We start from the raw sequence: 72,089 nt of genomic DNA, 5'->3' as shown, positions 1-72,089 counted from the left end.
GTCATACTCAAATGCTGTCACGCTGACAGACAAATGACTGGGCTGTTTATGGGTGTCACATTCCAGCACTCCGATTAACAACAGGTGGGAGAAAGAATGTAGCAGCACAGGTCTGGACCCCAAGGGCCAAGTATAAATCCAGTGGAGAGCGCAGCCCCGCCATAGTTGGCTGTGTCCGCGTTCCAAAAGGAAGGCTGCAGACACCACGAGTAGTAGTCCCTCCACCTGGGAATGAATCTAAAGTGTGTTTCGGAATGTGCGAAAAAGGTATGAATAGTGCCCTTGTGAAGTCAGATTGTTATAATAACTAGATGAGTCATATAGGGAAGGGAGATACCCGGTGGAATTTAAATCCTGAAGAAGAGGATCACGCCCCCCTGCATTGTATTTAACCAAGAGTTAATTATTGTGAACACTGTAAAGAGCTGAGCAGAAGTAGCTGAAGAAGTACTCAGGGACTTACCTGATTGGTGGCATCAGGATGCAGGTAAGCTTTCATCTCTTTCAGGGTCCCTCCACGTTGGAAAAAAATCAGGACTAGTCTGTGGCCTCAGTAAAATTCAGGATTAGCCTATGGCCCAAGTAATAATTCAGGATTAACCTATAGGACAAAGTAATTCAGGCACTAGGCTTATGGAGACCAGCTTGGCACAGTTAGGAGAAAGGCTTGTCATTCTGTGACAGTGCCCGATCTGACCACATTTGTACATTCCTTCTTAGGTGACCATTGTGTGATGGTCCCTTACAGCACTGTGTGTATGCTTTTAGTGTTCATTTGTCCTTAATAGTCAGGCCCCCATTAAAGGTAGGCTTTTGGTATCTGTTATTGTACCTGTTGTAGCCCATAGACAGCCCTGTGGATCCTGGCAGGTATAGGCAACCAGCAAGAGGAGACAGACTATCCGGTGAGTGTCATTGTACGTTTACATTTTCCTCCTGGTGGTACATCAATGAGTAAGATATTCAGGTGGGATACTTCTCTACCTTGAATATCTGTGGCACTATGCCCAAGCCCAGACCAAATTAAGGTGTCAGCAATAGGAGTAGAGTGCAGGGTCTCTACTTCTGGTCCCTAGACCGAAGTGGCATGTTGGGAATGATGCTGAAGAGCTGATATGAATGTTAGGTCAACCAATGATGAAGAAGGTAAACATTTTGTGTGCATCTGTCAGTTCCCGTAGGCAACCACACTGACATTAAAACTGATGCAAAACATAAATTTGACAGAAAGTATGTGCCTACAGGTACACTTCCCTGCAATTTTTCAAAATGAATGTCCATGTGTACAAGACTTCTTGGTGGCAAAATGGTGACTAGCCACCAGGTCTCCTTACATGACTTCTGTAACCCTCATTACTCCATTGTTTCAGGTATTTCCTCATTGTTCCCTCACAATAATTGCACCCCATAACATGCGACACACTGCACACTCCTCTGAAAAGATTTTTAATCTGCTCAGGTTCAGTGCGATGAGACTGCACAGACATATTGGCCACATAGAGTGCAGAGAAAGAAGGGAATGGAGTATGTGTGCAACATCTAGGGAATACTCCCCACAGCTCAGAGCAGGTACAGTAGTCTGGTGACAGTTTTACTCTTACACAGTAACTTCAAATTGAAGAAGTGAATTATTACATGCAATAATACATTAACAACAGTATCAATTCTAACAATATATTATTAAGTAGACTTTTTCCAGGTTTTGCAAACATGCAAACTATAATTATTAAATATAGGCTTTTTCAAGATGGGCAAACATGCATGTCCAACATGGCACAAGGAAGTGTGTGTGTGTGTGTGTGTGTGTGTGTGTGTGTGTGTGTGTGTGTGTGTGTGTGTGTGTGTGTGTGTGTGTGTGTGTGTGTGTGTGTGTGTGTGTGTGTGTGTGTGTGTGTGTGTGTGTGTGTGTGTGTGTGTGTGTGTGTGTGTGTGTGTGTGTGTGTTTATACATCAATCAGCCACAACATTAAAACCACTGACAAGTGAAGTGAGTAACATTGATTCTCTCGTTACAATGGCACCTGTCAAAGGGTGGGATATATTAGGCAGCAAGTGAACAGTTAGTCTTGAAATTGATGTGTTGAAAGCAGGACAAATGGATAATTTACAGGATATAAAGGATTTACTGTTAACGTCTTGGTGCCAGATATCACAGGACACAATATTAGGAAGGTGATTTTAATGTTGCTCACCAGTGTGTATAGATAGATGTATTGCCATACACTAACCGACTTCCACAAATAAGTGTGTGCCATACCTCCACTTCTCCCACTGATTTTTTTCGGGCAACGTGACTGAATAATATGTTCCACTGTCTCTGTCCCTGTGTCCGCTGACACTATATCCTCACCTGTGTGCCAGTATTGTCAGCTCAATGCATAGTCTGCTGGGGATGCCGAACTGATGTGCGCCACACGCCGGCACCATCCTCCTATCCATTCTGGTGCATGCCAGTTGTCCAGTGGAGGTTGCCTATGATTGGTGAATGTTTTTTTCCAGAGAGCTGAGCAGCACAGCCTGAAGGATGTGTGGTGGCCGCAGAATGGAGCCTCACACCATTCAATGTTTGAATGTCTCCTCAGCATGAGCAGTGCCAAGAAGGCAAAGGTACATTGAGTTATTTGAATAGAAGTAATTTTTCAGTGCTTACCATGTAAATGACATTATTAAGGTATGATCCCCTAGGTTATGTGTCATTTTGAAGCCTCTGGGCCTGTTTAATCAAAGCACGTATCTGTGGTTTTGTAGCGTATCATCTGCAAAATCACTCTGTGCATGTCTAGAACCGGCAGATACGGCTGTGAATGCAGCACTGTTCCATGCACCAGCGCTCGCAAAGGACACTTACTTCAGTGTCCAAGTTCATGTAGTGACCTGTACGGGGAAGGGGCATTTTGCCATAGCTATTTTATAGTAGGGGCGTACCAAACTCAGTTGCCTGATTTAAGCCCTACGGTCATCAAAGTTACTTGTAATTCTGTCGTATCTTTTGCCCCAGCTATGTGGCAATTTTAAGTTCAGCTGACGGGTCTGGCGGCATTAGTGCTAAATGCACTAGAGATGTTCCCACACCTCTGGGCGGTGGAAGTGGGGTAATGAAAGAGTTAATTACAAACCTTAGTCCTTCCAGCCTAGGGCTGGTCGTGGTAAAATATGAGGGACAAACAGCGTAGCGTCCCCCCGATTATACTCCAACCAGCACTAGGCAAGCCAGCCATGGCTGGTGGCACCATAGCAGGTGAACCTGCAGGAAGGGGTCCCCATGCCATGATGCTAACAAGCCCCAGGCTGGTCACTATAGGTTTGGATCTGCTAGGAATTTGTAAAAAAAAAAAAAGAAGTGCGCCCTTCCCCAGGGATAACCCATCCCCATGCTGAACGCACTAGGGCTCTTACACACCCCTGGGCGGTGGGTGTGGGGTAATGAATGTGTGAAAATGGTAAAAAAGCATTTAAACACAATTTTAGTTTTAGGAACTACAGGTCCCAGCCAGACCAGGCTGCCATTAACAATCTGGGCATGCTGGTGCCAACAAGAACTACAAGCACCAGCATACCCATAGCAGCAGTGCATGCTGGCACTTGGAGAACCACAAGTGTCGGCATACCTTGACACCCAGGGCCTGCTGATCCATGTAGTACCACAAACTAAAATGTAAATACAATACACACCTCTTTTATACCTCATCATTTTAATAAAAAACAAAAAGCAAAAACATGTAAATAATCACACACCTCTTTTATACCACATTGTTTTATTAACAATAATAAAGCCCCAGATATATTTACCAACATCTCTTTTCTCCATCTGTAATAGATCCAGTCTTGTAAGATTTTAATCCTTAAGGCTTGAGTCCATAATAAAAACCAAAACATTCCAAGGTTTTGTAGCTGTCCAAAAAAAATTACATCCTAGGTTCTTTATTTGTCCATTAAAACCCCCCAAAAACATTCCACAGGTAGTTGTAAAAAAATATTCCTATCTTCATTCTTGAAGAAACCAATATATTCCTCTGGATACAGCTTGGCAAAACAAGCAACCATGTACATGAGAACTTTCTATGGAGGAACACACGCTCCAGAATGAAATATTGAAAGACGGAAGGTCTATTTATAAGCTAGGGGGCTTTACCTAACTGTCAGTAAGAAGCATGGGAAACCCCCTAGCTTATAAATAGACCTGGTATCTTTCAATATTTCAAGCTTACAAGATTGGATCCCTTACAAAGCTTACAAGATTGGATCCCTTACAGATAAAGAACCTGGATATTGGTAAGTATTACTGTGATTTTTTTTTTTTTTTTATAAATGTATTTATAAAAAAAATCGTCTGGTTTATTTAAAATTTGTGTTTTGCACTACAGGTCACATCAGATCCTGGGTGGCAGGGATCTGGATGCAGATGTGTATACACCTGTCAAGAGGTCTATATTTGCTAGTACTTGAGGCCTGGTGCAATGAGACCCAATAATGATGATCTGCAGTACTAGCTAGCTGCTTCTTATTAACTGATTGTGCATTGACCCCTCCCTATTTTATTTAGTAAATGTGACATTTGATAATAACACTGTCAATACAATATTCTCTCTTGCGTACGTGACACTTCATTACATTATTACACTGTTTTTAAATAGGGTAATGTGACTTTAGAATTACTACTAACAGTTCTACTGTGTCACTACACTGCTTCTACATTTTTTCTCTGTTATTGTGGGGCATAATTATAAATACTAGTTACTCCTGATGTAAACCTGAGCCTATGCTAATGTGTCCGAATGAGCATATGCAGGTAAATGCCCATTTTAATGTATGTGTCTTTTTCTGCTTACGTTTAGGCCAGAAATGTGTTAACCTCTACATGAGCTCCTATGTTTGAACAACCAATAATGGGTATGTGACCTCATTCCCGTGTGACAACGCATGTGCAAGATTTGGAGGAGACCATCAGAAGCAAATGACCGGCAGCAGGCACTGCTAAGAAGACATCAGGCAGGTAAGTATGTTATTGTATGTTTTTTGTTAGTATAGTTAATTAAGAAAAAGCAAAACAAACTTTCTCCTCCTGGTGAAACTTTAATATATAATAAATTTGTACAGGTTGTCCAAGTTGCACTCATTGTACATTCATTGTAAGCTGAAGGGATCATTATTTAACTATTTTTCAAACATTGTTATTTTTAGAAATACCTATGTTTTGCTGCCAAACAATGTCTTTTGTTAGGTTTGGCAAAACCCTTTCTCATTTACTTTCTAGGTGTGGTTAAGGTAAGCTGCAATCACTTGAGTGACCTGACTGTTAGATGTGTAGAGTTACAGCACAACACTCCCACTGAATATAAATGGATCCTACTTCATCCTTGGTGCATTCCAGCACTTAACTCATTGTAGGTGCCCTAAAGGATGCATCCAGATTTTGTTTTGTTTTTTACATTTAGTGGCATTGAGATCGATTCAAGATTATTGACTTTGAGTAAATGAATAATCCATGTGTTATTAATACCTTGCTATAACTGGCTTTTTTGTAGTGGACTAATTTCTATAAATTTGCAAGGTCTGATACTGATATTTTACGAAATGTGTACAGTCTAGTTACCACCTGCACTCCTGAAAATAATGTAAATGCCTTTTAAGCCTGATATGTATTCCAGCATGGGATCCATTAACATGCATGATTTCAGGTACACATGACAGGTCTTTCAAGAGCAAAAGATGATTGTGTTAAGAGAACAGACCTAACATGGAATCAACGGTGATTTAAGGACCCATGCATAGGTGAATTTATAGTTTGATTTAATACAATTTGCTTGCTGCAATTTAATATAACAATATAGAAAGTTGCATTATGGAAAAATGTTGAAAAATATGTATTAAATGAGTTGTCCTGTTTTTGACAATTTCTCTTTAATATAAACCCCCCCTAATTTACCACACCCATTTACTTACAGGAGCTGGATCACTGTTGAAGGATTCAATATGTTCATTTGACTGTATGAATTGTAGTAAATGGCTTTGAGCTGCAATATTAGTGCAGTGAAAATGAGTAAGTGGCAGTGTGATCTGGCTCCTGAGTTCAGGTAATATTTAGATTATTGTGGAGATTTCCCCTATTTGCTACACATGGGACTAGTTTATATTAAGGTTTGTCCAAAAGTGGACAAATCCTTTAGGTAGTAAAGGGCTTATGTTAAGTTGAATGCAAATTGCATATCTGGTATATAATAAGTTGTTTTTTTTCCTTCTGGGCAAGTGCACAAATCACTAGTTCTGAAATAGTAGTTTGTGCGCATGCTCAGATGTAAAAAAAAGATTATTATACGCCAAAAAAGCAATTTGCATTCAACTTAACATGAATCCCTAAATATTTCCACCCTTTAAAGCCCATTTTTGATCTGTGTTTCTGTTTGCTACTTTGCTCCTAATGAGTGTTTATTCTTTTCAAGCCAACAAAACTGGTCAGTAACCATAGGTAACAGATTTTATGTCCCAGTTTTATGATGGGTTCAATTCATGCAAAACTATTATTGAACCATGTTTTGCTCAGTTTGTTTTAGACCAGGCAAATTGGCAACATTCATCCTAACATGTCCAAATTGTTTTTTAATTGCTTGTTATGGTCATACTAGGATGTAATCTCTCAGTTTTTTAGGACAGATAACTGTCAAAACTTTCTGTGTATAAGGTTAGTTTTTTTCAATTTGTACTTGTAGACTAGTGTTTATAAGTAAATTAATGATTAAATGAGAAATATTAATATAACTTAAGTTGATTTTTTATGAAACAGAATTGCGAAAATTCAAAATGTATGCGTAAAACACACAATGTAGCATTTTTGCAGTAGTTTAATTGTTCATAGGGCAAATTTTAGCTCTTTCACATTTAACATGTTCCTTTGATTAGAAATTTCCTACAATGTTTTATTAGTGTCTCCTAGTAATATAAGGTCAGATGGGCTCAGAGTTCATTATGTTTGAGGATAATTTCAGGAAAGTAAAAATATGAAAGACTGCAATCAGGTACAGTGCAATTTTGCATTACAAAAGTGTCAGAGCTCTGAAACATTTGGTTTGTATCCCACACATGCAATAAATTACTCCCAAGGGAGAATTCCTCACCTACCTAATTGTGGAAGGCATTTTTACTTACATTTTGGACCTGTGAAGGTGGTCTTTGCCTTGACCTGCACCAGCTGAAAGTAGTGGTAAGGGTGATAGTATTTGAGTGCACCTTGGACTTTTATTTAAAGGATTAACGTTTTGTGTAGAATATCCTATGTGAAACCCATTCCCCAAAGGTCACTTACCTGTCCTCATTTATGCTCCCACAGGCAGCGTGTCGATGGTGGTCAACATGCTGCCTGTCTGAAAAAAACAAGGTTGTACATTGAATTATATGAAATTACTCTCAGTGAAAGGCTACAGGCATTGAAAATACTACATGCACATGGATAAGAAATAGGCAGTCCAGGGAGTAGTCATCAATGGTTCATTCATTAACTGAGCTAGTTATTACAGTAAGGGGCTCATTTAGAGTTGGACGTATGTCAACTTTTTTGTGTATAGGATTTTTCATATGCACCAAAAATGATATACAAACATTTTATATAGTTAGGGGTGGGCAAGCATAGACTTAGTACAGTAAGGCGTCTAAGTGGAGATATGATTACTATGTACAAATATATTAAGGGTCAATACAGAGAACATTCATGGGAACTTTTTACACCAAGGACTATACACAGGACACTAGGTCACCCCCTAAAGTTAGGGGAGAGGAAGTTTCACAACCAGCAAAGGAAGGGGTTCTTAACAGTAAGGGCAGTCGAGATATGGAATTCACTGTCAGGGAGGGTTGTGATGGCAGATTCAATGGATATGTTTAAAACAGGGTTTGACAAATTTTTAGCGGAAAAGTGTATCCAGGGATACGATCGTTAATTAAAATTAAGGATATTAGTGGATATAGGGAAAAAAATAGGACTGCAATATTGAGTCTGGATTGAAACAGATTGGCGGTTGCTTCATCTGGATCAATTTCAAATATAAGTGAGGGATCACAGGAAATCTGAAATAGGTTGAATTTGATGGACTGGTGTCTATTTTCAACTATGTTACTAATGTCTGGCGTAAGTGCTATGGATTTTGAGCTGGATGTGAGATGAGTCCAACTCAACACATGCACGTAAATGCGCTTTTTTTTACATAAATCTTTTCTTATGTATATTCAAAATAAAAATGTGTCAACCTCTAAATGAGCCCATAAATTTGTATTTACAACATTGTGGCCTTTTTATCATTATTCACTTTGAGTGGGTGAAAAGGGTCATTTTTTAACTGCTGCTTATTGTGCCAATAAAAATGCCTGTCAATTAAATTATTGCAAAATATATTTCAGAGACAGCTACACGTTAATCTGCTGCTCTGGGAATACTGGTCTGTTGCGGTGAGAGTTACTTATTGTTTCTCTGGGCCAGTATTTATTATTGTGCGCATGTATTAATCAGCTTGAATTGAAAGTCCAGATTTGGAGCTTGCAGTTCCATTGATATTAAATATCTTAAATATAAGCTTTTTGCTTATCTTTAAAGTTATACATAAAAACATAGCGGTAGATACACTCACTAGCCAGTTTATTAGTTACATCTTACATCTGTACACCTGCTTGTTAATACAAATATCTAATCAGGCATTCACGTGGAAGCAACTCAATTCATAAAAGCATGCAGACATGGTCAAAAAGTTTAGTTGTTGTTCAGACCAGACATCAGAATGGAGAATAAATGTGATTTAAGTGACTGACTGTGAAATGATTATAGGTGCAGGAAAGGGTGTTTGAGTATCTCAGAAATTGCTGACCTTTTGGGATTTTCAAGCACAACAGTCTACAATTTACAGAGCAGTTCTGTGAGTGAAAATGCCTTGTTAATGAGGGAGTCGGAAGATAATAGCCAGACTGATTGAAGCTGATAGGATGACAGTAGCACAAATGACCATATGTTACAATAGTGGTATGCAAAAGAGCATTTCTAAATAAACAGCACATTTAACCTTAAAGTTGACCATCATCATTCATTTATTTATTGTGCTACTAATTCCAAGTCACTGTATAGAGAATTTTTGTCAGTCCCTGCACCATTGGAGCTTACAGGCAAATTCTCTAATTTTGTATGTTTTTTGTAGTATGGGAGGAAACTGGAGCACTCGGTGGACACCCACGACACACAGGAAGAACATACACTCTCCACACAGATAAGGCTCTGGTTGGGAATCACAGAAATACTAACCTCTGAGCAACCATGATGCTCATGGGCTACAGGAGGAGAAGACCACACCAGGACCCACTCCTGTCAGAAAACAGGAAACTGAGCCTTGCAGAGTCGCTAATGCCCCATCCCTACTCTGGTCTGGTCAGAACGATGGAGGAGGAGAAGGGAGAAGGACATTGGCACAGGAGCATGAAGAAAGAAGAGCTTTCATTTTGTAAAATCCACTAAATAAATGATTGGTTGCTATAGGCAACCTCTCCACTTTTTCAAACCTGCCGTTAGTAAATATACCCCAGAGTCTCTTCCAGCAACAAAAGAAGAATGACGAAGCCCAGAGAAGAAGACAGAACATCTTCAATCTAATGAAGCACTAAACTGGAGAAGAGGCCGCTGCCGGTTGGAAGAACTGGTATCTAACTTTTCTTTAGGAATATGTGCTTACACCTTACAGCCAAATACACGGAGATGGTTGATACTTGACTTTTTACCGGACCACGCTTCCAGTGGCGTTTACCTTTAACAGCTACTGTGGGCGCTCAGTTTTTAAAGTAGACTGCAGTGGACACTGCTTTCGCCAAAAAACTTTTTCTCCAGACCTGTGTCATTCAACATAGTCCGTTCTCATTCAACAGTTGTTCTGTTAGCTCGTTCACTCGCACCACTCTGTTCTGGTGTGTAGGCATTGGTGCTGTATGCCATATTTTCTCAAGAATTCTGCTAAAGTCCCTTTGTCGTACTCTCTGCCATTGTCGGATCTCAAGAGTTTTAGTTTCAAAACCGTTGCAGTCTCTACAAGGCTCTTGTATTTAGCAATTTTCTCTACAACTTCATTCTCAGCTCTTACGAAGTAGACATGTGTCATCCTAGTTGCATCATCAATGAGAGTGAGAAAATATCTGTAGACACTGACTGATTTCACTTCCATTGGACCACACATATCAGTGTGCACTAGAGCTAGGGATACTTGAGCTCTAGTTGCTGACCTGGGTAAGGGGCAACGAGTTTGCTTACCCTTTACGCAGCTCTCACATGTCGGTCTCTCCGAAATGTTCACAGTGATGCCTGTCACCATTCCATCAGCGAGCTTCTGGACATTGACATATCCCAGATGACCCAATCTCCTATGCCACAGCTCCATTGATTTACTGTTATCTGAAGACGCCATCGCATGACATTCTTCGGTGTCTAGGACATAAAGCTGGTTACACCGGGTTGCTGTTGCAATTACAGTATCTTTCTGGTTTTTAACCACACATTTGCCGTCTGCGAATTTGAACTCGTAACCTTTTCTCTCAAGGATGCTTATAACGATAAGGTTGGTTCCAAACTCTGGTATATACAAGACGACTTGGATATTTGTGATGATGGTTCCACCTTTTATATTCAGGCGGACTTTTTTTGCAGTAAGAACTTTTCCACTGATTCCTTTTACTGTAACTAGATCACATGGGTTTAACGAACTGAACAATTCCTGATTACATCTGAAATGTCTTGTGGCCCCCAAGTCCATATACCAGCAGTCTTTCTTAAGACTATCTGCTACATTCAATACTGACTCATTAGGTTTTTCACTCTTTTTCTGTTGCGCACCACTTGAAACTTTTAGTCTGCATTCAGATGCCTTGTGCCCCATCTAATGACATATGAAACATTTGTACTTGGGCTTCTTGGACTTCACACCTTTTGTGAGTAGAGCGGTACTCTCAGCATTTGCCTCGATAGGAATTCTCTGAACTGCAGCAGCTTAGCTCTCATGATTTCTGTCTTTGACTTGGTATCATTGGACTCCAAAGATATTACAAGGAAATCATACTCTGGTGTGAGTTTCTGCAGCATCGCAGCAATTAGCCAGAATGCAGTTAAAATCTTGCGAGTGAGTGACAGGAGTGCTCACCATTCAATGTTGCTTGCAAGAAAAATATCAGCCAATAAATACAGAGAGGAGGGTCTTGCTGTTCTTCATAACTGTCAGCTCGTACAGTTCTCCTTCTGTTTCTGCATCCAGATTCTACCCTCCTGGTAGTCAATGGATGCATTTTAGGGTAACTGGTCATTTATTTTCTCGGTTATGGTAGGATAGCATTGCAGTCAGTAGGTTTGCATATGGTGCTGGATTCATCTAGTCATAGGCTACTCCCTCCCCTCCCCCTCTGTTGGTGTCAACAGATGGTTGGTCCGCCTGTGAGGAGGACCCTCGCCGGGTATGTACAGGTTGATACCGGCAGTTAAGAAGGGGGGTGTAGTCTTGGACAGATTTTAGCACCGGCCAATTGATGAGGTATGATCCTGGGTTGGTGGTAATATGGTCTGACCTTTTCACTGTTATTGGTTTTGCTTTTGCTGACTGCCCTGCTCTCGTCCGCCATCCAGTCCTCACTAGGTTAAGTTAATAAGTTCAGCTTAATAAATTTATATTTGTATTCCAACTTTAATTTGGTGTCCGTGACGTTATTTGGTTTATATAAGATGTTTAGTTAATTGTATTGTATGATAGGATGGGAACTTCCTTGCTATGCATTTTAACAACAGTTGCAGCAATCAGGCAATACAGATATACAGTGCACACTTGTATATATGCTGGTGGTGATGCACTCTTATGTATGATGCAGGATTAACACACTGCACTACTGTGCAGGTACTTGTGGCAGCTTATTGTGGACACAGACTCTCTAATATAGTCAGGGGAGCCTCCAGTGAGTATATGAGGGCTTTTAGGGAACTTATATATTATGTGGCACGCAGCTCTCTAAGCTGCGACTTGTCTGCTCAATAGTCTGGATTGAAATGCAGCGCGAAAAGCCGAACTTCCGGTTTCGGAGTTCTAGGCATGTGCAGTAGCGCAAATCGGACATTGGAGTCCTGCCCCACTTCCTGTTTCCTCCTAGACCACCAGAAAACAATCGGTTGCTATGAAAATGCGGTAGGAGACAGAGCAAAGTGCTCCTTAATACTAACAGCTGTGACATCATAGTCCAGCTACACACTTCCAGCCCATCACTGATTTGGAGGAGCAGCAGCCCGAAACTTCACAGAAGAATCTGCCTGCACGTAAGTGACTGGCAAACAGTGTGGGTATGCCCAAGTGACCCTATGGTAGCACTGGACCTATAGGGACATAGTGGGCCTGATTCATTAAGGAATGTTTTTGTGTGTACAATCCATAAAATCACTCCTCACAGGCCCAGAACTAGCCCATACACCTCAGAACGCAGCCACATTCAATTCATCATTGAGCGCAAAGGACACATACTACAGTCTACATTTTCAGGGAGGGAACGGTGCTGGGACGAGGTATTTGACTGTAGTCAATGTACAGTAAGGGCATGCCAATTGGGAGCACACACAGTAGCCTATAATCCAAGCTCTCAGAAGTACTTGTTTTTCAGCCATATCTCTTGTCCAGCTATAGGTGTAGTCTAATTGCTGCTTACTAATGATTATGGCTGTGTATGGATGCTATAACAGGTATATATAATCAGTAAAACTGTGAGAATGTATTTTATATACAGTAGACATTAATAACATCCTAATAAATCTATTTCATGCAAAAATAGGCTTGTGACATCACAAAATATTATTTACTCAGGGGAAGGCTGGCAAATTTTAGCCCAGGGGGCAAGTCTTGACTCAGAAGCCTATTCAGAACATTTTTAAGGAAAAACAAAAATGCAGGTGGCCCAGTGATCCAGCCCAAGGTAGCCCAATATGAGACTGGTCTGGGGGGCAGATGCCTCCCTGCCTCCAGCCCAGCCTGCCCCTGTATTAACCCCACTCTTTCAAAAATGACCATTAATTGTCCTGGAGTTTATGAGCAAAATGTATGTTTTATTTATCAATAAAAATATTCATCCAGGTGAATGACATTGAACATTTGCAATGTGGACCTGCATTAATTCAAATAACAAATAACAATACATTTATATACAAACAAATGGACAGTAGAGAGTGCACCATTACAGGTAGATCTGCAATAGACAGGATAAATAAAATACATTACTTTAGCTGAGGAGGTAGTGTAGTAACAGCTAGTAAAAAAAAGGGAGCAACACTTACTATTTCATAATGGGGAGAACAATTTATAAGTCACACAAGTGCCAGCATACACTTACGCACAAAATGGGGCAGAATGATTCAGGATAGACTAGATCCTTGTCCAGTTTTGGGATTACAATAATTAGTGCTTCTGCTTTGTTATTATGGAATAGCGAAATCTATTTCCCCTTCTGTAATAGGAGTGTCAATATCCTCCATGGAATCCAGAGGCAATTTGGGTAATTTAATTGTGTTCAAGTAACTTAGTAATTGTGCATATTTCACCTGTATACACTTGTCTGTAATCAAGGGTGGGGTGTATCATGGAGATAGTATGTAATACTCTCCATGCTTGCAACATGCCCAATGTAATTCTGTAATTCCTGCATATAGGGATGGTTAGGGTCCTTCCAATGTTTGGCTATTAGGGATTTGGCAGCTTCCAGTGAGAAATAAGCTTGTTGGAAGGGGCGCTCTCATCAGGTATGGGGTGAGAGAAGTGAAATGACCAAGGGTCCATATCAACCTGCTGTTGTGACATTGAATTTAGAAGTACAAGGACCAGGGTCCAGTAAGGAACTATACGTGGGCAGGTCCACCATATATGTAGCATTGTACCTGTCTGGCCGCAGCCCGAAGTGGCCTCAGGAAACATTCTAGACAGCTTGTCTGGTGTGTAGTACCGCCTATAGTACAACTTGTAGGCGTCTCCTTGATTTGCATAGAGATTGAGCACTTGGCAATTCCCTCCCTGACCTCCTCCCAAGAGTCATCTGGGGGGCCCAGGTCCTTCTCCCATTCCCACTCATGCCTGCCTGGTTAGGTGAAAGTGGTCTCTATAAGGACATTTTAGATCCCAGAAATCAACCCTTTAGTTAATGGGGTATGTAAACATATGTGCACAAAAGAGGTACAGGTACAGAGAGCTTCAGGGGGGAACAAAGACATAGCGGAGTGCCAAACCTGGAAATATTCAAACTAACGCAGGCGAAAAGGTTCAAACTTACAGCAAAGGTCTGACATAGAGCCCCAACTTTCATTGACAACCAGGTCCGACTCCACTCATATTTCCGCTTGTAGCCAATGCTTAAATTGCTGTGAGGGAAGTGTGAACTTCCCCAGAGGAGAGTTGAAGGTGAAATGAAGGAGGACAATTTGTTCTTAACCCAACAGGAGTCCCATAGGGACAGGCAAAATTTAAGAGATTGGAGGGAGGAGGCCTCTGGTGGTCTGTCCTTGTTAGGGAGGCCCCAAAGAGATGCCAAGGAAGGGACCCCGGTCAAGTGTGTTTCCAAGTCTACCCAAGCTATAGTCTGGCAGGGGACATAGGTAAGCATGACCTGAGATAACTGGGATGCCAAGTACTAGAGTTTGATATCTGGAAACCCCCTACCTCCCTTAGCCCTGGGTTTCTTGAGCACTGCTACAGAGATTCTAGGGGGCTTGCCATGCCATACAAATTAAAGGAAAGAGGAATGAAAGACCCGAAACACAGAGTCAGAGTCCGGTACTTTTACCGGGAGAGTCTGAAAAAGGTACAGAAGTTTAGGGATCAGGTTCATCTTAACAGCAATGATCCTCCCCAGCCACAATATGATATAGCTCCTCCGAGTTCCTAAGTCTTGTTTAATTTTAGTGAGGAGAGGGGGGAATTTTTCCTGATATAATCTATCATATGAAGAGGTAATTTAGTTTTCCAGATATTTGATCTTGTTTGCCTGCCAGCGTAAAGCAAAGGCAGCCTGTAGGCTGCTCATGAGGGAAGGAGGGGCATGGAGGAGCATGGTCTCTGATTTAGTAAAGTTATTTTTATAACCGGACAGGAGGCCATACTCATCCATGAGTCTATAGAGAGCAGAGAAAGAATCCTGAGAATTTGTGAGGGAGAGAAGTATGTCGTCTGCAAATAGGGAGACCTTAAATTCCCGGGGGCCCACCTTCACACCCGTCATCACAGCTGTCTGCCGGATCATTGCCGCTAAGGACTCTATAACTAGCGTGAAGACTAGGGGCAACAAAGGGCAGCCCTGTCTCATCCCGTTAGAGAGGGAGAGGGCCTCAAAAAAAGTGCCGTTCAATAAAACCCTAGCTGTGGGAGAACCGCAAAGGGCAGATATCCCTGTCAGAAATTCAGCAGAGAAGAAATACACCTTCAAGACATGAAACATAAAGGGCTAGATTTACTAAGCTGCGGGTTTGAAAAAGTGGGGATGTTGCCTATAGCAACCAATCAGATTATAGCTGTCATTTTTTAGAAGGTACTAAATAAATGAAAGCTAGAACCTGATTGGTTGCTATAGGCAACATCCCCACTTTTGCATACCTGCAGCTTAGTAAATCTAGCCCAAAGTCCCTTGATGAATGCCTTCTCGGCGTCCAGGGAAAGCAACATACCCGTTGCTGGGGCTGTTTTGAGGGAGGGAAATAGGTTTATTTATTAAGTGGGAATGCTATTAATTTAATGTTAGGGCTGGTTAGAGGGAAATAGATCTATTTATCAAATGTGAAAACTATTATTTTCATGTTGGGGCTGAAGGGAGGTCTCATTATTAACCGTGGGTGCTATTGATTTAACACTACAGCAGGTTGGAGTTTTCTAAATTTCATGTACCCATTTCTTTTCTAAATAGGGCCCCTAACATTCCAGGATCCAGACAAGCAGCTACTGATCTAAAGACACCAGCAGCCACAGATAGTGAAAGTGAAAATGTGGGGGTGCATCCCCTCGTACCTACCATGGCAGTTCCCCAGTTACCCACTGAAAGTACTCACCTGATCCTGAGGGACTGCTATGGAAGGTGTTACTCTCTCCGGCTTTGGCAATTCTACCACCGTACTTCGTAGCATTCGCTCCCCTCTTCCTGCAGACAAGACAAAAGAGAGAGTCGTATCCCCAAGGGGAAAGGAAGGAGCTGTCCGGGGTTACGACCAGGAACGGAGACACTTACTCGATTCCGCCTGTCATCACCCCGTGTTACTCTAGCTTGGACATGGGGGCTGCGAGTATTCGGGACAGAGAACGCTCTCGCTTGAACCCTCTACTCACCAGTGGTGAGGGCAACCCAGCGGGCTGAGTGACAGGGCTACACTTGCCAGTAAAGCTTCGCCGGGTCTGGCGGTTCCCACCTGGAACCGTCAGTGCACTGCCGGAACTCAGGTGAACCCTGCCCTACCCCATGAGACACTGCCTGTCCTGGAACCGTCAGGCTAACCTGCTGGAACTCAGAACAGGCACCCAAATAGAACCACGAGAAAATCCCCCGGAACTCACAAGGGCTGTGTTGCAATGCCAATGAGGAACCCGATCACTACCTCTGGAACCTACGGGTATGATGGGCACTTACCGTGTGGCTTTTCCTCTGGCATGGTGCTTTGCCCGTTCTCCTTGCCCCTTCCAGGCCTAGCGTGGGGCCAGAGAATGGACCAAACACCAGAGCCTCTCTCCAACGGGACGCTGACTTCCTTTAGGCCTGGTCTAAAGTGATAGCCACTCCACAGTACCACACAGTATCACCAACACAAGCTGTCCCAGAGAATTGAACATTAAATACCTTTAAGAAAGATTCCTTAATCATTCTTGCAAGAATACAGTAGGCTGCTTACATATAGATTTTTCCATATGTTGTAGAGGAGAATCATTGCACTACATTGCCATGCCTTGAAAGCAAGAGCAATTCTGGTTAATCAGAATAAAAAGTTTAGAAGTTGCTCACTGAACATTGCTATATTCTATCACTTCCTAAGATGCTGCCTTAAATGAATACATAAATAACATGCCAAAAACAATTTGTTCTGTACTCTTTTTAATCTTGTTTTTCTGTGTATATATATATATATATATATATATATATCAGAAAATATAACAAGCAAGCAAAGTATTTGCATTATTGCACAACTGTTTTTGCTATTAGTATATGCAGCACAGTACAACAGAGGTGCACACAGTATTGCCTGTATATTTGTCTGAAATTTGTATAAAATCATAACCATGTTACATCATAGAGGCACCTGTGTCTTAAGTGTCCCAGGCCCCCCAGAGCCTTAATTCAGCTTTGGGCCAGCGTGTCCGATTGACACCCAGTGCTCTGCACAAGCCCTTTTGCTTGCAAAGACATTTTTTTTTTTTATTATTTTTTTTTAAAGCTTTATTCACTTTGATAAATCAGCCCCTGTGTTCAGTGCTGTAATAAAACAATATTATTTAATCTATTGCTATAATATGATATAGATAGACACCCCATTAAAATCAGCCAGGTATGTAAAAAAAAAGGTGCTATAGGGGAAAGAAACATATAAAATAAAATGCAATATAAAGTGAGGTTTGTTTTTTGTTGCACTATTTATCTTCACTATTTAAGATCTATCATATATAGTAATAAAGTACTGCAGGGATAAGCAACACTAAAATAGCATTGGTTTTTATATTGATAAATATATATTGTACCGAAAACCACCCTTTAAGGATGGGCTGCTATTTATGAGCCAGTGCTGTGTACTTGCTCCCCAGACTGTCTGCCAGCCAGCCAGCCCTTGCCTCTAATTATAAAATACCTTTGCGATTTTGTCTCCTGAACACCATTTATTGCCCTGCTTGTCCAGTATGACTGGAATAGACCTAATTGACATTTCTGCCCTGGTTAAACATGCCATAAAGCTTCTACTCCTCTCTGCCTGTTCATATCGAGCATGCCTACACGTAATTTATCTAAGAGGTGGTCAGATCTTCCTACTGCATTGTTAACCAGCGAATCCTAGACTCTTCTGTGTGGGGAACAAGGTACATACGTCCAGGTCACAATAGGAATGCTCAATTTGTATTTCTTTTACATATATAGGAAAAGTTAATATCAGCCCTAAATATTATTAGGTCATATTCAGGGGCACTGAGACGGGAGGGGGGGCGGGGGGGTCATGTGACTGCTGCAAGCACATGACACACAGTGCAGATGGGCTTGCTGGATATCTACATGTTTCTGTGTGCTATGCAGTGGTAAAAACGAGAAAAAGAAAGGGGTGATGTGATGGGGAGAGGGCATGTGTTATTAAAGCTGCTTGGCAGAGAGGAGGCATGTGTGACTATAGCTGCTGGGCAGAGAGGGGGCATGTGTGACTATAGCTGCTTTGCAGAGAGGGGGCATTTGTGACTATAGCTGCTATAGAGTGGGTATGTGTGTGTAAAGCATGTGGGCATAGTGGGTATGTGTGTGGAAAGAATGTGGGCAAAGGTGGTGTGTGTGTAAAGCATGTGTGCAGAGGTGGCGTGTGTGTAAAGCATGTGGGCAGAGGTGGTGTGTGTGTAAAGCTGCCTAGCAGAGGGGGCATGTGTGTATAAAACTGCCTAGCAGAGGGGGCATGTGTGTGTAAAGCTGCTTGGCATAGTGGGTATGTGTGAGTAAAGCATGTGGGCAAAGGTGGTGTGTGTGTATAAAACTGCCTAGCAGAGGGGGCATGTGTGAGTAAAGCCTCTAGCCAGAGGGAGGCATGTGTGTGTAAAGCTGCTGGGGGGGTTTCTAAGTCTCGAGAAACCCCCCCCCCCTGCGCTAACTAAGTGGCCGCCATAACGGCACTATCCTATACAGCAGCCGCGGCGCTGTCAAAGAAGCGTCCGTATAGGACAGCGCTGCCGATACGGAGCTGCTTATGTGAGTAAAGCTGCTGGGCATTTCTGTAATGACAGTGCTACAAGGCTTCGTTCCTAGATTACAGGAGACATATAGCATCAAATGATTGTATCCTTTAATGAGGATATATTAAATTATTTCTTGCCATGCGCTTTTCACCTCCTAGGCACACCCCCAATGACACACAACCACACCTCCAATGGTATGGCGACACCCCTTTGCTGGTGCGCCGCTTCTATGCGGCACATGGGTTTCCCTTCCAGTCAACTATATGGGGGGTCCGATGAAGTTGATGTACCAGGGCCTAAAATTTCTCTTGTGTCCCTGGTTATATTTCCCGCTTAGTTAGAGTTGCAAAAGATGTGATAGGTACATACATTGGAGACTGAGATTCATACTGACTATAGCACTGTTTTAATTAGAATGCGTTTTTCTTATTTTACATATCCCAAATATATTGATTGAAAACTAATACCAGGTATTATGTAGAAGGAAACAAGATCTCAGTTAGGAAATTACTGGCCAGTAAATTTGACTTGTATAATTAGGATGTTTTTACAATGATAAGTATGGGATAGTTTCCTGATTAATGTTTGGATAATAATATTATGAAAGGGACTCATTATGGGCTTATATGGCTATAGTCAATGCTTTAATATCATATCAATACATCTATCCTAGAGATGTAAAACATATTAGTGTCATATATTCAGGAAAGCAGTGGTTGAAGTGGAAATTTAGAAGTGTCTGTATGGAAATGTAAAAGTGATTGTATGAAAAATGTAATAGGAATGTAAGTCAATGACAAGCAAAGACCTGTATGGGGATGAGCATAGTTTAACACCGGGCTGTTGCTGTCACACTGCAATTACCTTAAGGAGTTAAATTTGAGGAGTTTTGTCAGCAGCCAATAGGGGTCCGGGGGACGAGTGTCCATAGCTTTCAACAGTCAACGGAACAAGAAATCATCCTCCGTTTTATCTGGAACAGCCCTGAGGTCAGCAGAGTCACAAATAAATATATCAAACCTTTATTGCTTGAATTTCAAATTAATTTGACTTTAATTGTGTTTCTCCTTTATTTTCACTTATTTAGTTCCTGCTTTCAGTCTATTTCTTTCTTTCCTTTTCTTCACATTTTTCTTTCTCTTTCTTTTCCCTCATTTCTCTCCTCATATTATTTCCTCTTGGCTCCGTTTTTTCTGTTTAAATCACAGTATAGCAAGTAATGCAGAGTGGAGTATTAGCTCTACAGTTAACTTCTAATCCTCCCTAGGCTCCCATGTACAGGACCAGCAATATTTATATACAGAGAGAGCCTCCCATATCCAAGCTGCTTCAATTCATTCTTCATCTTCCAAGGTTTTCATGTCTCTGAGCAGCAAGTCTTACATGGCGATCCAGCCCCCCCACTCATCAGACTGCTCCATAGTTCCCCCTTCCGCCACCAAATAAACCCCTGTCACTTCTTTTCATTACACACCACAGACTTGTTCTTTGGCCCCTCTTATTGGCGACACACATTATGGTCCCACTAATATTATTTCTCCTCCAAGACAATTTGTTCAGCCAGTTTTGGTTGACCCACCCCTATTAGCACATTCTGTTTCTGGTTTTCATGGTATGCCCCCTATGGGACATCAAGCTTTGTATTCACAGCCTGCCTCAGTAGCATTTTCAATACAATATCCCTTTCCCCTGGATGTATTTGCACATAACATGCCACCGCCATAGGGGCCCTGTCTTAATAACCAATATTTCCCCGCTTGGAGCCCAAATTTATTTTTGGCTGCTGCCCCCACTTCACAAGGTTCTGGCATTACATATCTTATACCTGCGGCATATTGGCAGCAGAAAACAATTTCACAAACCTGGTCACTCCAAGGGCAGATTTTTCCACTGGCCACAGTAGGTAGTTTCCCCCCTCCTGTTTAGCACACCACTTCCATGGCCTCTCAGGGCGCAGACAACCATGCAACCTAACCAGGTTGCTTCTAGATCATTGCTACACAAGTGCTCACACTACGCTAGAGGTACCACAGTAGCACATAGCAGCAGTAATCCGAGATTGGTGCAGAATACAATGATAGTTTCTAGCGTTTCTACTATTTCAGGTTTGCAGGTAGTGGGACCTATCCCAGTTGCTGGAAGGACAAAAGAACAGCGAGCTAAGGGTGCTCAGGACTTTTTAGAACAGGATGAAGCAGGGATGGTTGAAGGTGTTTTGGGCAAAAGATCATCTGGTGAGTATGTGAGACATGATATTGCGAACAATTTTTCGAGTGATTGTGGCATTCTGAGTTCAGTGAGAGGAATCCTCAGATTCAGGGCGAGGGCACCGTAAATTCAAGCGTTTGCTAAAATCTCACATTAGGCAGAGGATCACACATACCAATAGGTGTTTAGAGCACGCATCACAAGTAGAAAATTTTTAGGGACCTTAGGGCTAGTGCAAAATAAGATAGATCAAGGAGTTTTTGTTGATGTATTTGAGGTTACCGAGACAGGCAAACAAACTAGCACAAGCAAAGTCAAAAGATGGGAGTGTCGAGAAGAGCTTTAGGTCTTATAATAACTGGTTAGCGGACTTTATAGTCTTAACATATGATATCTAATAAGCAGGCTGGGGGAGCATCAATCAGTGCTGAAATACATGCACATGAATCACAAGATGTACTTATCAAGTGGTAATTGCGTATGTACGATGAGGTATTTCATAGTGAGGCTAGCATCCCCTTTGCATTTAAAGATATCGAGATTTGGATATCCGTGCAACAGGCATATATGACCATTCAAGCATCAGGACAGTTCAGAAGGCAGTCCTTTCCAAGGAGGTCAGGCCAAGTCTTTCTTGGTGGAAACATTTATGAATCCTCATCATCTCTCCTGTATCTCATCTCATTAATTTGAGCTTTTCATCTCTGCAACTGTTTTTTTTTTTTTTTTAAAGAGTATGAAACAGAAATTTGCTATCTTGCTATAATCTGTTTGGAGTTGTTGCTCATTGAAACATTTTATGGCACAGCCTTCTCTTATAGCTGTTAGACAGTTGCTGCGGCCGCGGGCACCGCCGCGACTCATTGTGGCTCCGCCTGGTGTCCCGGGACGTCACTTCCGGGATTTGGGCCGACCGTTGCCAGGGCAACGGCCGGACGCTGAAAGTAATGTTTATGCGCTCTGGCAGGCTGTGTAGCCGGGCATATGCTCACTTGTGTTTCACAGCCTGTGGGCTGATTAAGCAGGGCATATTATTTATTAGCCTACACCTAAGTGTAGGTCCAGGGGCAAGCCCTGATTTGTCTAGCGGTATAGCAGGCAATTAGCCTGCAAGTGTGCATTCAACCCCTGATTGGTCTGTCTGTGTATTTAAGGCAGGGAGGTCTGCAGCCTCACTGCCGGTTATAGCGTCCAGTTTGCCTGTCAGCTAACCTGCTCCTGTATCGAGTTGGTGACAACCTGTGGATTGATTTCTTGTGTATGACCCCTTCCTGGACTTTTGACTCTGCCTGTTTGCCAGTGACAGTGATCTTTCAGCCTGTACCTTGGATCTTGCTACCGTGCCTGTGACCCCGACCTGTGGCGTGTTTACCGACTATTCCTGCTTGCAAGTAACCTCTGACCTTGGCTAGTTTACTGGTTTCGCTGTCTGCCATTACTCCTCATTCCTGGGTTCTCCGCGGCCGGTACCCCTCTCACGACCCTTCGTTAGTCTGTAGCCAAGTCTGTCCCCACCACTAGGGGCAACAGTGAACACCAAACTTTTGGAGCAGACTCCAGGTTTTGTGGTATTGGCTGCTGGAGTTCCTAACAATAGCCTAATACTAAAATAGTTGTTTCTTGTTTTTTTTTCTTCTCTGATTAACTTACCATTTAGCACAGATGTAGTGTATTCTTAAATCTGTTTCACTATATCTTAGCAATCAGTCTTGGGGATGATGCATTTAGGGGGTGACCTCCCCAGACCTTAATCCCATTGAGAACTTGTGGTCAATCCTCAAGAAGCCAGTGAACAAACAAAACCCACAAATTCTGGTAAACTCCAAGCATTGATTAGGCAAGAATGGGCGGCCATCAGTCAGTATGTGGCCCAGAAGCTGTTTGACAGCATGCCTGGGCGAATTGCGGAGGTCTTCAAAAAGAAGGGTCAACACTGCAAATATTGACTCTTTGCATAAACTTAATGTAATTGTCAATAAAAGCCGATAACACTTATGAAATGCTTGTAATTTTACTTCAATATACCATAGCAACATCTGACAAAAAGGTCTAAAAAAATGAAGCAGCAAACTTTGTGAAAACCAATACTTGTGTCATTCTCAAAACTTTTGGCCATGACTGTATGTTCATGCTTCCAACCCCAAATGCTTGTTTAACACATTTAAATTTCTTCTCAATCCTCCCACTCTAAAGTACCCAGGATCTAGATTCCTACTTCAAGGACAAAATTGATAATAAATATTATCATCTTCCTCGAAAAGCATCAGCTCACTTCCTTCGAAGCACCCTCTGACACGCTCTCTTCATTTGATTTCACAAATGAATATGAAGTGTCTACTCTCTTCTTATCTTCCTACTCTACCTCATGTCCTCTTGATCCTATACCCCTACAAATCAGTAGATCCCTAGCTCATTCCAACTCTAACTAAAATCTGTATTATCTCTCTCTCTCTACTGCTATCTTCCCGTCATTATACAAACACACAGTGATTACTCTTATTTTTAAGAAAAAAAAATTATGACCCAAACACTCTTTTAAATTACTGCCCCATCTCTCAGCTCCCATGCCCCTCCAAACTTCTAGACAGACTGCAAGCTCGCTGCCTAGGTGTGATCCTTGACTCAAAACTATTCTGTGTTCCCCACATCAATGCTATATCTAAATCCTGTTTCATACATCTAAAAAACATTTCCAGAATACGCACATATCTTACACAAGACGCTGCAAAATCTCTAATTCATGCACTCATCTTCTCCCACGTTTACTATTGCATATCACTCCTTACTGGTCTTCCCCAAAGCAGACTCGAGCACCTACAATCTATTTTACATGCAGCAGCTAGATTGATTTTCCTTGAAAATCGTTCATCCACTGCTGAGCCACTTTGTCAGTATTTACATTGGTCGCCTGTTTTCTACTGATTCCAAAATAAAATACAAGACCATCAACAAAATTGAACATACATATCCTCTTTTATCTCAAAATATCTCCCAACTCGCGAACTCCATTCTGCACAAGAACTGCGTCTCTCATCCACTCTCATTACATCTTCACATTCCTGTTTACAGAACTGTTTTCGAGCTGCACCCACTCTATGCAATTCCCTCCCTTGACTTTCTTCGGTCTACAAACCTTCAAACGTTCTCTGAAAATCCACCTCTTCAGGCAAGCTTATAATATTCCTCAACCACCATCTTAACCTCACTAGGTTACCCTATTACCACCCTTTACACAATTCACACAAGACAACAACCCTCTGATACCCTGACCAACATTGCTGTATGACTGGTTTATATAGCATAATCACTTTCTACTATAGATGTTCACTGACCCCCGTGTTTTGGTTTTGGATCTGTATTTTTTTTTAAAATAGCTAAACAAAGCGAAAATCATATAATTTGTCTCTTTTTTTTGTTTCTACATTATTATTAACCTCAATAACATAAATTTCAAGTCATGTCCAATCAAGTTTCTGTATGAGTAATGGCACTGGAGAGTGACAAGAACACTGCTACCCCTGTTTCTGTGTGAGCAATGGCACTGAGCAATGGCACTGGAGAATGGAGAGTAACAAGAACACTGCTACCTCGGTTTCTGTATGAGCAATGGTGCTGGATCTCCTGGGGAGGGAGGTACATATGGAATCCAAAAACTTTCACTGGGTGCTCCTATCTACCTGTCCGTTTAAATGCATACATAAGAATTAATATTTAATCATCAATCCCTGGTCAAATTAATATATGGATTTATTGTAACAGCGATGAATAGTTGAGCATTCATTTATGAATAATATTAGTGCCGATGTACATGGAAAGCTGTAATGGTGTGTGGCCAACATTCAGTGGCTCACGATCCGTATGATCTATTAGATCGGACCCATTTAACTATAAAACTATGAACAACGAGTTAATCTATTAAGAGATTGTGTTGGCATTTATAACGCTGACATCTCGGGAAGAAACTGACAATTATCCACCAGCGGCTAGCATGAATTGTTTTGCTTGCCGTTAGGAGACTGGGAATAAGGGCTTTAACACTAATATTATTTCGGTCAGATTGAATATTGTTTAGAGTGGCACTTCATATTCGGTCATATCTATATTGTTTGCTGAGAATTGTTGAAACATTGATACACAGTAGATGATATATGAAACAAAGTAACACACAGTGGATATATATCCCCAGACTTCTGGGAGTCATTTAATCTATTCAACTCCAGGCTTTTGCGATTTATCGAACTATAAACTATTCGTCTTTATGAAAGGATCTGAGAACCTATATGTGGATTAGGACTATTACATAACATATTTTAGGATTATATGTATAATAGTGAGATATATAAGAAATTATCTTGCATAAAAGAGATAGCTTATCTCAATAGATAATCAATTAATTCCTATAGATATGTGATAATTTTCACTACTACTTGAAACATTTTGGGGATATCCAGCTATTTTAAATATACACTTATTTATCACGTATGCACTTGTTTGTTATATTTTGCTGAGATTTTCATTCAATTTTGTTCTTTTAATTATGAATAATAAAAGTTAAGTATTATAATTCTAAATTACCACTACAATATAATTATTTGTATATTTTGGAGTAAACAGTGCATTACTTTCCAAAGAACTTCCTTTTCTCTTTCCCTTTTAAGGAATCCAAAACCTGCAAGATCTGACGATGCAACATTGACGTTTTGCCTCTATTCAGATCTGAGGAAGCGGGAAAGTACCGAGCCGGCTCGGTACTCAGATTGGTGATGTTCGGAGGGGGGGTTTGGTTTTCGGAAAACTGAGCCTGAGCATCTCTACTTTTTCCTTTGCAATTTGGCTGTACCAAAATGCAATATGTAGATTTAACCTCATGTATCCAACTCCCATTGTCCCATAGATTGTAAGCTTGCGAGCAGTACCCTCTTACCGCTCTGTTTGTTTGTCTGTATTACCCAGTACTGTTTAATTACTGTGTTTGTTCCCAATTGTAAAGTGCTACGATATTTGCTGGCTCTATATAAATAACTGTTGATGATGATGATAATGATGGTTCAACAATACACATGCGATAAGGGATCCCATTGCAGGCTTATTCACACCTGCCTATGTTGCGGCCGGCAACACCCCGATAAGAAAAGTAACCTTGGATCTGGCTCTCAGCCTCATAAGAAGACTCCCCAATATTCTCCTACTAAATAGAGCCTCTACTCCGGTTTCTATGGATCCCATGAATATATTGCTCCAGCTATGTCCAGATCGGGAAGTAGCTATTTTCTTATTTCAAGGTTTTAAGGAGGTTTTTAGATTGCCAATAATGGGTCACATAAACATGGTAGACAGCAGGAACTTGAAATCAACAGCCAGACATATTGGCTGAGAAAATTAATAAGGAAATCCAATTAGGTCCTATTTGCGGTCCATTCCTTTTCCCTCTCTTGGCAGATCTAGTAGTTTCACCAGTAGGTGTTGTCCCCAAGAAAGCCTCGGAAAGTTTTGTTTCATTCATCATTTGTCTTTCCTGGAGGGATTTTCGGTGAATGAGGCCATCGTCCCTCATCATGCTAAGGTGGTTTATCTGGATTGTGAATTTGCGCTAGGTCTAGTGAGAGAGTTTAGAACGGGGCATTGGTGGCGAAAATTGACATCAAGACAGGTTTCCGTCTTTTGCCTCTGCATCCCTCAGCCTTCTGTTTTATGGGTTTCTGTACTATGGAAGATGTTTTTGTGGACAGATGCCTTCCAATGAGGTGCTCTATTTCATGTACTTAGAGCGTTTTAGCTCGTTCTTGCACTTGTTAGGACACAGGACTATTTTGCTTTTTCACTGGTGATATGTAAAGGGCGGGTGGATGTGGAGCCCCCACTAGGCCTTGTGCCCTGGGCGGTCGCACCGCCTGCACCGCCCTTGTTTCGGCTCTGCATTCTGTTAAATTAATGTTTAGTCATGGAGGGATCACTTTGATGTTTTGCAATTGTAATGATTTACACCATAATATCCTAAATTAATTTAGCTCTATCTTTCCCCATACTGTCCATGGATTACATTTTTTTAGCAATGCTCTTCATAATTATTGTAGAAAGAACCCTTTGGGGCTGATGCAAAGTGGAGCATACACCAATTTGTGTGGCTTATTTTGCCTGTTAGGAGGCATATCTTTTAAACCTGATACAGGTCAGGTGCATATACTCGCTGATGATGATGACTTGTTGTAAATGTAGGACATATGCCGCTGACAAATCTCATGATGTGTATGGATCTGCATATTGTTGGAAATTTGCTATTTTTTGGACTCAGATTATCAAGCCAGACAGCAATACACTGTAGCAATATTAGAAATTTATAGGCAGGACAGAAATTCGATCTGTACTTGTTAATAGGGACAAATATATTGTGAGCACAGAAAGTTTCCATTTGCCCGAGTTAGTAATGATTATAAAATACATTGATTATCTTGTTACAAAGGCACCTATAAAGGGTTACGATATATAAGGCAGCAAGTGAACAGTCAGTTTTTGAAGTTGATGTAAAGCAGGAAAAATGGGCAAGTAAAAGGATCTAACTGACTTTGACAAGGGCCAATTTTGTGATGCCTAGACAATTGGGTTAGAGCATCTCCAAAACGGCAAGTCTTGTGGCATGTTCCCGGTATGCAGTGGTTAGAACTTACCAAAAGTGGCCCAAGGAAGAACAGGGATAGGGTCATGGGCACCTAAGGCTCATTGATGCATATATGGAGCAAAGGCCAGCCTATCTGGTCCAATCACACAGAAGAGCTATTGTAGCACAAATTGATGAAAAAGTTAATGCTGGCTGTGATAGAAAGGTATGAGAACATACAGGGCATTGCAGCTTGCTGCGTATGGGGCTGCGTGGCTGCAGGTCTGTCAGAGTGGACCCCTGTCCACCACTGAAAATGCCTACAATGAACATGTGAGTGTCAGAATTGGACCATGGAGTAGAAGAAGGTGGCCTGGTCTGATAAATCACGTTTTCATTTACATATTGTGAACGGTGTATGTATCTAATTTACCTGCAGAAGAAAAAGCACCAGGATGTACTATGGGAAGAAGTCAAGCCAGCAGAGGCAGTGTGATGCCCTGGGCAATGTTCAGCTCAGAAACCTTGTGTCCTTGCATTCATGTGGATGTTGCTTTGACACATGCCACCTACCTAAACATTGCTGCAGATCAAGTGCACCCCTTCATAACAATGTTAGTATCTGATGGTTGTGGCCTCTTTTATCAGGATACTGCGCCTTGCCACACTGCAAAAATTGTTTAGGAATGGTTTGAGAAACATGAAAAAGAGTTCAAGTTGTTGACTTGGCCTCCAAATTCCCGAGAACTCAATCTGGTCAACCATCTGTGGGATGTGCTGGAAAAACAAGTCTGAGCCATTGAGACCCCACCTCGCAACTTACAGGACTTAAAGGATCTGCTGCCAGTGTCTTGTTGCCAGATACCACAGGACACCTTTAGAGGTCTTGTGGAGTCCATGCCTCAACTCGTCAGAGCTGTTTTGGCGGCACGAGAGGGACCTACACAATATTAGGCAAGTGATTTTATTGTTGAGACTGATCAGTGTATATAATAGAGGTTCAATTTTGATTACACCCTAAGTGCATCATAGCAAAATGATAGTCCTTTTTTGTATAATTGAATATAGTGAGCATATTCAAAAAATATAAAGCCTAATTCATCTTCAAATGTAAGACCATCTGCGAGAAGTAATTTGTGTGAAATAGCTCTGCCCATGCTCAGGAACGGACCCTACACCAATGAACACAATTGCATGCAATTCGTGTCTAAACACGTCACTTATGACTTCCTACGATTTGAAGGGTGGAATGAGGCTGGCAAGAGGTGGACTGACATTGGCAATGTACAGTAGGGGCGTGCCGGTTGATTCAAGTACGTGGGTTTTTTTTTTAGCACTAACACTTTCACCAGTTACAGGACAGGCATAAGGGCTGTCTGCTAGTGATGACTGTCACAGCATTGTCTTTGTATTAAAAACTACATATATGCGTGCCATTAGATAGCACAGAAAATGTGTTTGCAGATAAGATAAACTAGAAAAACACATTGAGCCTGATTCATTAAGGGAAGTAAGGCAAAAAAGTGAAAAAAGTTTTCTCCTTGACAAAACCATGTTACAATGCAAGGGGTGTAAATTAGTTTATTATTTTGCACATAAGTTAAATACTGACTGTTTTTTTCATGTAGCACACAAATACTTGAAAGCTTATTTGTACACTGAAATTTAAAGTTGATCTAGGACATGTCCAACCCCAACTATAAATCTGCCACACATTTTAAGTTTACCTCACCCTCCAATACATGGTTTTGCCATGGTGCAAAGTTACTATTTTTTTGCTTTACTTTCATTAATGAATCAGGCCAATTGTATGTAAAGTATGCATTAAGAGCATCCTGATTTCTGTTTTAAGTGCAGTATTTTTTTGCAAGGGTTCTGATGGGTCTTTAAATTACACCTTTGTATCTTCGTATCAATATCTTCGTATCCTGAACTGTGTCTTGTCTGTCTACATACGGCGAGTAACCTTTAACGTGAGATGACTTGTACCCAGATTCAAATGGAAACATATCTTGAGATACGCTTGTATTTGAATACGGACATACATATTTCCAAGTACTAGAAAATAAAAATTGTCAACTTGGATGAACATATTTTTCGATTAAAATGTTATATTTTTAAAAGATATTTCAATTAATATCTTTCGTGTGCAAACCATTTAGTGAAGATTGTAAAATGTCGTCGAACACACACAAAGACTTTACTGAATGAAAATTACCGATATTGCAGTTACAATCATTTGGTGAGTGCAGAATGTAGTGTAGACAAATCTGTACTCATCGGGTTTAAACATAAATATTATTTTTAATGTTATATTTTATTGTGAAGTTAACATGCAAATTTAAAATGTCTTAAAATGCTTTCAAATACAATTTTTTCAATTCTCATTTTTACTGTCCACCTATAATCATATCTACTGTTTTTAAACTTGTTTTTTTTTGTATTAATTAAATCACTGTGCATTACTCCTCTACCATTTATATGATTTTTACAAACTCCATATAAATACATTTTGAAAAATATATTGCACTTACTATATACCATATTTCCAAAACCTCTATATATCACATTAATACATTTTGTGAATATAGGCTCTCAACACTAGGGATGCTTAGTCTATGCCCACTCTATGCCCTTATGTTTGTAAATATTTGCAATGTAGTCCCTTTGTATATAGTGTTTACAAAGTACTGTACACATTTATAAATGCCTATTAAATATCCCCCTTAGGTCTGTAACTACTTACCATGTAATCTCATGTCGATACATATTTACTACGTTTCACAATATGTCAATAACTGCTCACCAAACGCTCCTTTTGTTTTGGTAATACTACCATATGTCCATACAGATTTACAAATTACACATGTTTACAAAACGGTCTCTTATGAATACAGTTGCTTACGATGTACCACCTTACATATAAAAATAATTACAAAGTGCCCCCTTTCTGGCTTTAAATGTTTTCAAAGCACCCCCTTACATTTAAAACGATTTAGATTATTTGACATTCCCTAACTACATACATTTAGTAGTGCATTTTTTTTCACAGAACACTGCCTTAGATGTGTTAAATCTATAACACCACAGTAGTTTTAAATAAGATGAGAAATATTAAACCTGGATGTCATATCAGAAGAAAGGCAGTCTGTCTAGCATAACGCTAGTTACTTGAAATGTGTTAGCATAACATGTAATATTAACTATTAAGTATAAAGTACTCTGTTCTGCACATAGTTTTTCAGACTTGAATTGTAAGCGCCTGATATATTTAATGTGCAGTGGTTTATCAGAAATCATTTACAATATTTTTCTCAGTCATAGTAACTATTAAATGAGCTTAGATGTTTATGATTATTATTATTATTATTATTATTATTATTATTATTATTATTATTAATAATAATAATATAAATGTATGAATTAAATATAAACAAATACTAATTTTACCTTTGGATGGTTTCCTTGTGTCAGCATATTCAGAAGAGCATAGCATTAGTTTTCATTAGTATCATTACCTAAAGCTTTGCCTCACACAGTGATGAGACAGATAATGCTTTTAAACCCCTCAGTGAGAAATTAAAGGGGTATTTAAGCCAGGAATAATAAAGTCAGCAGCCACCTGCCTTGGCCCAAGCGGTTGGTTAAATGGGGTTAGCCAGTAGTATTTTCATTGAGCAGATTTTTAGCTGACCTGTGATCTCCTCTCTCTATTTCAGAGGTTCCTTTGATTTCATGCTGGCTTTTTAAATTGAGGATAAAGTTAATTCACAGCTGGAATTAAATATGCCTCTTCTGCTTCTGTGAGGGAGGGGCTGGATCTTGCTTGTGGCACCTTATTGGGTCTTTAGCAACCCTTGGGGATGGCACTCATTCAGTTATGCCCCTTGTAACAAAAAAGAAGTTAACTAATTGTGAACATATGGTTCAGCAGGAGAACTGGACTCAGCAGACAACTTGTTAGATGGGATCAGGGTAGATGATGTTTGAAGGTGAAAGTTTTAGGATGAAGGTGTGGCTTAAAGTCCCACTGATAAGCCTTGGGGAGGCTTGATTGATCACAATCTATTCTCATTGTTTAATAGCAGCATGCTGCTGCCTGGAACAGATTGGTAATAACAGAGATTTATAGCCTTTAAGTCCTTGTGGTTATGACCAGCACGAGCCACTCAATTGACTCTTCTCATGCTCCTTGTTTAATTGGCCTCACTGGTCAAAAATGAGATGTTAGGTAAAGGTACGACACATGGTATACCTGAAATTGCACACTGTGACTTGGAGCACAGATGTCCTCTTTATGAACCCAGTTACCACAAAGGGAATTAGAGAGCCCTCTCGAGGAAAGGATAGGGGCCCTTCTGATGGGATCTGTAAATGTATAATGTTTAAAATAGAATTAATTAAAGGGGCAGTCAGCGCTGGTCTGTCTTGTTAGAAAACATGCCAAGCATGTGTATGACTGCATCCAGAAATGTTTTGTGCATGCAGGGATTTTCACAGTTTGCTTTGTAGTTTATATTCACAGAACTGAAAACATGTTGTATTTCATTACAAAGGGATGATAGATTTAATACTGAATCACACAAACAACCCCTCAGATGCACAGTTTATATTTTTGTAGTCTGTATTTTTAACACATTGTAACTTTGACTCAGCCTAGTTATAAACTGCTCAGTGTATATAATAGACAGATTCTTGCACTAGAAATTGAAAATTATAGTGATGGCAGGACCAGCACAAGCTAACATCTTCCCTCAGACACTAACCAGGAACTCTTAATCTGGTAGTGTTGTGGACTGATATTAGTAAACCTGGGTCTTGCTGCAATAGTGCGACACAATTTATAACCAGCTGCCAGCCATCGCAAATAAGCTCTGGTCACACTGAAATAGCTAGCAATAAGTAGAAAAAGCTGGATGACGTCATCGTGACTTCTATTAATGTTTATTTAAAGCGACAATGTCGGGATCCCACAGGTTAAGTGTTTAAACACTTAACTCGACTTTGCCGCTTTAAATTAACATTAATAGAAGTCGCAATGACGTCAAAGTATACTGTCGGAGAGCTCTTCATTCGGAATAAGTTGCGGTCAGCGTCTGTTTTCAGGTATGTCTAATTATGTTTAAATCGGTTTTTAATAAATTTGTTTTTTATTTGTAGGTCTCCTATGTGTCAGAAAATGATCGAAAAACCGTACCCAACCCGTTGAAGGATGGGAATGTTTGTCATTAATTCCTAAGATTAGCAGGCATAAGAAAATAAATATAAAATAAATAAATACACACATGTACATCCCAATAATATTTCTATATTTGAAAACAAAAAATCCTTTTATTTATGCTCATTCTAGAAACCTATTCTATGCAGGGTGATAAGCACCCAAACAAAATGAGGCATATATCTATTCTAAACTAGCAAAGCCCAGATAGAATACATTTGTGTAGAATTGGCAAATACATAACAGTCTCACTCAGTCATGGGGCATGACTACTAGGCAGTCACTTTGCAATACTTCCATTATATCAGTGACACTTTCAGGCAAAACAGTGGCACACACCAAGGCAAAAGTTGTAACTTAGAAAACTGAGGATAAATCACAGGTGTCCTTTTATCTCTTGCCTTATATATATGAAAAACTAACCTCCAGAGATAACACTGTTAAATAGGTAAATTTGCAAAAGAGCAAAGAGGCAATCCTAGGGTCCTAGGGTTAATGTTAAAGGTACTAAAGACTCGAGCTAGTGAAAGAATCCACACCTAAGCCAAATCATTGGGTTGGATAAAATATCCAACCCAATGATAACTTATTTTTATTATGCGCCAATAAAATGTGCAATAAAACAAGCAAAATATTAAATAAATAAAATGAGCGTATAGGGGACAATTAAATCGATGCATCTGGTATTAAAATATTTCTCATAATACAATGGGGCCTATTTATCAAAGACATTTTTCCATTGAAATCCCCCGAAAACAGCAGTTTTCAGGGGATAGCCGTATATTAAAGCATCTTCTTAATTTTTGACTAGGGCTTCGCAGCAGATATCGGCGTTATCTGCTGCTTTCTCTGTCACTTCTAACACAAAAGGTGTACTCATAGGTTTCTACAGGGACTGCTATTTTGCACCATTTAACAAGTTCTGAAAATCAAAGAATGTCGGAACTTGTGCCTGATGACCAACTCCAGCTGAAGTTGGCGTTAGCCATTGAAATTATGGGGAGAGTATTGTGGTGGAGTGATCTTTGGATTCTTCACCACAACTTACCTGCTCTCCCCTCTGGCCACTATCACAAAGATGGCCACAGACGATAGTCACCATAGAGGACATAGGAGACAGGTCTTTGCAGGAACAGCAGTGTTTTGTGACTGCTGTTCGTAGTGAAGAATTTTAATAAGTAGTCATATTTAAATTGTTGTCTTTGCAATAAGGATTGAAATGGATTGTGATGAAAATGCGGTGGTTAATATATATGCCTCGATATAAGAGATATGGGGACTGCGATCTGATCCCATTTAACAAGAGGTGAAAAGCAAAGCCTTAAATACTAGCGGCATTTAAAGACGGCATTAACTTACCTTTCCAATGGAGTTCATTGGTGTCCATCGTCACCGGAAAACCCTCTCTGGATCCATTTCTTGGTCCCATCCCTATTCGCATTTACAGTAGCCACACAGGGGTCTCGTCCTTCTTTTGTCAGCAGCATTAGGAGTTTTAATGGACTTTTAGGAGGACCCCATGCTTGGTAAATACCAGTGGCTGTACAATTTGTGTTGCTGTGATATGCAGCGATGCAAAATGATACTTAGAGCTGCCCACTATCCACCAATGATAAATAAACCTCTATATCCCTTGTTGCTGAAGAAAAGGGCCTATTGATAAACAGGTAAAGACAAATGTAGGGCACATAAAGCAATCTTCTCAACAATGGAAATGTAGAAACATTGAATATTAACAGCAGATAAAGAGTAATTGGGTCATGATACAGACCTATATCTATGTCAAGCATGTTTATATTTATTTACCCACATCTGCAGTGAGTTGATTCCAAATAACTACTACTTTTTCAGGAAAATAATGTTTTCTAACTTCTTTACTATGGTTTCTCTAGAGCAGAGGTGCGCATTTTTTTACTTTGGGAAATATTACTCATTTGATGGGCTGCAGTAAAACATAACATGCTTAATTGTGTATATCTGTGGAAATGCCTCTCAACATTGTTAAAAAGTCCCCATGGGGACAGAGTGGGTGTGGCATCCTGTGTAGTGGGTATGGTTCCGTCACATAGAAAGTCATGCCCCAACCCTGTAACACATTTGGCATCCTTCAGCTCTATAGTAACATATTCCACTCTCACCTCTGTTGTAGCACATTTCACCCCCTCCGTGTAGTTACACATTTCCCTGTCTCACCACTGTAATAACACAATTCTCCCCTCACTCCTGTAGTAATACCATACTTTCCTACTCCCGGAATGTGCCAGGAGACTCCCAAATTTTGGGGAGTCTTCCACATTCTTATTCTGCTAGACTGAATGCCGGTTCTCACTGTAGCTATGAGGGTGGTTTCCCACAGGCAAAATGAGAGTGTGAGACCAAAGTAGTTGTTCTGCCCCAGTGTTCCAGGTCTTATTGTAGCTGTATTGCTTCCTGTGGCCCGTAAGAAATGGTTTTGCGGATCACATGTTGTACACCACTGTTGCATTCCTTAAATTATTTTGTAAATTACACACCTACTGGGCATTCTGTACATAAATGCAGAGCCGTAACTAGAAATTTTAGTGCCCTGGGCGAGAAAGAGCACTGGCACCCTCTTTATCTTGGTAGGTGTAGGTGGTCTCTCCCAGGCATGACAAAAGCTTGGCATTGCGCCCTGGGAGGTCACACTGCCCTAGTTACAAACCCAATTTGTATAATAAATAAAAACAAAGCAAGAAAAAAACAAAAAACTTTCTAACAACAAATAATGTTAGCAATCACAAAACAAGTCTGCACAACCGACGGCTCATCTCTGTGATGACAGTTTCACAAGTGTATTATGTGGCTGGCTGGATACAGTGTAAACTATGGTTCTCCAGATTTTGTTGAGCAACAAGTTCCAGCTTGCCCTCTGGTAGGGCATGCTGTGCTTTGTAGTTCCACAACACTGAAGAGCCAGAGGCACCGAAAATATTATTGACTGAAGACCCACTTAACTTGCAGTCTCTTTCCCCTTGCTGACTGTCCCTGCACTTTAAACTTAATAATTATATCTCAGTCTAGCAAAAGGGCAGAACTCAATATTCTTCAGGCCTCCCCACCTGTTCCCTACCTGACTAATAACACAATGCAAAGTCCAAGTAAATCAACAGTAAATAAACATGGGTAACTGTGACAGGATGGACCGCCTATGCCACCCTGTCTGTTGTTGCTGGGAAGCGGCTGGGCTTACTTTGCCACCGTTCCCTTTCATTATCCAAAATGCGCCCTCTTGCCGCAGTAGGAGGGGCTTATAATGCTGCCACCACTGGACTGCTTACCGGCATCCAGTACCGGGTTTCTTCTGGGTCACTGACACTGCTAGCGTATCTCGTTGCTGGTGTACCTGGGCTGGTAACTCCGGACCTTTTACTATGGATCCGGGTTGCTGTGAATGGATCCCCCCATGCCTATCACACTAACCAGGGCTGCTGGGTAGCAGGCAGAGCGGTGGTACTGGAAAAGATTGGGTCCAAACCTCAGAGACAGCCGGAGAACGGATTAGATTTTGGGTCTAATCTGTAGATCACAGGAATACAGCAATACTAAAGATGTTTTCAAGCAGGTCTTGAAGCAAGATGTTTATTTTCTCTCACCCTAGTTGAAGGTACCAGAGTGATCAGGTCAGATGAAGTCAGAAGAATGATACATTACATGCTCACACAGCTCATCTTTTATACAGATCTGACATAGGCTATTTTTAGAATCGGAATGTAACCCTGTTTACCAAATCATTGATTTACATACATTGCAAAGCCACTAATATTTATACTTCGCTATGAAATTCTTAAAAACCTTGCTGTGATTTCCTGGATCTTATTTCAGAGACCGGAGACTCACTAGCAAGTCAAAAGGTCTGACTGGCATGAATACTTCAGACAGTTGCCGAATACACATTTCCACAGAACAACAAAAGGACCCACAACAAGCCACTTCCCCAAATCACAATACACCAAAGGCTTGGTAAACACAGGCTCATTGTATCAGATATATACACCAGAAATAGGCATATCCTATAGCAAGGTTAGACAAGAGACAAATTTCTTCCCCTGGTCTCAGAAATAACGATTTCCTATTTTACAATATACACAATATCAAAAAATAAGTGCAAATGCAATTACATAAATAAGTGCCCTGCGCTATTTGCTTTAAATAAATTTTTACCAAAAGTTATTTAATAGTGATCCAGTCACAGTAACTTATCCCCACTGATTGATAAGCATCTGTATCAAAGATGGCTCCTTTCAGTTCAGGGGTCTGGTAAGGTGTCTCACTCTTCAAAATAATTATCCAATCTCTCAGGGTGTCTTTCTCTCTTTCTTTAATCCCTCTGTCTCTCATATCTCTTAGACTCCCATATTTACTCAGAATTCCAATTGCCTTTTGTAACTGCTTCATCACAAGCTCCTCCTCCCTGTTGCATGCTTGGATATGAAGTTCTATGTCTGCAGGGGAAGTATCTAAAGTGCTCTGGTCGCCGGCACTGCATCAATATGAAATGTAAACACCCCCACATCTGTTGTTTACTGCTTTAAAAATCTTATAGGAGTCTACTTTCCTGCAGTAATCCAGATGAAAATGACAAATAAATAACCTAAATAGATTGCTGCGACTTGATAATATAGGGCCTACCCTAGTGAATGAAGGATTCAATACACAAGCAGGCTATCAAAAGTGACATAGTCATAGTGCCGATGGTGTGCAGATCGTGTCATCTTCATCATCACATCTTCCATCATCATCATGTAACAGGTCACCCTTATACGCAATAGAGGCGTCTCTACAAGGGATGTGCTACATTTATGAGTAGATGCTCTTACTGTACTCATCTTATGCTTGCCAGCTCCAGTTTTACCTCTCCAAGGGTAAGTATCACAAATCTAAATTATGCACAAATATAGATAACACATTTTAGTATTCAAGTTCAGTGGGGCCAGGCTCTCCAACTTGAGTGTCAGTAGTTAGAAGCTTATGCATTACTGGGATTAATCCTAGGCTAAGCTGATACATTTTTTTGATGTACTATGCAATTCAAATGCAAGCTCACTTTGCACAGTAGGAAACATCAACTAGTGAGCAGTGTTAGCTACAAAAGTTCTTGATATTTCCCATCAAGCATACTTTCTTCCAGGACTCTACTTACAACATGTAACAAACAAAGCTTCACTGCGAATGCAATTAATTCGTGCATATTCAGAAGAGACGACTGCTCTGCTCTTCTGAGGCATTGTCCAACCCTCCCAGCCCAGTAACTAACGCACACCCTGCGGTAGTTCAACCACTGATTTTAACCATACATGTCAACTTTTAATAGAGATCTGGGGAAGAAGTCATGTTGTGACAAGGGGTGGGAGGGGGGCGTGGTGACATAGCCCCACCCCCACTATAAAATGCCCAAATTCACGGCATTACTTAGCGGGGGTGGGGTTTAATGACACTACCCCCTCCACTCAATGCCGCAAATTTTGATAAATGCGGGAGCTTTGCCTACTCTTCCGGTAGTCCGTGACAACTCCCCGAAATTCGGGAGCCTCCCAGGAATTCCGGGATAGTAAGCCAGTATGATTTTAACTCACAATAACAATCAACAATGACTGCAAAATATAAACCTGAATAGTTAACCTCTAAGGCACCCTATACCAGTTCAATTCCAACCAGGGCACTATTTGTGTGGAGCCTTCATGCATAGTTAAAGGTTAATAATAAAATAATAATTATGTGCCAATACAATAATACAAAAAATATGGAATACAAAAACGTCAACTTATACGAATCTTTAACTATTCAATCTCCTCAGCTTTGAGGATGTGAACACAGATTGTAGTTAAATATAGTTTTCAGCTAACTGAGTCATGTATAGGTCACTGGTGCATTCAGGAGAATTAAAGCAAGATATTTATGATGCATGATAATTCATCTGCAGAAACTACATAGATGTCTTATTTCATTTCAAATAAGCAATACTTTTCTAATATACTTTAATAAGTATTAGAAGTAACTAAAATTAAAAGTCCCATTACACAACTCACTTAAAGCACACCTGCCACCAGGACCGCCATCAGAAATCATGGGGCCCAGTACGGGCCAGATAACATGATCGCAGGGGAATGATTCCTCCACCCCTGCGATCACATTCTGGTGCCTGGCTGTCACGGTGACAGCCAGGCTGAAGACATCAGCACAGAGTAGCGGAGAGCAGCGGACTGCAAGACAGCCGGCCCCTAGGTAAGTTTGTGTTGCGCTGATGGTACTGTTGTACCGGGCTCACCAGGGGGCCCGGTACAACAGTACCCCCTGTACAGGGCCGCCATCCCCCCTGTACAGGGCCGCCATCAGGGGGGATGGCAGCCCTGTCTGTCACCTACATACAACTGCACATATTTACATTTTAAATAACTGCATGAAGTTAGCCATCTTCTGAGCAGTTATGAAAATGAGCCAGGCAATCATAACGGCAACAGGGAGCTTGTCAGAAGTCTGCTGCACCATGTCCTGTGCTGTAGTGACATAGGATTAGAGGTCGTGCTCACCACCCCTCTTTCCAGCAGGGCACACAGAGGTACTCCCATCCAGCCCACCAATTTTGAAGCTAGGAACGGGTAGGAACTAGAAACTAGAAAGTTTGTTGAAATGCTAAAAAACTGTATGGCGCAATGTTTGTTAACATGATTATAATTTTTTCAAAAACTAATATATAGTGATAAAGAAGAAATAAGATAAATAGGAGATCTAAAAAAAGCAAATAATAACTAATGTGGCTAAAGAATTAAATAAATAAACAAATTAATTGAATAATAATGATAATGAAATTTGAAATGGTTCAGGTTGACATATAGAAATGAGAGGGCTGCGCTTCCTCTTAAGGAGATTTGTGGTTCTTACAGTGCTGTCTTTGGATTAGTGGGTTCCCTGTCCCACGACAATAATTCTGAAGGAATTCCCACTAGTTTGGATTTGTAATGGATTTTGTGGTGTTTGGTAAACACAGTTGTTGTGTGCACAATAATATTTTTTTCAAAACAGAGTAAATATAACAGAAAAAGCTTTTCATTAAAGGTAAGTATGTTCAACAAATTGTACATAGGACATGTAGCACATAGTGGTATATAACATTAACATCCAATTACAACAAGTATCAATAATGCCAGTTGGATCTTACGAGTTTTCATACAGCAAATGAGAAATAGATTGAATTCAGGTGCTTGTTCATATAACCAGTCTGGGTCGTGTTTTACTTTTCTTGTGTATCCATAATGTTCCTCATATGTAATGTTTGTAAGTAGAGGAAATGTCCTTACCCACAATGCCTCTTCCAAGTGCGTCCGCTGCATTATCTGCCTACAGTTGTTTTCCTGTGATGGGGGTTCCGTGTTCTCTTCTTCCGGAGTGTGTTGTCTGTGCTGTGGCCATAGTGTTTGGGTTGTCTTTATTCTATTTTCAAGGTTTCACAGAAACACAGCACCCTCCATTTTTCATGTCTCATAGTGTTACATTCAGCATTATGGTTCTAGTGTTGTATAATGGGATCCAATTTGTTTCATCTGGAACAATTAGACTTCATCAGGGATAGTGTGCTTATTTGATGCTATATGGCTTTAAATACTTTTAGGTATTGCTAATTAGTGGTGCAATCAGAACCTTCCTGCTTCCAAGGCTCCAGTTGAATTTGTCACAGAATAAGTTGCAGTTAAGGGAAAAGAGCTTATTGGTTGTCCATGGGAAAAGGTGGGACTATATGGTTATTTTTTTGTAAAACTCCAGGAACTGGCCAAGTGGCAGATCTAAAGGGTTCCCATCTAACACAATAGGTTATTATTAGAAATGAGTGATTCGGATTATGTGAAATCTGACAAATCTATGCAATCTGATATTGGGTCTCTGAGTGAAACCGAGTTGTGAATTGGTTTCTCTCGCCAAGCTCATATCAAAAAGAGTTGAATCATCATTTCCAGAATTTTTTTGTCATCTTTTGTATTTATAGTCCTCCCTCGTTTTCTAAAGTGCCATTTTAGAACCGGTTGTAGTCATTCCAGCAAAGACGATTATACTGAAACTACTTACAGCAACAGGAAGAATCCGAATGCTGTAATTCCGACCTGGATTAAATACAGACTTGTTAAAAAAAATGACTAACAATAATTCCAGCATTACAACATACTGGCAGTGGCATTCCCGTCACTTCCAAAGGCGACTGTTACATTTATGCTATTAAGGTGGCAATGCAAGCACCCGACGGCTGTCTACTGTTCAGACATTCCTAAAACACATTACACACCCGCCGGGTCCTTGCATTGCCCCCCCTCACAGTAGCAAGACAATGTTCAGACTATGTCCCCTTTTTGCTAGTCGGGGTCCTGCTACTGCGTTGCTGGTATACTTACTAGAATGGATATTGCAAAACAGAGTGCCCAATATGGTTGTGCATCAGCTTCCCATGGACCACCTGTCATGCAACAGGCTCTCAAGTCCTGTTACTTACCCCTTTGCTGTCTTTCTAAGCTGTCCCTGGTGTTCACAGGCTCTGTTGGTCTCAGATCTCTCTGCAGGATGCTGTCCAGTCTGACTCCACTTCAGGATTCCTCCAAATTCAGTACATTGGTGCTGCCATCTTGGATCCATTCACCTGGTCCCTCTCACCCAGTCAAAATAGTGCTTCAGCTCAGCTAACCGCGGCCTCCAATCAGGCGATAGCCGTTAGTATTAAAGGACTTCCTACAAGTGCAGCAGTCTGCAGTCTTATTAGTAATTCCTGCTCAGACAGTGCAGTCTGCAATCTGGTTTCAGTCAGGTCCAGCATTCTGGTTCAGTCTGGTCTCCTTTGCTAAATCTGACCATCGTCTTGCTATTCTTCACTACTTGCCAGTCTCCAATGCCATTCATATTCTCTAGTCTCCTGAACTCACAGCAACCATCATCTGTACCAGTCCTTTCTCTTCCATGCATTGGAACCTAATCAAGCCACCCACCTTTTCATATAGTCACCGGTTCTGCTTCAGAGGCACAACCCAGCCTGAGTACAGACAGACCCTCAGACGTGACACCACCTTGTTGCTCAGAGTGTACGTCTGTAGCTGACACCTCCATAACAGCCAAATCAGTCCCTGAATATAACACTGAAGTTGAAGAACAACTTGGGCACTCACAGAATCCTGAGGAGAGTCTAAGAAGGGTATCCATGAGTGCAATAGGTGAGTCTGAGGTTTCAGATTCAGACACTGTCATACTAGAGCAGCCTTCTTCAAAAAGTCCTCAAACATTTGGAAATGTGAGCAGGGGTAGTAGTAGTATTAGTGTTGATGATGATTTACCCATAGAAATTGTGGAGGCTACTATGGAAGTTTCAAATGTGCAAGAGGATGAGGTGAATAAAGGTGCACTTGAAAATTAATGTGTTGTACATAGATGAGATAATGAGGAGCATCACTAGTGTTACAACCATCATGCCCATTAAAAGCACATTAATATTCAAGGGCATAAGATGGAAAAAATACATCTTTTGATTTTTAGCCAAACCCAGACAACATTTGTCAATACATCTGTAGCCTTTGTCAGGCCAAAATAAGAAGAGGTAGGGACGTTAAACATCGAGACACCTCCTCCCTGCTACGTCATTTGCAATGTGTTCATTCAAGTTGTGTTTTCAAACATAGCAAATTGTGTATAGTAGCAGGCAGCCAAGCATCATCTACCAGCTGAATGGATAGACTCTTGCAATGCTCACCGGTGTCAACACCTCCATCATCATCATCCTCCTCATTATTAGCACGTACTAGTTCAACATCTATATATCAAATTACAAATAACTCCCGTAATGCAATCCTTGATTCCAAAGACACATCCTTGTATGCTACAGCTGCTACTGCTGAGGGTGAGAAATCTATAGAGAAGGGGAACAAGACAAGTAAGCATTTTACACAAATGTCTGTGAAGCAAGTATTTGCAAGAGGAAACAAATATAACAGTCAGCATCCTGTTGTACAGCAGATCACTAAAGTCATGACAACTATGTTAGCATTGGATGTGTGTCCAATTTCCGCCATCAATGTATTAGGTTTTAGACAATTAGTTAAGGTTGATGTGTCCATGCTATCAAATTCCATCTCCGTTCCATTTCTCCTGAAGATCAATTCCTCATCTGTACTGTGAGTTTAAGCAAAAAGTCATTTAGTTCTTACAAAATGCTATTGTACCAACAGTCCACTTAACTACAGATATGTGGACAGGCGGTCCTGGTAAAAATAATGACTATATGATTGTGACAGCCCACTGGGTAGAATTATTGCCATCTCAGCAGCAGCGCTGGTAGCTTCACCATCCTCCTCCTCATTTTTTCTGCAAAGTAGACCAAGCGCTCAATGCTAGGTCATTCACAGGTAGGCTACTCTATGTATTGCTGGTTTAGCAAAGAAACATACAGGTGTCAATCTTTTGGAAAAACTCAGGAATGTGATAGCAAATTGGCTTACCCAGCCAAGACACTTCTCAGCTGGGTAAGTCGATAACAGAGTCAACTTATTGCCGATAACAGAGTCAACATGTGTATACATTACAACTTGGTGAATTTCAACATGTACCATGCTTTGCACATACAATACATTTGCAGAATTTCTTAAAAAATGAGAGATCAGCACAGGATGTCTGGCCATTTTAGGCATTCCGCGACCACATGTCATCTGCAACAGAAGCACGAGCTAGTAACAAGGTGGAATTCCACACTTTATATGCTTTAATGACTAGAGGAACAGCAACAAGCCATTAAGACCTACACAGCAAACCAGGAGATTGGGATAGGGCGGGGGGGTTGGGGGGGGGGGGGGGTATGTGAAATCTTATAGCACATAGGAGATTTCTTACTGTTTTATGCAAGCTACTGAAATCCCTTGAAATTGTAACAAATGAAGTAAGCTCAGACACTGTCAGCATGGGTCAAGTCATACCCCTAATCAAACTACTGAAAAAGCAGATGTAAACAGCTCCTTGTGATCAATCTGTCAGCTCAAGTCACACGTGACACGTTCGCTGCTTCCCCTTCTCTTCCAAATGCTACTGCTTTACTGATAGTCACACTAATTATGAGTCAACGACAAAGCAGCACACCAATGTGAACTTTTATGAAATCTAGTCAGGCTTAAAAGAATTGCCTAAATATACTACTGACACCTCTAACATGTTTCAATCGTGTACACCTTGCCTTAGTAGAATGAGGATTAGTTTAATGATAAATTAAGTTAGCATCTCAGACCGTCACATTGAATTCTGAGAGGAGAAAAAAGGAAATTTGGAGGCCTCCGTACAAACTAGCTATGGTGTACTTAAGCTACCCATCCTCCAGTGTGATCGCGGAAAGAGTGGTTAGCGCAGCCGGGAACTTTATGAGTGATTGTCGGAGGAGACTACTTTCCAAAAATGTAGAAAAACTGTTGTTCATCTAAATGAACTACAAGTTGTATGTAAAATGCCGTTCATGCTGCCAATTACCAACAGAATGTGTAGATTGCAGTGGGGATGAATACTGTGTGATGATCATGACATTAGTGATGAGGTTGATGATGAGGGCGATGACATGGTCATCCACTTAAAGGAAGATGACCACTGTAAGCCAAATGACCATTAGTAATTTGTAAAAAAAATAAATTAAACTGCTAAGTATTCTGTCCAATTCATCGACCAACAAATCAAACACTCCTATCACTGAAGTGCTTGGTTTGTTAAATAATGTGCATGTCCTTTTTATCATATGGGTGGGTGATTGGGCCCAAGGACAATTCTATCTTTGGCCTTGGTCTATCAGTTTGTGTAACAGTCCACAATTCAGGTGTTAACAGTATTATCAGGTCACCAATTCCCATAGTGGACAGTATGTTTAGGTAGACAATTCAAATGTTAACAGTATTATTATAGGGTTAGGGATAGGGCTAGGGATATGGTTAAGAACATGGATAGGGACAAGTTTAGGGACAGGAACAAGGATAAGGACAGGGTTAGGGATAGGAATAGGTCTAGGAATAAGTACAGGGATAGAGTTAGGCATAATACTGTCTACATTTGAATTGTCAACCTAATAAATACTGTCTACATTTTAATTGTTGTCCTAATAAGGCTGTTGATGTCATTATATTGTCGACTTTTTATTATTTATTTATTATTATTTATTATCCTTTATTTGTTAGGCGCCACAAGAGTTCCGCAGCGCCGTACAATGCACAAACAGTAGACAGTACAGGGTATTACATTACTGAACAGTAAACAAAAAAATACTGACACTTCAGGAGCTCCAAGCAGGCTAATGCAGTAGAGATGGAGCAGAAGAGCTGGTAAGGACACAAGAGGGAGGAGGTCCCTGCTCAATGAGCTTACATCCTAAGGGAGGGGATTTTTATAACCCTGACTATTCTGCTACCCACCATCTTATGTCAATCCTGTAACTGTCGAACACATGTATGTATCACATCTAGGTGGGTGGTCCCAAGTACAATGACATAAAGCACCATTTAACATTGTGCCCTTATTGTCTCATCATCTGTTAAATACTACTCTACTGATGCCGACGCTGTCTGTCTATGGAGCTTAGAAACTGCCACTGCTGTCCCCTCTACAATGTATTTGATGCTGACCCTCTCAAATATATTTGCCGCAGCGCTGACCCTCCTCAATATATTTGCTGTTGACCCTCGCCAATGTATTTGCTGTTGACCCTCTCCAATGTATTTGCTGTTGACCCTCTCCAATGTACTTGCTGCAGTGCTGACACTCTCCAATGTATTTGCTGCAGTGCTGACTCTCTCCAATATATTTGCTCCTCACTAATGCTGCCTAATGGGAACCTACTTGATGAATCTTCTATATTCAAAGGATAATGTATTTGATATAGACATCTTCAATGAGAATGAGGATGGGGGTGACAATTGTTTACCATTGAGGAAGATGACCACTGTTATCCAAATGCCCATGATTCATTTGTTAAAATCTCTATTTAATCTCCAGTTGAACAACCAACAGCTAAAATGATGGCTTTTGTGGGGGTCCAAACAAATTAAGCACTTAAGCCACAAAGGGGGCTCTGTCTGTCGCTAAAGTGCTTGGTTTGTTAACCTATGTGCATGTACTTTTCAACATTTTTGGCCCCAAGGACAATGCCATCTTGCACGATTTTAGCTCCTCCACTTTTTCCCAAGAATGTTCTGAATTCCCTTTTTGGGGAATTTTTGTAACTTATTGCAATGCCTAACTGTTTTCAAAATGTTATGAGTGCTGCCAACTGTCAACTGACTGCTGGTTGGCTGACCAATATGCCAAATTCAGTCTCTTCATATCTCAGAATGTAGACTTTGTGAGTTATACATACTGACTTGTATGGGAAGGCCAACTATTGCCCAATCTGAACTGTCTGGTTTACATATTTTTGCACTTCACTAATATAACAGATATGTATTTATACATTCCATATTTATATACATTACATATTGATATACATGGCGTATTTTATACATAACATATTTATATACTTGCAAATATATATGAGTAACGAGTCCCCTTGTTTGATTCACAAGGGAAGCATTACAGCACATTCTAATTTCTTTTCAGTCAGATCTACCTTGTTCGTACCATAACAAGCACTTATAGTAAAACAAGGTGTTTGTAAGCTCTGCACTTGGCTCCTGGGGAATACTCTACCCAACAATAAGTGCACATAAAAGTATGGGGAGGATATTAATTTTGACAACATTGATACAGCTGATCCATAAGATATAATGATGTGACAACATAGTAAGATAAAATTTCTATTATGAGAGCAAATATGAGTAGTAAGAGAGGGCAACTCTGTTGTATGCCATTAAAAATCCATAAGGGTGCTGAGGTCATACCATTTGCTGAAATTGTGGCAGACGGGGAGCGGTACAGAGCCGAAAAACCTCTCAAAAATTTGCCAGAGAATCTCATCAATCTGAGCACCCCATCTACATATAACCAATACATTACATATTTTATTCATTACGTATTTATATACTTGCAAATATATACAAGTGATGAGTCCCCTTGATTGATTCACAACAGCAGCATTACTGCACATAACAATTTCTATTCAGCCAGATCTACCCTACCCATTGCATAAAAAGCACTTATACTAAACAAGGTGTTTGAAATCTCTACTCTTGCCTCCCTGTGAATACTTTATCCAACGATAAGTGCATAGTAGATAAATAGATGAGGATGCAGGCCACCTTTGTCTATTTAGTTTTATCAATGCCTAACTGTATTGATTGTACCACTGTTCATCCAATGAACTCTGCCTGTTTTTGTAGCATTAGTGTCTATGATGGAGGCTCTGTTACGTTCCCAATTTATTCTATGCCTACTCCTTGAAGTTTTTGTTTTACCTTGGGTGAACTCCATCTTCATCAATCATCATCCAAATTTATTTACATAGCATCATCAAATTATGTAACACTTACCAATTTTTTGCAAGGCTGCTAGATCATCTATTGTGTCCCCTACAATCCCCTATTCTAGAGATTGTATCATTGTATCATTAAACTACCATGTATGTGTGCCATATATTTGTGCCACTGTTCCGTCACTAATTTTCACGGGGTCTTTCACGGTTTTCACTGTTTGTTTGCAAAGCTGATAGCAAAGCCAAAACATGTAAGTGGTTTAGAACAGACACTTTCTTGCAAAACCAAACCACAAGGGTCAGCACACATCTCTAGTTATTACATCCCGGTTTTATATTTGTCACTGGAACAAAAGGTTAGATACCCAGTTTGGATGGACATGGCACAAGTTACCTTTAGGGGGGAATTCAGTTGGCCGCGTTACGGGTAAAAGTAACAGAGCCTGCGCATTATTACCATTTTTACGGTAATAATGCGCTCAATTACCGTTATTACGGTAGTTTCAGCGCCGGCTTTTTGCTCGCAGCTACCTGAGACTTGAGAGCAGAAAGCTGGGTTAAAGCTGCCGTAATAACGGTAATAGTTTTAACGCCGCACTAATTTGGGGGGAACTGAATTCCCCCATAGTGTTTAGTAAACATACATGGCTGCTACAGCCATTTGGTGTCATTTGGTTATCTGGTATGCCCCTCCCCTTAAGGTTATGATGGATATTAATAAACTTCTTTGCTGCTCTGCATAGCAGTGGCGGTGTTGCAGTAATGAATGACTCTTTGGAGGAGTGTAAGGGGCAGCCAAGCATTTCAAAAGCAATAGACATGCCCCTGGGGGTAAAGCCACACCCCATCACAATTTGGACATACCTCCTTTACCGGTTCAAAGATTATTTGGTTATATAGCAACCACAAAATGTCCAAAGGCACAAATGGGAATGCATATGTCAGCAAAATTAAAAAAAGTCACTTCATAGCCCTGCCCACACCTGCCAACTGTTCTGAATTTAGCAGGACAGTCCAGATTTGACTACTGTATTTTATAATGCTGTATGTTTTTGTTCCATTTTTGTTCTAGCATCTAACAAACTTTATGTCAAAAGATTATTGAATCCACTTTCTCAAAGATACAATACATCAAATGTCACCCTGGGGATGTTAAAATCTCTGATGTCAGATCTCAAAATAACATTATGGCTCTGAAGTCAGCCTCTGGCCCACCCTTCTATAGCCCAGACCAGATAGGTCATGAGTTTCAGAACATTTATTCTACATTATATAATTTAGATAATCTGACAACTGGAAGCGACCCCCCGCCCCCTGCAGATACCATAGCTGGTTTCTTGAGACAAGCGAATTTCCCCACACTCACCTGTAGTTCAGCACAACAATTAAACAAGGAGATTACGCCGGAGGAAATATGGCGGTCATCAAGGCACAAAGACCTCTAAGGCTCCCAGCCAAGATGGCTTTACTGCGGCCTACTTCAAGCGATTCTCCCAGACCTTGGTTCCCAACCTCAACACCATGTTCAATGCTGTCTTAAACGGCGACCCTTTCCATAAATGGATGTTGGAAGCGCGCATCATAGTCATACATAAGGAGGGGAAAGATCCCAGCGATTGCGCAAGCTACCGATTGTGCAAGCTACCGTCCTATCTCCCGCCTTAACATAGATGTCAAGATAGATGCTTAAATAGAGTCCTCCTAGATCTGATCCACTACGATCAGGTGGGATTTATCTCAGGCCATCAGGTCAGGGATGATACCCGTTGTACGATAGACCTCGTACAAATAATCTATCAGAGACGTCTCCCAGCTATGTTGCTTTCCCTGGACGCCGAGAAGGCATTTGAGTGGATCGCATGGAACTATGTTTCATGACTTAAAGGAGTATAGCTTCTCCGTTGAATTCCTGACAGGCGTATCTGCCCTTTACAATTCTACTACTGCTAGGGTTTTGGTTACCGGCTCTTTATCCGACCCCCTGTCCCTTTCTAAAAGGACGAGGCAGGGTTGCCCCCTGTCACCCCTAGTTTTTGCTCTAGTCATAGAGCCCCTGGCAGCAATGAATTGACAGATGGCCAAGATAATGGGTGTGGTGGTGGGACCCCTGGAATTTAAGGTCTCCATCTTTGCTGATGACATGCTCCTCTCCCTCACGAATCGCCAGGAGTCTCAGCCTGCCCTAAAAAAAAAAATTTGAAATTGGAGGCCATACTCCGAAATGCCCCCTCTTTCCTTAGGGCCGGCCTACTAGCTACTTTTGCTTTCCGCTAGCAGACGAATAAGAACAAGTAGCTGGGAATCTACATTAACTCTTCCTACAATAGGTTATACTGAGAAAATTCCCCCCCCCCTTCCTGACTAAAATCAAACAATACCTAGAGATTTGGAGGAGCTATATAATATCGTGGCTGGGGGGGATCATCGCTGTTAAGATGAAGCTGGCCCATAAACTTCTATACCTATTCCAGACTCTCCCAGTTAACATACCTGAGTCTGTGTTTTGTGACTTGCATTCCTTTTTTCTTACATTTGTATGGAATGGCAAGCCCCCTAGAATCTCTGTAACAGTGCTCAAAAAGCCCAGGGCTCGCGGAGGCAGAGATTTTCCGGATATCAAACTCTATTACTTGGCATCCCATTTGACCCAGGCTGCAGTTACCTATGTCCCCCAACAGACCATATCGTGGATGGACTTGGAGACCCACTTCACGGGGGTCTCTACCCTGGCATCACTCTGGGGTCTCCCTAATATAGACAGACCACAAGAAGCTTCCTCCCTCCAATCTTTTGTCTGTGGTCAGAGGGGTACAATGCTACATATATGGTAGACCTGCCCTTGTATAGTCTATTTCTGGAACATGGTCCTTGTGCTTATAAACTCTGTGTCAGAACAACAGGTTGATAAGGACTCTTGGTCATTCCTTGTCTTTCGCCCCATACCTGATGAGAGCACCCCCTCCAACAAGCTTGCTGGTCGTTGTGGTGGAAAATCGGCTGATCACGTGCGGTCCACTGTGGAGCGCACGCACGTCCAATGGAACACAAGAGATAGGTATATATTCAGTGCACCACCGGAACTATTCATCCTTGAAAAAGTCTCCCTTATGAGATGAAACGCATTGGTATGATACACTCATTCTGATCTCTCACGAACCCCGTAGACAGGAAATGATGTGCGTTTTTCCTCCAGAACGACCAGCAACACCACAGTTAAGGATCTACTCCTTGTTCCATCATATATATGGTGAGACAGATTGGACACTTTACATTCTGACTCACCATCCCCACACCATCCGTGGTGTTTGGCTGGTTGTTTTTGGCTTGTTGTTTTTTGTGTTTGTTGTATGTGGAGTTCGGTAGTATCATTCGCTACAATAGGGATAGCATTCTTCACTGTCACCTTGGAATATTCATCCTGTGAACCACGTTTTTGATGCTACCTGTTACCCAAATGTGATATATATGACTATGTTAAACTAATTCAATCACATTAATGTATATTTATTGAGTATTAGCACAGTTGTGTCATTGATCTCCAGCTAGCATCCAATTTCTTGATTTATATTAGATGGTTGTCGTATTAATTATTGCCCACTTATTTGATCTCCTCACCCTAATATCTGTTTTATCTGAGGTTTGTGGACATCTATATTGTGACCATACGGAATAAATGAACACTCAACAAGAATCCACTCATAACCCCCCGGGAGAATTATTCAGACCTAGGGCTAGATTTACTAAGCTGCGGATTTGAAAAAGTGGGGATGTTGCTATAGCAAACAATCAGATTCTACATTTCATTTATTTAGTACCGTCTACAAAATGACAGCTAAAATCTGATTGGTTGCTATAGGCAACATCCCCACTTTTTCAAACCCGCAGTTTAGTAAATCTAGCCCTTAGTCTCTTTTAGGACAGTCATTACTATAAACTCCAGACCAAGCCAGCTGTGATGTGGTAATTCATTGACGTGTACAAGACTGCCATTTTTTTGGATTCTGGTTCACCATTATTTGTCATCATTATTCTCATTATTGTTTCCTTTTGGAACTTTATCCTTTGCATTTTTGTGATATATATTGTATCATATTCCATCTGGTTGTCACATCTAATATTGATATGGTTATCCGTCTTGAGGGTCATTTTACTAGTTAGTGTGTTCACATTTGCACCAAGTGTCTATACAAGATACTACCTGTCATTGAATACTACCATTAATCAATTAAATTGTGATTAGGCTATTACAAGTGCAGATGGGACACTCTATTACTTTACAGATTGACTAATCAAGGAGGGATACCTTGGTCTCACTGCTGCTATAATAGACTAGCGCTGCCTGAACTGTTGAGTGCAGTGTAAATTGTTTTCTTTTCAGGATTTGTATTTGCAATATTTACCATTTTAGTTTATTAAATTATTTCCACAAAGATGGAATATGGAGTCTAAAATATTTTATTCTTGTTATTTTTCTTTTAATTCCAGCTGCAATGTGACTCAACTATACTCCTAGCAATGATGCATTTAATGATTGCTTCCTGGAAGAAATGCTTTCTCGCTGCTTCAGTAACCCTAATACATAACATCCCCCTGCTTGCTGGATGTTCCTTCCACTGTACACTGAGATATATTTCTCACCAGAAAAGTTTTAATTGCATTCGCATCATTCACCCTGTCTCCTGAAACCATTGATGCATTTATACCTCCCCTGAGAATATTCAAGATGAAAGAGACATTCCTTATCCATCCAGGTAAAGCATCAACTAACATTGTAAACTCAACCTCTGGAAATTGAATTTTCATTATGGCTGCTTTAATTATGTTATTTGTCCCACTGCAGCCAGGATGCACAGAGGGAAAAAAGACAGGTGATTATTGAAACATGAAGAAAGAGAAATATCTTTAATATGTAAGTATAATAATAACACTAGATTATAATGTTGTTATTCTTATTATTTTCTGGAATAATGTGCAAACGTCAAAGCAACAGGATTACCTAAGTTCTGAGATGAGGAAAATTTCCCAAACTGTACTCAGCAGTTCCCAGACCAACCACAACCAATCCACACAGCATAATGAATTGGTCGTTGTCATCCCACATTTATTTAAAGGGGGGAATTCAATTCCCTTCGTTGTTTGCGGGCTTTGCCCTATTACTGTTACTATGGTAATAGGGCGCATTATTACCGTTACTATGGTAATCTCAATGCTGATATTTCCTCGCAGCTCTGTGAGCCGCAAGCAAAATCTGTGCTAAAATTATCATACCGAATTGAATACCCTCATCTTTACTTAGGTAAATTGAATTCACCTCATAGAGTATAAATTGCGTGAAATACAAATTTACAAAAGTGTAGTATGGAACTCCATGGAATGGCAAGACAAAAGCAGAACTTGAAGATTGTATTGTCAGAACTTCTGCGACACTATGTGTTCCACTGTGAAACTCATCTCATTTGAAATTTTGACCCAATTTCGCTCATCTCTACCTAAAATATTATTTACCACACCATTCTGGCAAACTTAGCAAGAAAATGTTAAATCCTTATTTGTCACATAGAAATAGCAAACCGCGTCATTTTACAAATGCCGCGATTTTCGGTGAATCGCGGCGTTTTGGACTTAATTCAAGTGGGCAGATCCGGGAGATTGCCACACTCTCCCAGGAGTCCGTGAGACTCACTTCCTAGTGAAGTGGGCAGAATTAGGTCCAGAACGCCGCGATTCACCGTGAATCGCAGTGTTTGGCCCCGCCCCCTACTGTCAAATGATGCGTTTGCATCATTATGTCACAGGGTCGGGGCCAAAATTATGCAAATTTAGAGCCCTACCCCCATAACGCCCACCTCCCCCTGGCAGGCTCTCGGAAGCCAACTTCAGCAAGTTGGCAAATATGCATTATAACCTAGCTAGTGCCCTCTATACAAAGGTATTCAGTATGTACCAATCTTTGCTCCAATTACAGGTTAATGCTCAACAATTATTATAATATCATTCATTAGGTTAATAGATTCCTGTGTGTGCATGTAGGTTTATTTCAGCTTAATCAACATGTAAATTTGTTTGTTTAATCTAACCACGTCAAGCTCTCAACCTCAGGCCTGAGTCCTTCCCGCCAAATGGAAAGGTGACATTAAGGTGACTTGGATACTGCTGGAAGCAATATGCCTCCTTTATAGCACACAAAGGCCTTCCTGATAGAAGCCACGCGGGACTGAACAAACTGGCTCAGTAGGGGCATATGAACCTGGTCTTTTGTGACTGAAGCAGCAGCCTGTGTTTGTAAACAGAGCATGTGAGGACCAGTGGGAGATACTAGAAGACTGTCAGATAGTTAATTGGATGTCAAATCATCCTGAAAACATAGTCTAATGATCCATCCTGTGAGAATGATGAAGAAAGAAGGATATGTTGTGCAATATCTACATGTGGCCCTTCTACTTCAGATTAAGGGATTAAATGTAAGTACGGGGCTGCAGGAGCCTGTGTTTATACTGACATTAATGGTTCAAATGCTCAATAAGGTGTTTAGATGGGTATCTAAAGGCTTAAATGACACTTGATGGGAGACTGCAAACAGAACAGTAATTTTTAGACCACTCATCGTCTCTGTTTGTTTGTTTTTTTACCTTTTTCTAACTTGAGAGTCAAACTATGGAGAAAATAATTCAATTATATTTTTTTTACGACATACAGCAGGAAATCACTTGAAGATTAAATAATTATTCTTTAGGATAACAATGAGTGCATTACTTGTGCTATTGGAATAACAGTACTAATTATCTTGTTTTTTTCTGTCAATGTGATGAAAACATGATTCAGCTGAACAAACTGACTCAAACATAATAATTTATAAAACCAAAACAAGCTAACAGAAGGATTTTGTATCTCCAACCAGCATCATATGTAACCATATGATAGACCTCACAATATTTATCGTACAGGAACCAGGGTGACTGTACTGTACTACAACTATCACAGCTTTTATAGATATCATAATATACAAACATATATTAATTATAAAACAAGAATGAGTTCAATAAACCTTCTGCCTATTGAATGACTACATTTCCAGGGTCACATAGTGTTCCTGTCAGTATAGTAATGTGCACTTCTCATTTATAACAGTATTACAGAAATAAAGACATTCTATTGCAAAATTCTACCGTATGTATGCAATGTTTATTATCTACTGCAGGGCTTTCTTGTTTCTTATAAAATACACACTGTATAGTAAATATCTCTGAAACAACTCTGCAAAAGGCAGAAGCTACATATATTACACTTTTGTGTAAGTTCTGGCCAGAGCGCTGGCAACTTGGACATATACTGTATATTATTAGAACCTACCTACGCTGTATAATAATGTTTGCCATTTGTTCTAAAAATGCTTCAATTGTGAATATGTCCCTATCCTTTCCCACTTATATTTTATACCTAATTATAATGGCTACACAGGGGTGTAACTAGAGATTTGTGTGTCCCGCAGCAAAATTTTATAAGGGTAAGCTTACAATTCCTCATCTCTTCTGGCTTACTGAAGCTACCACCAGTGATCAGTCTGTGGATGCTATTAGAGCAACAAATAGGAAGCCTCCCACACTGATTATTAATATGACACCAGACACTGACTAGTCACAAGAGAAAACTTGAGTAAATCTGAGTACACACTACAGAAAATTATTTATTAAAAGTCTTTAACTATTTTAGAAATGCCTGAAAGTCCTGCTCAGCATGCGATTCATGTGCGCACACTTACACGATTTTATACGATTTACTTTCAGATCTGTGCTGTGCTTCATCTGCCATATGCTGAAAATATTGTGACTCTGTAAACTCTATGGAGATCTGCCTACACTGCTGGTCGTGAGTGCATACACTCTGCAGAATTTGCCCAATATTGTTCCATCATTCATAATGATTTTTAGTCAGTTTATAAAATCAGATCAATGATACTATGTGCTTTGGTATGATAAAACATGACTGTGTGTACTCCCTAAATGCAATATCAGACCTAGCAGTCATTTATCAAGTGATTGACACAATAACTGGGTGAAAAACCTGTAGTGTGTACCCAACATAAGCCGGAGAAGGTGAGAAATTGCCTGCACCCCACTGCTGCTGCCTTGTAACGCACCAAAAAAACACCAAAACCATCCACACAGATTACATGCAACGCTGGCTCCACCGTTTCTAAAAGGGTCACTTATCTCCCATTTGTATGCAATGCTGCCATCTCTATACAGTACTTAGCCGGCCCGGGGCGATTATATAACTGTGATTGGGGTTAGTCATTGCAAAGAGATAAAGGGCTGTACTGCCTAGTAATGCCTTCAAATTGTCCACTAGGAAGGCATCTCTCCAGACATTTGTAAATTACACCTAGTAGCCTCCATCCTCTGTTCCACTTCTCCCATTCCAGACAGATTCACGTATTGTCACAGCATGAAAAGGTATGTATGCCAGGAATTGATGGAACAGGGCTGAGTGTGGGGAGGATAAATATGAGACTAGAGAGCAGAAAAAACAAAATGAAGAGCAGTGGTCAGATGAGGCATGGGGGAAGACAAGGTGGTTGATTTGAGGAAAGAGTGTTGGTGGACAGAGGACAACAAAGTGAGCAAAAGATATATATTGGAGACAGTGAGCATGCGCTGCTGCAGGGATGGGGGCATGGTCATGCTAGACAGGGGTGTGGCCATGTCACATCAGTGTCAGTCATACCAAGGACCCCACTGCTAGTGGGCTGCGCCTGAGGTTGTCTAGTGGGTAATTAGCATTACTTGGTTTATCAAGATAGGGCCTGGCCTAAAGAGGCTGGTCCCACTATTGTTCTGCTTTCCAGTGGCTGACCCCTCTTCCAGGACCAACCTCTAATTCACTGATCTGCAGATCAAAAATCTATTCCTCCTCTTCTTTCCCCTCCCCTTCCTTCTCCTCCTCATTACATCCTCATCCCTCCACTCTGCTCTGCACACAGGCTGCAGCAGAGATCATAATTGTTTCAGTAGTGATAGGTAATTCTTGAGGGGCATAGTAATGTTATGTGGTAGGTATATTAATTTAATGTGGGGGCTGGTGTGGGGGTTTTATTAAAATATGATGGGACTGCTCTGGGAAGGGAGGTAATGTTGTGTGCGAATGAAATAATGTATAGGAGGGTATTAATATTATGTGGAGATTAGTGTGTATGAGGGTATAGTAATGTTATGTGTGTGGAGGTGTAGTAAATACATGTAGGGAATGATGTGGGGAATTAATTTATTTTAAGTGGGGACTGATGTGGGAATGTATTAATGGAATGTTGGGGCTAGTATAAGTTAGGTGGTGACTCTTTATTAAATATGGGGGCTTATGAGAAGCATTAATGTTAGGTTGTGGTTCTTTATTAAATGTGAGGGCTGATGGGTGTTTATGTGATGTGCTTTATTGAAAGTATGATCTCTATTAAATAATTTTGTGTTGGTTTAGATGCTACTTAACATAGAGAAGGATGAGATGCCCCAGTGCTGAAGTCTGGGGGCGGTCACAGGAGTGACTGGTGCTGCAGGGACTGGATTATTGCTAAGATCCTGACTATTTATTTCAGCTGCATGCTGCCTACTTCGTTCATAATGTCCTTAAACAACTGGTGGGTTACTCATCTCTCCACTTTTGGTTAATGCAGGGGAATTGGTCAGCAGTGTGAAACAGTGGTTCAAGTTAAGTGGGTGATTTGAAACAACCAAACAATTAGAAGAAGTGCTGCTGCGTTTTTACAATGATGCCTGTATAATTAACAAGTGACCAGTACCTTCAGTCTTCACACCTATGCGCCTTCACTCATCTGAGTACTCGGACTCAAAGAATTAGTTTTGCAGAAGGAGCTAGCTGGATTGGATAGAGACAAGCAGTATTAAGTAGTTGTAATATATGTTAGTGTTACAGAGAGGAAGATACTTTGGATCTCCAAGAAGATGTGGCCCTAGCGCTTTCCGAGGTTGAGAGGAAGCTCTGCCAGCACTTCACTCGCATTGAAATCCGAGGAAAACAAAGGAGAAATGTCCCCATCCTGCTGACACCAGCAAGCTCGTAGAGAAGAGTGATGAATGTGGACTGGATAGCCAAAATGTCTACATGTTTGCCAGACCAGCTGCTTTGTCACGCTTCAGAGGATCCGATTGCACAAGTCTGTTTGCCCTAGAGTGTGGGGCCAAACATCCCCACACGCTGTCATCCACAAAGCTTTGAAAGCACGTTGCCACTCTCTCGAAGGTCCTCAACCTAAACGACACAGAGCTGGATCAGTTGGCAGACTTCCTTGGGCACAACATCAGGATCCACCACCTCCCAGAAGGTATCCTCCAACTCGCCAAGATCAGCAAACTGTTAGTGGCTCTCAAAAGTGACACACTGGCCGAATTTAAAGGCAAGAATTTGGACGAGATGCACATTGATTTGGACGGTAAGTAGGAAATCTTGTGTCTGATGTATGATTTTGATTTTTACATTGGTCATTTACATATCTGTTTCTTTTCAAAACCGGTCCAGCTACAGAGAGACATGTCGGATGATGAGCAATCCCCTGTGAGTTACAAATGGTCAAGTGTTTAGTCAACACTTCCACGTCAGAAGAGAGACAGTGTATGGACCTGGCAACACGGGATCAGTACCCAGCCATGGCTTCCACAGGTAGGTGTAGCACACAATTTCGCTAGGCCTTCTCTGTATTTTTCAGAGCCGTAATGGATCACTCTACTTCCTTTCAGGTTGCAAAGAAGTGCGGAGAAAATCCTTGTACAGAGAGGAGGTCCAGGCTGTGGAGAAACACCTGATGAGGTTTATACAGAAAGCGAGACTGTGTTGCGTGCCACATGGCTGAACCATCCATATTGAAAGATCAGAACTGGTCGGCGGTGAAATTCTATATAAAGAACCGCATATCAGCTTCCTCAGATGGCCAGAATACATGAAACTTTCCCTACCATTGGTATTATTTATTAATTTAAGTATGCGGGACTACAGATGTTCTCAGACGGTCAAAATACATGAAACTTTCCCCATCTTGCAGTCTGTGTTAGTATTTTATGCAAAGTCAAAGTGTAAATCTCAGGTGGTATCTCTGGTGTCAAACAGCTCCTACATATACCAATATGATAGTTTTTTGGACAAGGCATTAGGAAAGGGGTGCCCTTATGTGCCATGTTCCAGGCATGGTTCCCCTTGATGCAATAAAAACAAGAATGTGTGTGTGTGTAATAAATATATATATATATATATATATATATATATATATATATATACACACACACGCACACACACACACTAGAGTAAATGTAGAAGTGGCGGTATGGAGATCTAGAAATGGCAGTATGGACAATGTAAGTGAATGGTATTTGATGCTTTTAAATGAAAACAGTAGGAAAAGTGGCAGTATGGCATACCTGTATACAGGCTCAAGGGTACTGTGTATATATACAGTGGTATTCAGCCACTGATAAAGTCAACAGATTTGTCTGTATTACAAATTACACTTACACAGATTGTTCGAGACAGTGTTTTTATTGCAAACCAGTAGGCTCTTAAAGTAGAATTCTTTATTTGTCAGCATATATTTTGGTGAAGAAAATACGAACTGAAAAATGCTGCTTGCATAAGTATTCACTGTGCTGTAAAAGCTCAGAGTTTACAAATGCCATATTGCCCTAACAATTGGCTTTCAATCATTAAAAATTATTAAAAACTGGCTGTGAATCATTAAAAATGTCTGCTTTTATGGATAAAATATCCCACAATTCATTGGTCATACTGTGAATATAAAAGAAAACTATGAAATGACGACTAAGGGGTACATTTTTCAAACTGCGGGTTTGAAAAATTGGAGATGTTGCTTATAACAACCAATCAGATTCTAGCTGCACTTTGTAAAATGTACTAAATAAGTGATAACTAGAACTCCACTTTTTCAAACCCGCAGCTTGATAAACTTACCCCAAGAGCATTCTAAGAAAATTAAAGATAAAGTTATAGACATGCATAAGGTAGGAGAAGTCTACAAAATAATATACAAGTTCTTGGATATCCCAGTGAGCACTGCCTAAACGAGGTCATCCCTAAAAACTCAACATCAGAGCAAGAAGAAGACTTGTGAGGGAAGCCACAGAGAGGCCACCTATCACTTTGATGCAGCTACAAAATTCAGTGGGTGAGACTGGAATTGAAGGTGCATCACTCAATCATATCAAGAGCTCTGCATACAACTGGCCTGTATGGGAGGGTGGAAAAGAAAGAAGCCATTACTGATGAAATCCACATCAAAGAACAGCTGGAGTTTGCCAGAAACCATCAGAGTTACCAAGCTAAAATGTGGGATAGATTTTGTGGTCAGATGAGACAAAAATGTAGCTTTTTGGTCCCATTTAAAAACGCTATATTTTTAGCAAACCTAACACTGCCCATTCTTCAACAAACACCAACAGTGAAATATGGGAGTAGCAGCATCATGTTGTGGGAAAGCTTTTCCTCAGTTAGCACTGAGCTTCTTATTTTAACTGAAGGACAGATGGATGGCACAAAATACAGGAAGATACTGCAAGATAACCAGCTTCAGTCTGCTCGAAAACTAAAGCTTGGGAGAAAGTTCACCTTTCAGCAGGACAATGATTCCAAGCACAAGTCCAAAGCAACACCTGTGTGGTTGAACAGCAAAAAGGTGAATGTTATACAATGGCCAAGTCAAAGTCCACATGTCAATCCAAATGAGAATCTATGGCACTACTTGAAAATTGCAAACAGCAATTTTCAGTTTGTATTTAAAAATTAAAAAAATCTACAGACAAATAATGAATTAAGAGTTTGAAACTGAACTTTAAGGGCCTACTAAATTGCAATAAAAATTAGTGTCTGGAACAATCTTTGTGTTATTTGCAATACAGGCAAATCTATTGACATTTTATAGGTTGAATACTTTTGCAAACCATGGTATTCTTGTCATAAAAGATAGTAGAAATTTTTATTACCTATTTACCAGCAGGTTAGAGTGATACAGAGAGCTGCTGTTTGTATCCAAGCTTATTTTGTCAAGGTATGAAAACAGATACATTTCCGGCACTTATATAACAAAATGCCCGTCAGATCAAAGTTAAACAACATCCACATCTACAATCTCACTTATGCATTGAGAGATGTTGCAAACACCATGATAACACTATGTTGGAGCAAAAGCTGTACAAACTAAAGTTAAAGATCTACAAACCACCAGTAATAAATACATAAATAATTCATTGTTAATTATACAGACAAGACTATAGCCAGGGGCGGGCTGGCCCGGGGGGCAGGGGGGCATCGGTCCCCCGGGCCGCTCGGCTTCAGCGCTGTTAGGGCCGTCCGCTCCTTGGATGAAAAATCACCTAATTTTGACCTGTGGCCGCATCTCACGACACGAGATGCGGCCGCGTCAGCGCACAGGCGGCCGCATCACATGACACACGATGCGGCCACGTCATTGGATGCGGCCGCATCGCGGTTCATATGATGCGGCCGCCTGTGTGCCCCCCGGGTTGTACTATGCCAGCCCGCGCCTGACTAGAGCTCACCAGTGTTTCACCTCTACTTCCACTTGAACCACTGTTTTCAAATCTTCTGCTGCCTCGCTGTCATGATGACTTTTTCACTGACTTGAGACTTGTGACTTGTTATTTGAAAACAGTGGTTCAAGTAGAAGACTTGGCACAGTGCTAGTAATGCCATCTGAAGACCAGTACAGGTGTACAGACTAAATGCTAGATAATTATCTCCCAATGTAGTTATTGCTCGCATTAGCCCCATTAATATGTTGGGCAAAGTGAAAACAAGCCCTTTTGTCAGTAATAACACCCGTTTTCTCCAGCAGAAGAGCTTTTTTGCCCTTTGGTAAATTATTATCACTACCTTTTAGGTGTACTAGCTCCCCAGACTGAAATTTGCCAGCCAGCCTCTGTATATTGTATTTCAAAGGCATGGTCTTGCATTTCAAGGGCATATGAAGTAGTTGTACTGTGAGCCAGGGGAAGGAAGCTTTACTAAATACTGAGAGTTTGGGAGTACCTGTGAATACTGTGCACATGGGAGAACTAGTAAATACTAATTCAAACGAGTAAACATTCTAGGCCTCTTTATCTTCAACCAGACCTGACATTAAATTAATAGGATTCGTGTTTAATAATTAGGCCCTCTTACCCCCTAACCAGCCCTGATATTGTTAATAGAATTTCTGTTTAATAAATAAGCCTATTTACCCCCTCTACCCTTATTTAAAGTTAATAGCACACACATTTAATAAATCAGCCCATTTCCCTTAAAAGCCCCCACATTTACATATTTAATACAAGCACCCTAATAATTACATTAATAGCTCTTACATTTATATAAATACTATACACATTACATTAATAACCACACACACTCAAACACACATATCTGCTGTGCAGACACTTGAATGCTGTGAGGTCAAACTCCTCTGTCTGTTGGTAGGTGGCACATAGGTGGAGGGTTTATTGAAAGGGGGAATAGAACAGCCTGAGCTAATCTGAGTTACACAAACATTAAAGTGGTTGGGAAAGGAGACACCAAGAAGCACACTAATGCTTATAAGCCCATGCTCCACTACGAGAGGTGCCCTGTAGCACTGTTAATGTCTGGAGCACAAACTCTACCAGTCATACGCTAGATCACTGGGTGGAAAGCAGAGGAGGACTGGCAAATTTTAGCCCGGGGGCAAGACTTGACTCAGCAGCCTATTAGGAGCATTTTAAAGGGAAAAAAATGCAGGTGGCCCAGTGATCCAGCCCAAGGTAGCCCACTATGACACTGGTCCGGGGGGCAGATGAACCCCTTCCCCCCAGCCCAGCCTGCCCCTGGTGGAAAGACTGAAAACATCACATGCACCTTACTACTTTCAATTGTTCTCCTATTATACTACTATTACTGTAAGTATTTCCATTGAAGTATATGCTAAGTCACCTCTGTGGACCTGTAGAAATTCACTCTTTTTTCAGGAAATATTTCTGTGGCCCCACCATGACAAAAATGCATCCACCACATTCACAAATGTTCCTTCTTCACCACTTGAACCTCATTTAAATAATCTTAGCATGATATTGTGGGTGTATACTTAGATACATTAATGGGCATAGCCTTCACTCAAGAAGGAATACACACCTAAATTGTTCCGATGGGAGGAGCTGAGTGGAATGGGATGGTTCTTTTGGTGGGTGCTGCCCGGGCATATTAGTGTGCTTCATCATATATACACATGCAAATGCAAAGTTTAATTTTGGAGGACATGATTATTTAAGTTCGTGGGGTATATATGACACATTTAGGTGGGCGTTCCCTGTTTTCCAATAGACTGAATTTGAATTTTATGGTAGTATTTGGGAGTGTCCTAAGCCCTTTGCACCTACAAAAAAAAGAATAGCCTGTACATTTTGTCATTAATGTCCTTTAATACTTACTTTTAGACAAATGCAAGTTTATTTTTGTGGCAGAATGATGTTTAGAAAATATTAATATTAATAAACAACTGAACATATGGGGCCTGATTCATTAAGGAAAGGAAAGCAAAAAAAGCAGTAAATTTGCACCTTGGCAAAACCATGTTTTATTGAAGGGGAAGTAAATTTAAAGTCTGATGGCAGCTTTATAGTTAAGGTATAACATCTAGGACATGTCCTAGATCAACTTTAAATTTCAGTGTTAAAATAAAGCAATCAAGTATGTGTGTTAGATGAAACACAGTCAGTATTTAAATTATGTGCAAAATAATAAACTAATTTTCACCCCTTGCATTGTAACATGGTTTGTCCAGGAGAAAATGTACTCCTTTTTTTTGCCTTACTTTCCTTATTGAATCAGTCCCAATGTGTATTAAATTATGCATTTAGTTTTACTACACTGCAATTATGTAAACAAAGCATTTTCAGCAAATATGATAAGGAAGGTGTTAATAAAGCCAGTTCCTAGAATGAAACTACAGCTGAGAGGAACATAACACTTCTCAATGACATGAAACTCCTGATAAACAGTTGAGCACTGCCTTTGTGTTCTAATGTGACTATTGCTCTCTAACTCTGCTTACATAAACAATGAAACACCTTTCTGTAATGTGAGCAGAGCTCTGAATTTGATAGCTAGAATATTTTAAGGTTATTTTCAGACAAATAATATGTACACAGAAAGCTTGAAGATAAAACTAAATAGGCACACATATTCATGACTGGGTCCTAAGGTGTATATTTAATAAACTGCGGGTTTGAAAAAGTAGAGATGTTGCCTATAGCAACCAATCAAATTCTAGCTGTCATTTTGTAGACTGTACTAAATAAACAGTAACTGGTATCTGATTGGTTGCTATAGGCAACATATCCACTTTTTCAAACCCTCAGTTTAGCAAATATATCCCCTAGTCTCACTTTTCACTGGAACATATCAATTTCTCATATTCGTCTGTTGGGTTTATATTGCTGTAATCAGTGTAATGCAAACGGTTTAGATGTTCTCAAATGTTTTATTATTCCGGTGTAGCTTGCAACCACTTTCTGTTCTTCACCACCAATTAAAGTGTGCCTAAGTCAGGGCCACCATCAAGGGGGTACGGGGGATACTGTTGTACCGGGCCCGGGCTCACCAGGGGGCCCGGTACAACAGCTCAGCACAGACTTACCTGCGATCATGTGCTCTGCCTGTGACAGATCACATGATCGCAGGGGGAATGGTTCCTCCACCCCTGCGATCGGATCCTGGTGCCTGGCTGTCACAGTGACAGCCAGGCTGAAGACAGAATAGCGGAGACCAGCGGCGGGCCCCCAGGTAAGTATGTGTTGCTCATCGAGGGGGTGGGGGGGCGCTCATGGGGGGGGGCCCGGGAAGCACGGGGGGCCCGTACTGGGCCTGATTTTTTCTGAAGGCGGCCCTGGCCTAAGTATGTGGGGAGGTGTTAAAATCTGAAGAGACACTCATTCTTGCACTGTTCCACAAAACTAGGTGAACAGTTGCATGTATCAAGAAATGCCCTTGCTTTACCAAACTCTTCCTATCGGCCAGTGCATATTTCTGTTCCTCCATAAATGCTGCCATCTTGCTCTGCAAACAAATGTGATTTCATTGCAATCTGCGTATACTAGCAGAAATAGAGCCATTTGACATCACAAGAGATGATTTCACATTGTGCCTCTGCTGTTTTGTGCTTGATAAGTGAAGCCCAGTGTCCTTCTTATACAGGTCAAACTTTAGACCAGTGGTTCCCAAATGTTTGCAGTTCGCGGCACCCTTAGAGACTCCAAATTTTTTCAAGGCACCCCTCCAAAATAATTATTGAGCAGTCCTGTTTTATAAGTAGTTGGGTCAAAAAATTGTAATAAGTATTTAGATCAGGACAGAAATACTTATTTAGTTGTATGCAAAAATGCCCCCTCTGCATCCAGACACTCTGCCCTCAGGCACTCTGCATCCAGACACACTGCCCTCTCTCACACTGCCCCCTCTGCCCTCTGTCACGCTGTCCCACCCCCCCTCTGCTCTGTCACGCTGTCCCCTCTCCTCTGCCCTCTCTCACAATGTCCCCTCCTCTGCCCTCTCACACGCTGTCCCCTCCTCTGCCCTCTCATGCTGTGTCCCCCTCCACTGCCCCTCTCATGCTGTGTCCCCCTCCTCTGCCCCGCTGTGCCTCTCCTCTGCCCCACCGTGCCCCTCCTCTGCTCTCTGTCCCCCTCCTCTGCCCTGCTGTCCCCATCCTCTGCTCTCTGTCCCCATCCTCTGCTCTCTGTCCCCATCCTCTGCTCCTCTGCCCCCCTCCTCTGCTCTCTGTCCCCCTCCTCTGCCCTGCTGTCACCATCCTCTGCTCTCTGTCCCCTTCCTCTGCCCCGCTGTCACCATCCTCTGCCCCGCTGTCACCATCCTCTGTCCACCTCCTCTGTCCCGCTGTCACCACCCATTGTGCCACTCCTCTGTCCGGCTGCCACCATCCTGTCATCAACCTCTGTCCCGCTGTCACCATCCTCTGCTCTCCTCCTCTGTCTGGCTGCCACCATCCTGTCATCAACCTCTGTCCCGCTGTCACCATCCTCTGCTCTCCTCCTCTGTCCCGCTGTCACCATCCTGTCACCAACCTCTGTCCCGCTGTCACCATCCTCTGCTCTCCTCCTCTGTCCCGCTGTCACCATCCTCTGTCCCCCTCCTCTGCCACGATCCCTCTCACTCTGCCCCGTGCCAGCCATAAAAAAAACACAGAAACTTACCAATCCGTCGGGCGCCGGGACCCAGCAACCTCCTCTCTCCTGCAGCTTGTTACTGACATCGATATTCAGTGACAGCTGCAGAAGAGAGGAGGCTGCTGGGTCCCGGCGTCCGACGGATTGGTAAGTTTCTGTGTTATGGTTTTTTTTTATGTCTGGCCCGCGGCACCCCAGGGAGCCGCGGCGCACAGTTTGGGAACCGCCGCTTTAGACTCTTTCTCTCATCCAGGTCAGGGAATGAAGGCTGTTGGCTCATAGCAATATCAGATGATTACACAAGAAAGACCATACTACTTTCTATCCAGGTTTTATACATTGGAAAACCCACATGTATTAGCCATTTTATATAGAAAATGTATGTCCTCTGCACAGGGGACTTATTTTAACTTTATTTTTTGATAATTAATTAATCCAGATTTTATATGTAGCGCGCTATGTAAAATAAATAAATGATTTTTAAAAAATGCTGCTCCCCCACCCTAAATCCTCAACCAGGCTCAGTGCTAGACACAGCATGAACTGGTTGACACTATAACCAGGATACTATGAGCATGTTGTTCCTTTCTATAGTGAAAACCAGCCCAATGTCAATGTGTAGTCAGTACAAGGATGGAGCCCTCTGGGGTGTAGGACTGCAAAAAATAGTGTTCTCTGCTCACAGAGTTTACCAGTCCGTGCAAAGAAATGTCCAGAGTGAGAAAATACTTGTGATTTTCTACTGGTGGAGTCCAGGGGAATCATGGTTATTAGTAGCAGTTATCACTAATGTGTGGGTAGGTCTTTTATGTAGGAGGATATTTCATATTTTGCTTGTCTGGACCATGACAGATCTTGAAAGATGAAAAGAAGATTTGATTTTATATTTAGTTAAGTGGTGAAGAAAAGTTTGGGGAGTCTTTTATTTAATTAATGTTTCTTTAGAAATTGTGTATATGTTTTTTTTTAACTCTTTTGGTATACTGCAGTGGTCTCAATCTTGTTAATTACCCAGGTCCCCACAACTCCAGTGATTTTCAGTGTGAGGCTGGTAGGGGTGAGCATGCTGTTTGTTTCTGTATCCCTGTTAGAATTGAAACTAGCCCAGGCAGTCTATCACTAGGGCATACTGCCCAATTTGTAAATGATTTGCTTACTGTAATTTTACTTTTAAACAGTTGTGAAGCCATGACCAGCACTCAGATCTATGGTGGTTGAGGCTGGTCTTATTATTGGTATGGGACAAACCCCTATGGAAAATAATGGTACAGCAGCGTTGTCCCAGAGATAGCCAATTGCTGGTCACCACTATTTTCAATGGTGACATTTTCAGTAGTGCATAGAACATGACCTTGACTGTGGATTATACCCATACTCAATATGAGTGAAGAAGTAGCTGAATTTGCTCATATATAGCCAGTGCACAGTGTACGTTTTGCTCTTCATAAATAACCCTCACAAATGGTTATATTTATTTATTTATTTATTTATTTACCAATGACATAAGCATGAGCCTCCAGCAAGTATTTGCCAGAAGGGAAACCATTCTACTGATATACTGCTTTCTATGATTCACAAGCTCTTGTGAATATGTGTTTGTTTGACATATGCCTTGCAGCATATTTTCAGAAATAATTTCCTGCTACATTCCTGACTGTATTTGAGCCTAGGTTTATCCTCTTCCCTGCTGTTAACTGATCTGCTCCTCTGTTACTAGCAGCCCAAACAGACAGCCTGGCTCATGCTACCTGCTGATTACATGCAGATTAACTCTCTGCCAGCCATATGGACCAGCCATCGTACACATTCCACTTTCTTTGCTCCACACTTAGCAAAAAAGTTAATGGTCAGTGCCCCACTAAGCACCATGCATTCTATGTATACCCCAAGCATGATTGCATCCTATCAGAATAGTAAGTTAAGTAAGTAACTGCATAAGTTTATGTTTACAAAATTTCATCTCAGTGAATTTAGTGGATACATTTAATTTGCAAAATGTACACATTAGCTACTAATGTGAGTGTCAATTTTACATGCTTAATGTGTGTTCTTAAATACTATAAAACCTGCTCCAACACTGTTAATAAAAAATATAATATAAATGAATGGACCTGTACACACACTATGTGATAATTGTTCACATCAGTTTGCATAGATTTCCATGTTACCTGCAGCTCGGAAAAATGTAATGGAGTTCTGGGTTCAGGAACTATACTGCACACCATGCTGCAGGGAGGCTTTGAGAACATGCTTGGAATGCTCAAAATCGAGTACAAATTACAAGGTTTTTTTTCTACAATTTTAACACTCATTTGGAAGCTGTGTTCTAAACCAAGTCCCAAAGATTCTATTTTCAAAATAACATGGGATACTATAAATATAAGGCTATCAGTGTCCTCTTATCGCTTCTCGCCTTTTGGATAAGATCAAATGTAGATGTCCATGTATGTAGTGGGACTTAAAGGCGCCCCCTATAGGTGATGGGCCAAGAGGCCAGCTGCCTGATGATGGAGCAGCGACGTTCACAGAGTAAGGCACTTAGCACTTTTCAATTTCAGAGTCCAAAGTCCCAAGCCCCTAGCACAGCACTGGGTGATTGGAAGCATCGCACCTATGGCTTCAATTAAACAAAACAAAAAAAATCAGATTTTTGGCACTCCATGCAAATTACAGCTGTAGTCTGTTTTATGAAGAGTAATGCCAAGTCTGGCTAGAGTAAATCAGGAAATGTTATATGAGGAGGGTTTGCTAAGGGTAAGAATATTGCCCTGAAATTTTGATACTGGTACAGCTGGCTTTATTTATGTATGTCTACTGCATCATCTCTCAGCTTTCTACATAAGCAGTTAATTTGGAGGACTAACCCTGAATGTAGCTCATACCAGGGCCGCCATCAGGGGAGTATGGGGGGGTACTGTTGTACCGGGCCCGGGCTCACCAGGGGGCCCAGTACAACAGCGCAACACATACTTACCTGGGGGCCCGCTGTCTTGCAGTCCGCTGGTCTCCGTTACTCTGTCTTCAGCCTGGCTGTCACCGTGACAGCCAGGCACCAGGATGCGATCGCAGGGGTGGAGGAATCATTCCCCCTGCGATCATGTGCTCTGCCTGTTACAGATCACATGGCGGTGACAGCCAGGCTGAAGACAGAGTAGCGGAGACCAGCGGACTGCAAGACAGCGGGCCCACAGGTAAGTATGTGTTGCACTGTTGCTCATGGGGGGGCACTCATTGGGGGGGTTCGCTCATCGGGGAAGGGGGCCCGGGTAGCACGGGAGGCCCGTTCTTGGCCCCATGATTTCTGAAGGCAGCCCTGCTCATATCGCATTAAGAGCAAACTATTTTGTTTTGTATGGTGGCTTCAACTAACAGTGATTGGACTAAATTTTTACAATAAATATATTATGAAGAGGAAGTACAAAAAATTATAATATAACTCAGCAGATAATTTTAGATATCACATAGTGTTAAGGATAGTTATCACAGGTCTGGACACTTACCACCACAAGGGGATATTTTAACTATAAGTGGGACTCATTTTATAGGCTGAACTTTAATTGTAGGGTTGTGGATGACATAAAAAAGAACATTCCATGAATGCATGTTTTCAAACTGACAGGCAAAATAAATTTGCACATGCACACTGAGGGCATTCATTAAAGTGCACAAAACGAATGCAAATTGCGATTGTTTTGAAAATGCATGTAATTCGGGCATAGGCACAGTCTGAAAAAATGTCTCCTGCTGAATAAGGGTCTAGGTACGCTCTGCTCTAACACACAAGACACTATAAAGTCCCAGCAAAATGCAAAGATAAAAAAAAAATTCAGTTATTGTCACCAGTTAATAATATAGTCATTGATGAAAAAATATTCCAAATGAAAAAGGTTATTTCTATCCCCCCAAATAAAATACAGTTAATAGGATGTTATTAATGTCTACTGTACATAAAATGCATTTTACCGTTGCTGCTGATTGCATATGGGCAGCACGTGGTTTCGTGTTTAGCAATTCTACCTCATAGCACTGGGGTCGTGAGTTCGATTCCTGACCATGGTCTTATCTGTGGGGTGTTTGTATGTTCTCCATGTGTTTGCATTAGTTTCCTTCAGGTGCTCCGGTTTCCTCCCACACTCCAAAAACATACTAATAAGTTAATTGGCTACTATTAAAGTTGACCTTAGTCTCTCTTTGTCTGTGTGTGTGTGCTAGAGAATTTGAAAGCTCCAATTGGGCAGGGACTGATGTGAGTGAGTTCTCTGTACAGGGCTGCAGAATTAGTGGCGCTGTAGCTGGTGCAAGTGATGCAACAGATAGTGATGCAACAGAAAAACACATGCCCATTGCTTGAATCGGATGTGCTTAAACTTGACTCTATCTTACTGTACATTGACGCCAATTCCCCTTCCCGTCCGGTCCTTGAAATCGCATACTGGCAAGTGTCCTGTGTGCTCGAAGATGAATCGGATGTTCTTGTGGTTTTGGGCATGTGCAGAGCGATTTTATGCAAAATATGCCACGTATCGGCATGTACGTTCCTTAATTAATCAGACCCTGAACCTTCTGCAGACTTGAAAAAGCATCTACATAGGAACATACACCGAGAAGTCCCTATTAGGACACTTAACAGAGAAATCTAAGGAAGAAATTAACCATTTTCAAAAAATATGTTCAGTTACTGATAGAGTATGCATTCAAGTTTACAAAATAAGGGAACTGGGTCTAGGAATCAACATTTGTACTTGGATCGAAAACTGGTTAGAGAATAGGGAACAGAGAGTTGTGATAAATGAAACATTTTCTAATTGGTCAAAAGCCTTAAGTGGTGTACCTCAAAGTTCCGTGCTGGGACCACTCCTTTTTAATATATTTATTAATGACCTTGGTGATGGTTTAGAGAGTAAAGTTTCTATTTTTGCAGATGACACTAAACTCTGTAAGGTAATAAAATCAGAGCAAGATGTAGCTTCTCTGCAGAGGGACTTAAATAAACTGGAGGATTGGGCGGCCAAATGGAATATGAGGTTTAACACAGATAAATGTAAGGTTATGCATTCAGGGATCAAAAACAAGAACGCAATCTATAAATTAAATGGAATTAATTTAGGAGAATCTATAATGGAAAAGGATTTGGGAGTGCTTGTAGACAGTAGACTTAGCAATAGTGCTCAATGTCAAGCAGCAGCTGCAAGGGCAAACAAAGTATTGGCATGCATAAAAAGGGGCATAGATGCAAGGGAAGACAGTGTAATTTTGCCACTGTATAAATCATTGGTAAGACCTCATCTTGAATATGCAGTACAGTTCTGTGCACCACTCTATAAAAAAGATAATTTGGAACTTGAAAGGGTTCAGAGAAGGGCGACAAAATTGATAAAGGGTATGGAGTCATTAAGTTATGAGGAAAGGTTAGCCAGTTTAAGCATGTTTACTTTAGAAAAGAGGCGTCTAAGGGGAGATATGATTACTATGTACAAATACATTAGGGGTCAATACAGAAAGCTTTCATGGGAACTTTTTACCCCAAGGACCATACACAGGACACGTGGTCATCCCCTAAGGTTAGAGGAGAGGAAATTTCACAACCAGCAAAGGAAGGGGTTCTTTACAGTAAGGGCAGTCAAGATATGGAATTCATTGCCAGGGAAGGTTGTGATGGCAGATTCAATAGATATGTTTAAGAGAGGGTTAGACAAATTTTTAGCGGAAAGGTGTATCCAGGGATATGACCGTTAATTTAAAATGAAGGATAGTAGTGGATATAGGGTACAAATAGGACTGCAATATTGAGTCTGGGGGGATTTTCACAATTGAAACAGATTGGCGGTTGCTTACTCTGGATTCATTTCAAATATAAGTGCAGGATCGCAGGAGATCCAAAATAGGTTGAGCTTGATGGACTGGTGTCTTTTTTCAACCTCATCAACTATGTAACTAAGCTCACAGAATTTTTTCAGGCTTATGTATCAATGTCACAGTTGCACGTTTGAAGACTACTGTAAATAAAATGCACAAAATTCAATTACCATTAAAGTTAATCAAACACAAACATGCTTTGCATTTGTAAATTTGTTTATACAGTTAATACAGTTTATTGTAAAGTTCAATTACAAAAACAACAAAATAAATCTTGCTTTTATAGAGTGCAGAAGACGTATTAGAACAAAATACTATTTTAATTGCAGGCCTAATGTTTGTGCATACACCTCAATGATTTTGCTGTTAAAGTGAAAGCTTTGTGCTGCATATATGTGTAGTATTAAGATAAATGTTCTATCATTATTCTTTTATGGAATCCTTTTTATTATTAATGTAAAGCAGGGATTTGCCAGTGTCTAGATTTGGCTTTTCATACATTCCACTTTTGTATTTACCAGAGATGAGCGATGCTGCAATGGAATTTCATGGAACTCAAATTTTGCAACAGAACAGGCTGTCTTGCAGATGGGAAATATTGGGAAATTCGAAATTTGAGAATACATAAAAAAGGGAAACAAATTGGGCCTCC

This window comes from Mixophyes fleayi, chromosome 3, assembly GCF_038048845.1.
Source record: "Mixophyes fleayi isolate aMixFle1 chromosome 3, aMixFle1.hap1, whole genome shotgun sequence".
In the NCBI taxonomy this organism is placed as follows: Eukaryota; Metazoa; Chordata; class Amphibia; order Anura; family Limnodynastidae; genus Mixophyes; species Mixophyes fleayi.
Note: the sequence above shows the minus strand (reverse complement) of the source record.